At 40.0% G+C, this 72089-nt stretch overlaps 1 protein-coding gene across 2 annotated transcripts; it reads left to right on the top strand.

Moving 5' to 3' along the window:
* The first annotated feature begins 25368 nt into the window (after positions 1–25368).
* On the top strand, positions 25369–61313 carry LOC124158875 (zinc finger protein 180-like). Of its 2 annotated transcripts, none has more exons than XM_046534271.1 (2): positions 25369–26138; positions 57862–61313. In XM_046534271.1, the coding sequence occupies exons 1-2, from the start codon at positions 26075–26077 to the stop codon at positions 59133–59135; spliced, it is 1338 nt and encodes a 445-aa protein (XP_046390227.1). In that variant the 5' UTR covers positions 25369–26074; the 3' UTR covers positions 59136–61313. The 2 variants fall into 2 exon arrangements, with proteins under 2 accessions (XP_046390227.1, XP_046390228.1); XM_046534272.1 differs by lacking the exon at positions 25369–26138 and adding an exon at positions 35214–35331.
* Positions 61314–72089: the final 10776 nt, after the last annotated feature.

Raw genomic sequence — 72089 nt, 5'->3', positions numbered from 1 at the left:
AATCAGCACTGACCATGAGCGGATATATTTAATAACATATTATATTTAATAATATGACGATTCTGTCTCTGGTCCATTGCACACCCTGGAATCCTATGGAAGGCTTAGCTTAGCGTAGCGTGCACAAGTTAACGACGAAATTCATCCCATTTCAAGTACACGCAGGGTGATCTGCAGAGTTTAAATGAGATAATGGAAGGGATAGGATGTCACAGTTTTCTGAAAAATATTATCCCAAATCTGCGGCAGACACAGGGTACCCTACAACCGTTGGTCAGTTATAAGGTAAATCCTGACGACGGAAATATTGCAGCGTTTGGTGTAGGATGTAGTAATATATATTTCCAACCAGGGCCGGATTTAAGGCCCTCAGGATAAGCGAACGAAATATGACTCTGGTCTACGGAGAAATGGTCGTATAAATGCTTTAGCTTTTATCCTTGAAGATAAATGGAGAACCAAACAACTGAAGAATATTACCTACTTTCATATTTATTCTCAATGTATTTTTATATCCTCCAAAAGTATTAAGTCAAATATATGGCAAATAAAATGTATAGGAATTCACAGGGAATAATAGGGTAGTTTCCTTCAAAGGCATTGATTGCGATTCGTTGCCCACCATTAGTGTATTCATAATATACAAATTATTTGGTTTTAGAAATTCCGGTTTAGACGAATGGCATTGGTCAATTTTTATCCTCATTTGAAAAGGGCCAAATTGGCGCCCATGCGATTCCACTCCACGTGACGTCACAGGGACCTAGTTTCTATACTAATAGATAGGAGTTTTACATTGTCTGAGATTACCAATGCATACATGAACCACTGAGGTCAGGGAAACATGTCTTAATAATCACTTATTAAAACTTGCTAAGGTCGGAAAGTTTTCTTCGTTTGATAAGGTATTAATAATCCTTATTTAAGCCAATCGCTACCACCTAGCAGGGTACTCTGCTACGTGCTAGCATCCTGCGTCGTATCGCGTTCAAAGCCTCGCCCCAAGGTCACCTCACTTGGCGGAAGCGGGAACCAGAACGACGTCACACGGAGTTTTCCCGGCATTCATACTTAGCCGTCGCGTTTTCGCGCGCTTGAAAATTTTCACTTTTCATTTAATCGCGAAAAATAGATATCGTCATTTAAAAATCTGAATGCGTGAAATACGTACTCCAGGAGTAATATCCTTTCGATTAAGGCAATAAAAAAATAATAGGAAACCACCCTATTGTATGAAAACACGGTTCATAAGTTTCGCGCTGATTTTACCATAACCCTTTCCCGTGATGTTTGTTGAGAATATTTTTATTAATTTTTGCTGGAAGAATTTTTGTGGGGCGGGCCCATTCGGACGCATTCCAGTGACTGTTTCCATCCTTAGAGTACAAACCACTTTCGCTATTTATACGAGTCCTTTTAAAGATACGTTTAAACTAAGATTCATTCCTTGGTGAGTCAGGTTGTGTTGCTCACACTTCCTTCCGTCGAGGGGTCTCCAAATTGCTCTCTCCGCTCCATGTAACCAAATAAGTCATGACGCACGCTATGCCGAAGACAATATCACTCCCTCGTATTTTATTTCTGACTACGAAAAAATAATATCCTTAGCCCGTGAAAGGGCTCGCGGGTTGTATATCACCCCATGGTTCTTCTTTATTTAATAAGAATAATTGTAAGTAGCAATTTAATTCGGTGGTCCTATTCAAAAATGAACACATCATAACTATATCATTCCAAGGAAAGAGAAAAAAAATACTTCCTTTGGGGTGTCGATGACACCCCACGTGCCTTCTAATGTTACATTTCGCCGCGCTACCTCTCCTGGGATATCCCTAGGCTGTTTTAGAGTGGATCTTTTTTATGATTAACGGAACAGAAGATAAATGTCAGTTAATATTCCCTTTTCTATGTAAATTTAATTTTTATTTCGAACTTACTTTTGCATTACGTCTACGATCAGAAACTACCGAACATTTTCATAGTCGTCATTTTTCCAGTGGCGCCGACTCCATGGGGCCTGAGGGGGCTCGAGCACCCTCAAAAATTCGTTTTGGGTGTGAGGAAAAATTTTGTCAGGCAAGTCGATTTTCTCCGGAGTGTCCAGATATCGAGATTCGATTTATCAGGGTTCAAATGTTGATCATATTACCCTTGGAAAATGGTTTAAATAACTTAAAACTCACTACTTATAAAATTTCCGGGGGCAAGATCCCCGGTTTTCGGCCCCCCAAATATTTTTTGTAAGTCGGCATCCCTGTATGTTTCGATAGCCGTCGATTTCCACTATTCTCAAAACAGTAATGAGCTGATAAAATGAGCTGATCGAAAGGCTTCGAATCCCGGGTTATACTTGCGGGCACCCCTCTCTAAAATCCTCGAAGTGCGAGGTTCCCCAGTGAAGAGCCTTTTTATTTTATTCGGTAGAGAAATCCTCATCCCACGAGAAATTAGATACCCTGGTATCTGCCATACACACTCGTTCGTAAATGCGGGAGTGGTGGCCCCGCTACATTCCTAATTCCTAAAGTTCGATTTTATATTCAGCAGACTGGGGTTTGGCATTACTACCGCGTAGATTCATCTCTACAGACGACAGTTTCGCCGGCATTGCAGCAGGCTTCTCAGGTCAATGAAGCCTGCTGCAATACCGGCGAAGCTGCCGTCTGCAGAGATGAATCTACGCGATAGTAACTTAGAAAACCAGTCTGCTGAATCCTCAACTCACCGCGAAAGCCCATACAAGGAATTCGATTCTATATGTTAAGCAATTTTTACTATCATTAATTCTCATCATGCGTCACTAAAAGCTGTGACCACGGTACATAAATTTTAGTCATACCAAATTTTTTGGTAAACCTTAAGAAATTCCGAGGGTACTTCGGACTTAAACCCCGAGCCCCCTCTACGAGCCTGGCAGGGACGTGAATGAGACGTGCGGACGAAAATGAGTTCCACAGGGTACTAGACCGTGACCACTCCGCTGCTGCTCAAAGGGAATACTCAAGGGATCCGTAGGGGTTCCCCCGTGGCCTTCCCGGATGCACCTTTGCCCCTCCCCCTTCGCCTTGTGGCCCTGAATGGAAAGCCGGCCCCAGTCGCGGTTCCATGCCTTTCACGGCGAGTCTGGCTCTTTAACAACTCAGGGGTGTGAGGGAGATGGTTTTCCAACTGGAAACCGACTTATGACTGATGACGACGAAATATTTTGTTATTTTACCCTCGAACGAGTTCTGCGTGGACAAACCGGGGTGGTCTTTTGAAATGGTGATCCTTTCTAATGCCGTTTTAAAAACCACATTCATCCTCTCTAAGGCCAGTTTATGATTGAATGGGTATTTAAGCTGACGACACTTCCAGCGGTCGACGACGTATTCAATCAATGACCCCTGTTTAGAATAAGGAGCAGCAATTCCCTTCAAATTTTTAAATAAACACATGCAGTTTTCCACAATCATAAACTTTTATTTCGACCTGGGTTTCGATTGTTCTAGCTCATCTTCAAAGTTGGATATGGAATTGAGAAGAGATAATTTCCATAAAACTGGAGTAAAATTGAATGAGGCGATCATAGTTTTCGCGATGGAACCCATTACTCACTTGAATAATACTCAAATGTCTGTATCATGCATTGATTAATATTAAAAAATTGTGGTGCAGTCCTCTAAAAATAATACAAGCAGAGCCCTTGTGTGGTCCTAGAGTCACTAATGAGGAACCGTTGCTCAAGCCTCTAACTTTTAGGGGAATCCATTTCAACAATGCAGATGCCAAGAATATCTCAATAAAAGTACCCATTATCGGCAGAACACTTGTATGAAACATTGCAATAATGATTTTTTCAATAATGATGCGTCGTCTGCATTGAAATAAATATAATTATAGCGGGTCGTAGAGAGTTCAATTATAGGCAGGTTTATAATAACAATTTTGTTTCATTTAGAAGAGAAGAGATGTTTCTTCATTCATGAGGGATTATATACAGCTGCCATTGTTTTCGCCTCTCCTTTTTCTTCGCCGCAATGCCATGGGACGAAGAACAAGCCTCGAAGACATACGCCTATTATATCCCTTCCCCCACGCGACCAATCTCTTTGCATGATCTCCAATGCCTTGTGCCATACAGCCACGGACATCGCGGACATCGCGGCTGTATGGCACGTTGAAACGGTGTCATCAGGTGTTAAGCGAATTTGGCTGGTAGCCGCTAGAGACTCGCTAAGGCTGCGCGCTAGGCTTAGATTGCTTGCACAATTGAGAATTCATGTCTTTAAGAGCGACACGGAGAACATAATATTAGCGCCCCACTATATTTCCAGGTCCGACAGAAGTGATAAATTAAGAGAGATGTTTTGCCGAACGGATGGATAAGGGGATTCGTTTTTCCCCCGAATCATTAAAGGCTTTAATAAATGCTAGTCCTAATTTCCTTAGAGCACTTCCTTTATATGTAAGAACGGCTGGTGTCCTAACACCCACTGCCACACGCCTTTTAGGCGGCTTGCGGGGTATTATGAAGATATAGATCGGGTGAAGATGCTCCCAAATTATTCTCGCTCGAGATAAAAATGTTTCAGATGTTTCGGGTATGGCATGGTATTTACAGGAAGCCACCGATAACCACCATTTGCACCACGAGGGAAGGGTGGGGAGGAAAGGGTGGAGAGAAATGCGGCGTCGGTATTAGCCTGCTCTTAATGAAAGGTGCCATGGGGACTACGTTTTAACGTCCCATCCGACGGACGGTCTGTACTTGAAACGCCCTTCACCTAACATTCAAGCTGGGATCGGGGAGTCTCTGAAAATTCTCTGCCACCGCCGGGATTTGAACTGGAGCCCACGGGGTGGGAAGCCAACACTCTAGCCACCACACCAACCCGATCCCACTCCACGATAAGTTTTACGAGCGAATTAGCGAGAATAACTCCTTAACTTGCATATTTACTGATAATTACAGCTCATTTCCTTGTGAAATTCTGGTCGCTCATCCGTAAGCGTCGCGAGTGGAGACTTAGGTAAACACATTTCATCGCCTCCATGAAGCACTTAAGCAGGAATCGAGCAGAGCCTGAATAATCTACGTCACCGCTGGGATTTGAGCCCGGATCCACAGGGTGGGGGGCACATAAGCCACCACACCAACCCCAGATCCTCCAGATGTTTCGGCCACTACGTTACCACCCGTTGCATCCGCCCTATAACTCAGGCCCAGTCCGACTAACCCTCACCCCAGAAATGCTCAGAAAACTACTGAATTCGGCGGAAGGACTAAGTTTAAAGATCATTATTGGGTCCGGGTGCACCCTTTCCTAAGTCCCCTTTTGCCACCAAAATACCTTATTTGCCCCCCCCCCTGATGGCCTCCCCAACCCCCCTACCAGGGTGGGGACAGATGGACCGTCACCTATGGCAGAGGGTCCTCACCCTTATTTGCCCTCCCAGACGACCTGTGTGGGGGAGAAAATTTGGGGATTCCCCAGTTTTGGTGGTGTCGCAGACGACTTGGGCAGACAGACTCCCATATATTTCCTCAGGGTCGACCCTCAGTTTACGCCATTAAATAAAAATAGATATTTGAACGTATTCCCACAAGATTCATGAAAGACGAGTCCTTGGCACTAATTTAAATACACTTAAAATTAACACAGTTAATTATAATGCTCTAAAGTACTCGCTGAGGAAAACTGAGCGAGCAGTGTTAACAGAAATATGGAATATTCTTCAGAAAATGAATACTTCGTAATTTTCCATTTGTGAAGGTGTCATTGGAAGTTCTTGTTTTCGACCATAAATTTCCGATACGAGTGTAAATTAAGTTTTTTTTTATGCTCTTGATTTCCTTTCTTGTCGTGACTTATATTTATAAGATTCCATAAGAAAAATATAGCGTCAAGAAATTATTCATGGAAAATCAGCTCCTGTACGGAAGTTTATAAATTCACTGGAAAAATATTTGGGAAATATTTAAGTACGCAAATTTCTTTTTTTGCTGAACAATAAGGGACTTTAATGAATGCTGTGCGGATCTCAAAATCGGCCGTCAAACACCTTCAAAGCAAGTTCTTGTTCATGCTATTTGCTGGAGTCTGGAGACTTTTGCAGCACGCTCATTGAAGCGGCTCGCGGGTAGTACGTAGATTTAAATGCATTTGTTCCAAGATAAATATATAATCTTAAGACATATTCTTTATATTATGATGATTTCAAAACCTTTACGATTGCGATCAATTTAAGATATCTACTAAATACAAATCGTCTTCAAATGGTGTTAGCGAATAGGTCCGGACGTCACGCAAAAATATTCCTTCCAAAAATGTGCGTTCAATTTTATTTCGGGGAAACAAGACACCACGTAGGGCTCCCGTAAAATCAGACTGCCGAGGTAAGAATCGTTTCGACCAACTCGATAGACTTAGCATGGCTTATTTGGAGTATTCTGCATTTGCAGCTTTTCCTATGCATCTAAGCTATTTTTCTCCAAGGGAAGTGTGTTTCCCTGCTCCCCTCCAAATCCACGCCAAATAATCTCGGCAGACGGCTTCAAAAGCGGGCAGACGGCGTGAAATCGGTTACCCCCCCTGACTAGACGGGGGAAATCCCGAGACGCAAAGGCTGGTCACTTCCGATACTCCACCATCATTGTACCACCCCTAGCTAAGATTTAGAGAAGAGACCAAAGTCAACCTGGGAGACTATTCTGTAATTGCAAAATTGGGCTCAAAATCGCATGACGTCACATGTTTAGCCAAATGTGGGTATTGCTTCGAAGTGCAATAAGTGACCGCCCATGGCACGCGAGTAACGGCTTGCTTTAGGGGCTCACTACCAGGGAAAGGTTTCATTTACATCGTGCCATCGTATTTCCACGTGCAATGAGATTCAATAGATCTGCGAATATGGTCATTATCATTTCGAAATACAGATTTACCTTGGGCGCCAAATGTGGGTATTGCTTCGAAGTGCAATAAGTGACCGCCCATAGCACGCGAGTAACGGCTTGCTTTAGGGGCTCACTACCAGGGAAAGGTTTCATTTACATCGTGCCATCGTATTTCCACGTGCAATGAGATTCAATAGATCTCCGAATATGGTCATTATCATTTCGAAATACAGAATTACATTGGGCGCCGCGGCGCGCCGTAAGGAATCGTGAATTTTTCTTGCTAATGGCATGGTTTGGGATGAAATTCTTTATCAAAATCCCTGGGCGCAGTCGACACCGCAAACGAGCCCACGAGTCCATTTATGAATTATAACCTGAGTATGGGTATCCACTTTACGATACATCCTTATTTCAACAATTTCGTGGAGTAACTCAAACCTCAACCTTTAATCTCCTTGCATGATTAGTACTGAACATTGGATATCGCTAAGGCTTTTGCTCAGCACCATACGTGGCCGCATATAATACTTACCGTTTAATATGGCCCTGTATACAGCAATATTGCCAATTTACAGTTGTGCAATAACAAGCAAATATAGAAAATATAACGAGGATAAAATACATGAAATATAGTGGCGAGACGTCGTTCTTGAGCCACTGTCTACTTCGATGCTTAAACCTGGCTTAAGTCGACTTCTAAAGGTGGCCGGCCAATGCGAGACGACCAGACGGCATTTAAACGATCCCTGGAGGAAGGGAGAGACGTTTGCGAACCTTGGGTCTCCCATCACTTTCCCTTGCTTTGGCCACGCCCATAAGCGTGCCAGGGTTTAGGGGGATGAGGGCAGGTTGGGGTTACTAGCTCTTCGCCCTCTTTCGGCAAATGAGGGACCCGACCTCCAGCCTGTGAAGACCTCTATAGCCTTACTACCCCCTCCCTGCTCTCAGTGCCAGACTCCAGCACCCTTGGACCCTTCTTGGGGTGTCTGGGGCCGGCATTTTCATCTACACTCATCCTTCCTCCACCTTGGACCTTGCAAAGGTCGCCAACGTTACCTCAGCCTCATTTACTGAATCAGATGATTGATAAGACCAGAGACCGCTTTGTTTTCGCCAAATTTCCAAAAATAACATTGTTATTTTGTCTCATTAAATATCAATAAATGGTTGGACTGAAATAAGACAGATATGGTGCATAATGATTATCTTTCTTCTTAGAAAATACTCTCGAATAAGAGCCAAAATACCGTTAATAAACAGCAAGCCATTATTAAAATGAGTATTGTATGGTATAGGATAGGTTTACATGGACCTAGTTTCCACGTCCTTCTCCCCTCCCAACTTGGACTTCCTCCCAACTTTTGTGTTTTATCTATCATCATGATCATAAAGAGAGTGTCCACTGTACGTAAATTTGAAGAGCTATAATTAAAAGTATTCTCCCGATTAAGGTAAGTTTCCATGAAGTACTTAAAAGCATTCTGTGAGCCTTCCTTTCCTTCAAGCACTTCCCTCTTCAATTCACAGTAAGGTCTATTCCCTTTCATCCCTTCAAAAAATCCTATTCTTTTCCTTCCTCTCTCTCGTTTACCCTGTGGAGCAAAAAAGTTAGCACTGTCATTAAAATTCGTCATTAAGGCCTGATGATGACCTTTAAGTCGAAATAGGTCGCATATTAATTTTACGTGGAGTAGCAAAATTTATGCTTTAATTTATTTAAAATGTTAAGCATATTCTACAGAGTTTTAGCCGGACAAAATCAATGCTGTGTGATTGTTAACCCTTATTAGCCCAAAGGTGCTAATGGGAGAAATTAAATTTCAAGACTTCTCATTTTAAAAATGTAAAAGTTTCTACTCCATCAAAATTATTGTGGCAGCTACATATTTCGCCATTGAATTTTACAGAACAAAAGGACACGTAGTTTAAATCTTTCCTGAATAGAGCTGAAAATATACTCGTTTCTAATGGTACTTAAAAGCAACACTGGGTTGAAATGGACGAAGAGCCACTGCCGGCTTCGGTGGTGGCGGGGTCACTATACCGACTTCGCCTAAATTATGGAAATATATTTAGTTTCCCGGCTTTTACATAGCCTTGCATATCTTTTGTTTATAAATAAATATATTTATTTAGGATTTACCACTTAGATTGTGAGTATTTAGTCAAGGTGTTTTTTAACAGTTCAGTGGGCAAGGGTTCGAAGCTGTGTTGTAACTGGTCAAGTTGACTACTGTAAATGCTATTTAAAAAATAATTTTTGACGTTTGCACTGTAACTAGGTACAAAATTTCACTCAAATTATATTCCTGATTATGTTTTCAGCAGTTTAAATTTTTATGGAGACTCATTTGCGTAAATAATAGGTAGCCCGAGTACGTCACTTGACTTGAGCCGATGCCGCTCTGCTGAAAGTTCGAAGGATAGGAAAGCGAGAAACTCTTCAGGCCGTTTAACACGGTACACGGAATTGCGCAGGTTAGAGCTGCATTAATTTCTAAAATGGCGTGGAATTGCGCGAATGCATGAACGAAATTAGAACAGGGGCTATTTTGCCGTCTCGCATCCACGCATTCTCGCATGTGTTCTAGCAATTCACCGCTTTACACGACGCAATTTTGATTGCTCCTTCACACGTACGTCAGACTGCGCAATTCCGTGTACCGTGTAAAACGGCCTTTCGAGCACGCACGAATTCCGCGGCGGAAGCAAAGCAAAAGGGCGCCGCGACTCCTTGCTCCCGAACGATTGTGCGTCTATTTTATCCTCCGCCGCCTTAAAGGTCATCACATAATCCCTCGCTCCAACCCTTCGGTGGTGGCGGTGGGTACTCAGTTCCGAGACGACCTCAGCGATCCCGGCCAAGGATTGTATTGCCCAAGAGGAGTGATGAGTCAAAAAGCACCGCGCTGGCAGGTGATCGTGCCATTGAGAGCCGTCCAAAATAACACTGCGTCGAACTATTTCCACCTGCGAGGAGCTCCACACGACGGAGACTTTATTTTGAACCAAGGCGTCCCGAGAAAGGTGGCGGACTCCCTCCCACCTTCGCTCTCTCAGGGCGAACAGGGGCGCCACACTCCCTCCGCGGGGTGAAGGGGCGGATTAAGGCAATTGCGTTTGAGGGGGGGGTTAATTACTTACCGCGGCGACTTAATAGTATGCTATACCTCTCATATATGCATCCGTGTAATAATTTTAAACGCTTTTTGTTAAGCTGCTGAAATAAGAACTTAACATTGGAGAGCCACCTCAAGAATTATTATTATTATTTTTATTATTATTACATGCTGGTGCAAATAGGCTACTACATGGTAGCTGCATTACATTTAAACGCATAAATAATAAATAAACCTATCTAATAACAAATTAAGAAAAGGCACCAACAGTAAAAAAATAATACATAAGTTCTATTATCATACTTAACTACACCATTTTTCTGAACTGACGGCGACTGACCTTGAGCGTGCTCGAAACCCACCCACTCTGCTAGCCAATCACAGAAGAGCAACAGGAGAAAGAGTGGAAGAGCCCGCAGTCTCTCTCCGAACTCCAAGCAGTGCACATGGCTCTCCAGCTAGCAGTGTTGCCAAGTCGAATCTTTGGAGATCGCACAGCGCTCGTTCTGCCGCCCCCGAAAGTACCGTTATTCCCAAGGCTGGCAACGCCGGTCGACCGGATAGAGGGGAAAAGGGAAGGGGATCGAGGGGAACGGAGAGGTGGAAGGGGCAGCGCTTCTCATTGGCTAGTTTCTATTTTCCACCCAGCCGCCGTCCGTTCGGAAAAATGGTTTAACAATTGAACATTGACCCAAATTACCCGATTTCAAACTCTCCCTAGTAATATAATTAACCAATAAATGATGAACACTTATTCCTAAAAATTTTCGCATTTGCAGGAAAGATCTTAAAAATAACTTCAGGTAGGTCGTTCCACTCCATTATTCCTCAATGTAGGAAGGACTTCTTCAAAATGTTTGTTTTCCGTTTTTTAAACTTAATTTTGAATTTATGTTTTGTTATTCCGATGTAGCAGGGTGAATCCCGCTTTAGACCTATTTCCTTCTAACCCCGCTCTTTTGTAAAGGCTTTGTACACACCACATTACATGTTTATGGTTCTTCCGCCTTTAAAAGTTTTCAAGTGTAACATCAGACGCTTTTTCCTCACACAAAGTTTTTTTTATTTCTTTTCAAATAAAATTAATTTCCTCGACTCCTTCGTTACAGATCTTTTTTAATGGCAATCCCCATCTCATCCCCCAATAAACCCTTATCAATCTTCCATCCCCCTTCTGTCCACATAAAAATAAATTTTAACATAAACATAAAAATAATAGGAGTATTAATTAAAAATTTGAGTAAATAATCTGTGGTCTCCGGCTCAACTTCTTGGAAGTTCATCTAACAAATGATAAGAAAACTATGTACTTATCCACCAATTTATTCTCGCGGTACAACTAGTTTCGATGCGCCAGCGTCATCATCAGGATCGAAACTAATTGTACCGCGAGAATAAATTGGAGTATAAGTATATAGTTTTCTTTTCATTTGTTATTAAAATAAATATCAAACGTTACACTAGTAATTTAAGGCTTCTTAGGAATAGAAGGATCAACAACTTTGCTATTTCCACACAGTAATTTATTGAGACCGACCATGGTTTCGTTACAGAGTAACATTATCATTACCACCTTGATTATGTTACTCTGTAACGAAACCATGGTCGGTCTCAAAAAATTACTTTGTGGAAATAGCAAAGTTGTTGATCGTTCTATTCCTTCGATTATGGATTTCCACCAAGTTACGCCCGCTACTATTAACTATATCAACTTAAGGCTTCTTGCACACATACCGATTTTGGACGGCCAGTAGAAAACCGGCCTACCTGTACAAACCCCGATCCGGTCATACGATGACTTGCTCGGTCAGCCGACTTTTTATCGTGACCGCGTCGTGGTCGGTCAGTGTACACGCCATCACGCCCTGCACTGATTCACTATTGGAATGTGGACGGCCGTCCAAATCGGTGTTGTGTGTAAGGAGCATACGGGAGGAGGGGGGGCGGCCGACCTCTCCTCCCCTCGTCTCCTTCCTTGAACCACCATAGGCGGGTGTCCGCTCCTATAGTTCCCCGCGAATTTGACTCTCTTCACTGGCAAGAACGCAAAAACCGGCATATTCCCCCAAAGAACGATTCCACGAGGACTACTATAACTTCACACTTATCTTGCTTACAACTGAATCATTCCGTGGTAATTGCATGATTCAAAACTTTCCGCGAATGTTTCAACGGCAGCCACCGTTGACCGTTCCAAAATAACTGTCTTATTTACAGTAGCAAGTCTGTTTTCCGTCCTATTTCGCCGTAGCAGTAGAGGTACTGCCAGTAAATTGCGGAACAAGCCCTAAAAAAAGCTCCCCCTTCTGAATGCTTCCATCCCGGTGGCGCCCTTAAAGGATTTCAAAACGGAAGACGGGAGAGGCAGGCGGAGGGTTGTGCCCGAAAAAATGAATGAAGACCACGTGCTCTCCCCTCCCCTCCACCATCCACTTCCTCCTCCCCTCTACTAGCGGAGAGAGAAGGGGGGGAAATGTAAGTGGAAAGGGTGATATGATGCGGGTGGTTCCATGTGGCCCAGTCCCAGACACTCATCCGATATAGTGATATAAATAATACAAAATAAGAATAATTTTGAGAAAAAAAAATCGTTTTCGTGGCGAACTAAAAGGAATTTTTAAAAATTCCTATGAGTATCTAAATTATTTGCTTCGTATAAGGTGCTCCGGGGTAACTGGGGCATAGTTTTTCAATGTGATAGTAAAATATCATTTTCAAATATTTTTTTGAACAGATAACTCGTGTGAATGGCTGAGGAAAAACACAATGAGAACATTAGATATTCAGCTAAAACGGAGAAATAATAGCAAAGAAAGTTCATTCATCTCATTGCAAGTATAAATTAACTTCACTATTACGTAGTGGTAGTGAATTACTCATTTTTTTTAAAATTTGGTTCGTAACTGAGTCCTCTGAATTTTAAACGACAAAAATCTATACCAGAAAAACATGTGTGTTAAATTGGTACGCATACTAACATAATTTCGTGATGACTGCATTTTTGACGCGAAAATTCCCACTCAGTCGATTGTTATAAATTATTTAAATTCGAGAGAAAGGAAGTAAATAAAGATCAGAGAACCCCAACGGTATTACATTTATTAGCCTTCGAAATGAAGTTTGTTCCTTGATAATGAGAGAACATTTAAAATGCTATTTACGTGTAATGCACTTAGGTCAAATAAATTTAAGTAAAAGCCCAAAATTCTGTTCTCTCAATCATTTGCTCAATGTTTCGGGTAAAATACAGTCACGGACCCGAAATATTCCGAGATTGAAATCTCAGGGTCTAGGTGGCTCGAACCTCTGCTTTCACTCAGCTGTGCCGAACTTAGAGGAATTTGTCCTTGAAAGGGGATAGGAAGAAGAGGCTATGATATACCGCATCCAAAAAAAAGGGCAATGGAAAATGGGGCTTTGCCAACGCCACCTTAATGGCCTAGCCGGTAATATCAACGCGTGAATCGTAACTACAAGGAGGGGCGGAGAACCCTGCGCTAACATGGTTTGCAACCAATCGCTGTTCCCCAAATGCACCTCACACCCTTGCCGAGTCATACAACGTTGTCACGTGCATGTGAACCACCAAAACAAGCCCTTTCTGCGAATCGCCAAAACAAAGGATTCTTCCTTTAGATCCTTCACGCTCGTTGTCCCTTCTGACTGCTTTCTTCACGGAACCGTTTTGTTTACATGTGATGTGGGCGTTTCCCTTTCTTACCTGGCAACTTTGCCCCCTTTCAGCTGTCAACGGACAACTTTCGGTGGCCGGACTGTAGGTATGGTAACGGAGTGCTAAATAGGTCTAACACCTCAATAGTTTCCTCAAGAGGAAAGGGGAAATGAAGTCCAAACAAAGTGAATACACTCAGAAATTATCCAGCGAAGTGCAATAATAAAGGGCTTTAAATGTGTAAAAATAATGTTTTCAATTCCTTCAATTGTATAATATATAAATAGTACTATAATTGCAATTACCCATTTTGGGTGATGTTATTTAATACCGGTGTCCAAAGGTATCCCAATATTTTCCCCTAGCCGCTACTACCCGCGATAAATCTGATTAAGAGACCAATCGCCCAGAGGCTTTTAACACTCCATTTTTTGAAAGGTCAGATATCCCGGCGACAATGAAATACATTTTGGGCGAAAGTATACCACGAAAAATTTGACGAAAAAAAAGCCGAGTCTTTTACATGTTTCCGTACTGTGACGCATGTGCTTGTATGTGTTTGGTACGAGGGGAACCTGATTCGAAAATTCACGGTTTGATAAGAAAATCCGGCGGACAAAATTTTGAAGGCGAACGTCTTCAATTAGTTCCAAGTTATTATGCTTGCATATCCTTTTATGTCAAGTCGGGATAGTACCGATAGATGTCCTCACTCTAACACCCGATTATATAAATAAGAGATTGATACATGTTAGATGCATCTGACGAGGTAACTGTTATGCAGCCCAGGTTGTGCTTTTTCAAGCATAAGTATTAATAAATCTATAGGCCTATTTACACGATAGAATAACACGTACGAGTTAGTATCTGCCTGTATGTACGATTTTTGTGGAACCGAACGGAGCATGTACGAACATATGAACCAAATCAGGGGCCGTATTCTGTAACTCCAAACCGATCGGTGCGGCACCGATTCGTCGGGTGCGACGTCACACCGACTCCCGGTAAGAAGTCGTGCGATTCTGTGCGAACCCGATCGGTGCGGCACCGACGTGAGGGCGAGAGATCGTCGGTAGCCTTGCCGACAGCAAAAAGGTGTCGGTACGGCCACCGACAAGTGGGTTTCATCAACTCCCCGGTGCGCATTGTACGTTTTATTTTGTTTTTATCTCATCACCGAGTAAATAATGAGGGTTGCTGCAATTTTATCTTTTTCTGCCCCTTCGAATAGGCCACTGTAATTCACTGTATCATCATATATATTGATTACCTTGACATAAATATAAGATATTGGTTAATAAACATGAGGTTTGCTACTATATAATGACTTTCTCTCATTTATGTTACCACTTTCACTCGCTTGTAATAGGATTTCTTTCACTCTATCATCATTTATCTGCTCCTTTGACATAAAAAAGATATTTTTGATTAAATATGAGTTTTGCCGCAAGGTTATCACTTTATCTCACTTAGAATAGGCAACTATTATTTCATTCGATCATCATTTGGCGTTTCTCTCGACATAGAAATAAGATCTTTTTATTTAAACATGAAGTTTGCCGTAACGGCATTAGTTTCTTTCATTTGTAATATGCAACTATATTTCATTTTATCGTCAGCCATTGATTCCCTTGACGATAAAAGAAGATATTTGTTAATAAGTATGAGGTTTGCCGCTATATTATCATTTTCTCTCACTTGGAATGCGCTCTACTTATACATATGTATTTCACCCAATCACAATTTCTTTACTTCCTCGTAATTACACTTCTTTTAATTACACCCAGCTCCATATTTTTATAACAATTTCCTAACTTGTTCCTCTAATATAACATTTACATTTGCTTTTGAATCCTACGTTCACGTTCCATGGTATGTGATTTTCGTCTGCTACGGTGCCAATGGCATAACCTTCCGTTGATAACATTTAGACGGAACTTACTTAATGACAACTATATTACCAAATCATGAATAAAAAGCAATATACGGAACCAATTTTTAAAAGAAACTACGATCTCAAGGATAGTTTCAATAATTCATTCCAGCAACAACAATCTCCTTCACATACAAACTATATTTTGATGTTGTAATATTGTTTCCTTCGATTCTGTAGGTACAGCATTACTACCACACATTATATAAGCATTGTTAACAACTTATCCAATATCGTTTATCTTAATCTAGCAATAAGTCGTAATTTCCGCAAATAAAAAGATTGAGAATGACGACAACAAACTGTGCCAATGAGTCTTCACTTGTTTTTACCCTTCTTTCATTGGTGGATACACGTTAGATGACTTCTAACTTCGGATATATTCGGATTTTCCCTGTTTGGGAAGGAGAGGGAACCGTACCGACTGGTTTGATACCGACGACCATACTGAATCGATGAATTTGCCATCGTCGGTACGGAATGATGTGCTGTCGGTGGGCTGGGAAGGGAAATCGACCGGTGCGGTACCGACGAAATACAGAATACGGCCCCAGAACAGGTTCTATTTTTTGCACATGAATTCGCACAAGTTGGGTGGTTACACGGTGCATTTTCGTGTTCATTCGCGCGTTCATGCATTCAGAAATTAATTCGTGTTTACAGGTAAATGTGCCATTTAAACAGGCCTTAACAGTTTATTCTTTCGTGTTCCATGACAAAACATTAGCTGGCGTCAACACAGAACAGGGCAAAAGAATGTATAGACAAATTAATAATCGATTACGGCGTGAAACTAAGAGAACAAGGGAGGCTTGGTGGAAAAGACAGTGTGAGGAAATGGAAAAGTTCCAAAAGGATGGAGAAGTAGGCGCGTTGTACGCCAAAGTTAAGTCGCTATCGGGCAGCAAAAGAGGGCAAACAATGCCTAAAATTGAGGCTAAAGATAGAAGGATGCTAAGCGAGCGAAAGAGTAGATGGAAGGAATACGTGGAGAATCTCTATGAAGGAAGGAACAGGCCGCAGAGATTGACTTTAGAGGATGAAAGTGAAGTGGAGGAAGATAATCTTGGGCCGGGGATATTAGAATCGGAAATAGAGAGAGCACTTCGTGATATGAAGGCCAGGAAAGCAGTAGGCGTGGACAATATCCCGTGTGAGCTTCTGAAGAATCTAGGGATGGAAGGTAAGAAAAGGTTTTTTGAACTATTGCGCAGGATCTACGAGGAAGGATGTTGGCCGGAGGATTTCGTGAAGACGGTTTTAATTCCGCTAACGAAAAAGAAGAAAGCTGTGGAATGCGGAGATTACAGGACCATTAGCCTAATATCGCACGCGTCGAAAGTGGTACTAAGGATATTGAACAGACGAATGGAGGCGAGGAAAATGGCCAGGAGTGACATCGTGATGCGTAATCGTATGGACCCTCGTACTCGTTCTAGATCCCCTTAGCTGGCGTCAGAAATGCTCGTAGAGGTTACGACGGGAACGTGAGGAACTAAAACTTCCGTCTCCTACTCGGCTTTACAGGAAGCGCCGTGGCGGTAACCTTTTAATGATTGATTTATGGAAAAGAGAGACCGAGGATATTTATTCGCACCCTCGTCACTGCTCCCTATTTTCCTCTCCTCTTCTCTTGAGCGATACGAAAAAAGTTATGTTCTTCCCCGGTCCGAGATCATTTAGCGCTCGTGCTTAATGGCTTTTCTATTTTTTACCGCGTATCCGGTGCTGAGAGAGGCAGGGGCTGCGTGACTCCGGCTGATCTGGTCCATTCGACGCAAATAAATCTGGAGTCAACTCGTTCTCCTTGGTTTGCAAATTCTTCGAAAACGCTTGGGGTGGCGGCGTTTGGAGCAGTGGAAGTTATAAGGTGTCGGAAGACTTATTTAGGCACACTTTACTTAAACGAAGTTCAATCAAGACAAATTTCTATCACACGAAACGTTTGCAGAGAAAAATTCCTTCGATTATGAGCGCACAAATCAAACACTGGAGCTACTCTTCTACTTAGTGTTTTATTGACTTATCATTGAGAGGGCGCTTCAACCCTATAGGCGTCATCATCTAGTAACTTTCATTGATAGCACAGTTTTCTCTAGTAATCTTCACGATGAATTTCGCATTTGGTTGAAACGGGTTTCACAACGATTAGTCAGTCCAAAATAAGGAAAACACATTATGAGGATTCTTTATCATTACCATTGTTAGCTCATCTCATAAAAAATAATTGATCGTACGTACATACATAAAAGATACGTACCGTGATTCAAAAAAGTTTCCCAATAAATAGAATGGCGCAACAATTCCTAGACATCGTTCCGATGACGAAAATTCAGCTTAGTATATCGCGTGATTGTTTAACTGAAGGCTTACGTAATACAGTAGATCATTTACCAAAACACTCATCAAATAAGGCATTTTTTTCCAGACAGCGGTTTATTTTCCCCCGAAATACCTCTCCAGCTTTTATGATTATTCCACGATGGGTTTCCGATGAGTTTCTTCACAAAGTAGTGCACTTTTCACTCAAAGTATATTTTACTTATTGAAAGTGAATTCTATTCAGATTTTTTAATTACTTTTTTCCCTTAGCAATGGACGTCATTCATCTCTGCCAAGAGCTAGAATTTTATTCTTCATTGACATGGCCTAGGAATAACATTCAGCAATGTAGGATATAAAAAATCACCCGCAAGCAAACAGTTTGCCTCTCCGTTTTTAAGCTAACTCTTTTGACCCAAAATGTAGCACTCATGCGTGACGAGTGCTTAGGAGTGGAATAAGAAGTACAAGTCTAATTTTGTGAGGAATGGCCTTCGTTTTTTATCTTCTTAAATAACAGTGGTCACAAAAATTAACAGCAGTTTATACGGCGTTGTAAGCTAGCTATTTAGGGCAAGAAATTTTAGACAATTTTCAATTTCACAGGAAAACATAATTTTCCATATTTTCTGAACTATCAATTCCCAGGGGGATATACCCTACCTTACTGCTCGGTACCCTCATCCATTTGACAAGTTCCTAAAACTGCCACTATCTGTAGTCGCAAATGAAAAAAACAATATTGCTGAGCAATTAAATAGGGTACACTTTTGAAAATCTCAGCACAAAATAAAAAAATAGACAGTTTTGGTTGCTAAGCTCAAGACTATTAAATTCTTTTACATTAACATCATGCAAGAAGCAGCCATATCAGTATCCACTACTTCCAAAGTAATTGTTAATTTCTTTAAACCATGTTTCCTTGACCTTACCTTCGTAACTATTTCTAAAAAATAATCAAAGAGAGTAACAATATACATATCTCCCTAAAGCATGTTAAACTCAGGCTATTTACCAACAGAAATAAATATTTTAAAGGATATCCCATAGAAGTATTTCCAAGCCAAATTCCTTTTTTAATTTTGTGACTTTAATTTCAATTCCTTTGTTTTTCTTTTATATGACTATAATTACTGTATACTAATTATGTAGTGTCAAAAATTTATCTAGAAGATATTTTGCCATTCAATAAGATTCATAGTACTACGGTTATTTTCCGGAGGTGATCCTAGGAACAGACAAAAGTCTTTGGAGTGACCTAAAGCTCCAGTCTGCTTTTTTACAATCACTCACGTATAAAAACGTCATTTTCAAATGTTTTAGGAGCATTAAATTTTTTTATTAATGTCATTTTTATTGTTGTTATAATTATATTCTTTTTCATTCTTACTATCTTGCAAAGTTTCTTCACAGTGAACGCACCACATTAAGTTCACCTATGCTATCTTCAGTTATTCTATGGAAAAGAATCGCTGGAAAAAAACACAGGTGTCCAGGATAACTGATTGTTGGTATTATTCTTTCAAAACTTAATTCCAAAAGTTGATGCAGCACTTCTCACGGTTTAATTCCTGTTGCTCTTCATTATTACTTTCATGGAACCTACTGGCCCCACTTAGTCCAAGCGACTTAGTGGGGCCAAATTTGATGTATTTATCTTTAACACTTCAATGTACATTTCATTCTGTTATTTGAATGAATTGATTATATTATTGTTATTTTAATTTTCACAACATTTTTGCTGGTTTTAGGCGAGGTATGGGTATCACCAAGAACTCTCGTCTTTTTACTCCGTGTTGAAAATTTTTCTGATATTCCGACATGTATTTGAAATTTCTGCTTTTTGTATTGTAATGAATAAGTTTTTCGGCAGTTTTTATTATTATTAAATGTCATATTATTCGTTAGTCCGTGCAACCTCCGTGCACAGGCGACTTAGTGGTGGATGGTGGTATGGGAGCGGATCAGTCGGGCCGTGAGTGCGATTTCCGAGAGCGCGTGCCTCGGGGGCGTGAGGGGGCACGTGCGTGCGTGGGACGTGGCAGGAGGGGTGGGGGAGCAACTGTCGCGGCTTCCTCTAGAGGGGGCGACTGCCTCATCCACCACTCAGGAGAGCACTGCTTGAGAGGGGGAGAATCCTCCAAACATGCGAAGCGATCTCAGAATAAATATAAAAGGGGGGTCGGGTTGGTGTAATGGCTATAGTGTAGGCATCCCACAGTGAGGGCTCGAGTTCAAATCACGGTAGTGAAGGAGAATATTCAGAGATCACCCGATGCCACAGATGGATTGCTGAATAGTTTACTTTTCCGCAATTCGCGATGTTCACAGCCATGGTTAATTTTCACACTTATTCAGTGACTCTTACACCGCTTCAACGCTTACACGACATTTTCAAGAGACAGGTCTTTAAAATGACATGTAAGTGTTGAAACTGATTGAGTTAACATATAAGCGTGGAAAATGAATACGGTCATTAAAATTTCATTACCCGATGCCCGCTTGTGTCTAATTGTAGAGCGCACCTCAAGTACAATACGTTGTCCGTCGGATTGGACGCTATTCTGTGGTCCCTTGGTGCCATTCTCTCCTATCTTCCTTTCCTAACCCTCTCTATGCCGCTAATAACCTCAGCTATCGGTAACGTCCTCCAAAGAACGCACTACGTAAATATATATACAATATCTGTCAAGGTGACTGCGTGGCAAGCAAAAGCTGAGGCCAAAATTACAACCCAAAAATTAAGTATTGTTAGCGGAGGGGTAAAAATGTAGCAATTTAGGTACTCATAATTAGATTATCTTAAAATTCGCTTTATATATCCACGAAATACATTCATTAAAAGGAATGTTAGCCTTCAGTTCATTTTTATGGTGCTCAGCGACCGTATCTATTTCTCTCTTTGTATTTGAATGTGAATTTGATCCGGACTCAGGATACCTTGGTCAACCAATTTGGCCCTCTCACTCTCAAGTCACTAAACAAACGAGAAGATGGCAAGCAAGTTTCTTTATGCCCATCGTGACGATCAAGGGGACTCCATAGAGGAGGTCTAACCTATTCCACCCCATAAGGGGCTGATTTTCTTCTGCCACTTCGGTTGCATTTTTATCTGCTTTCAAAAATGTTCACGGTGGGGGATGAGTGTAATGCAATCCATTTTTTCCAATATTTTGCAGTATAATGCTTGTACTTGCAAGGAATAGCATTGAAGTGTAATGAATTTAATGAATCACATCATCATGAATGTAAATTTCGGTGAGCACCCCTAATTATAACTTAATTCCCCGGATCATTTTTTCCGTCAGCGAAGCGAGTGGCGAATTTTGTAAACCCATTTAAATTCGCGGTGGGTGACATTTAGATGACGACATGAAGATCTCTTATGTAATATTCGTGAAGGCCCTAAGGTTGAGAAAAGGGATGCCATTACAATAGAAGATTTTCCTCTCGGCCGCTAAATGTTTTTGAAGCCACCGGGCGTTTAAATGGAGTTAAAAAAGTGACAATAGCGTCATTGACTGGCAGAGAGATCCGGATTTCAAGGAAAAATAAACTATAACTGAGACTGTTGAGTTGGATGCGGGTTCAATTACACTGAAAAGTCGCTTGGAAATCGGATCAATCTGTTCGTCAGCGACACGAGTGGCGACTTTTGTAAACCTATTCAAATGCGCGGTCGGTGACAACACATTTAGAGGACGTATTGAGGATCCTCCTTCGTAATATTCATATTTTTACCGCTGGGCTAAGTGAAATATCGTTATTACAACTAGTTCTGTGCTTCCAGACAGATGACATAATAATACAGAAGCATGGTTCACAGAAATCGCTAATGTTGTTTGTGATATTTTCTGATTAATTAAATATTAACATTCAGATGGTTGATACGCCCCTTGATGAGGAGGATAAAGGAGGCCCATTTCCATACCATAAAAGGTTTATTTATTTTGCCACTTCGGTCGCATTTTAATCAGCTCTCACAATTCTTCGCAGCGCGGCGATGATTTTAATGCGATCCACTTTTTTTAGTGTAGTGCTTGTAATTGCGAGGAATATCATTGAAAAGTTATGAATGTGATAGTTATGTGAAAGTTATGAATGCGTGAATCATCATAATTACAAATTTCGGTTAATGCCTCGAATTAAACATTATTTTCCCGTGAAACTCGGATCGCTTTTTCCATCAGCGACGCGAGTGGCGACTTTTGCAAACACATTTAAATGCGCGGTAGTTGACAACACTTTTAGAGACAGACTTGAGGATCCTCTTTTGTAATATTCGTGGTGACAATAAGTATCTCCTTTCTGATATGAACAATAAATGATTTCCTACTGAGTACTGAGAGACTGGAAACACAAATCCGACGTTCACTTCCCATTTAAGAAGATCGCACGTGCGGGAAACGGCGTAAGACGGGAAAAATTTCCCTACTACATTCGTCACCGGAAATGCCGGCACGCACACGTCTGGTACGGTGGCTAACTCCCTTTTTTCCCCCTCTGTCCGTAAATAAATACTCTCCGGAACTCCTTATCTCGTCGAGCGAATGTCAAATCTTGTCCTTAAATAACACACGCACGACCGTAATCAGGGTGATCTCATCATACATGGACGAAGATAGACAAGGTGACGTCACAAACCGGTGATACATTCCTTTATTACAGGCACGCGGTCCTTAAATTATGTCCTCGACACCTCCAACTTGCTCATGTTCCAATGTGAAAGCACACAGTGCAGAAAGAATTTTCACGTAAAGGCATTGCCTTAGATCCATGATAAAAGAACACAAACGATCATTTCCGACGTCATATATTATGTCATTTTCAAAGCAATATGTTGAAACCATTATGTCATTTTCAAGGCAATATATTGAAATCTTTATGTCAATTTCAAGGTAATATGTTGAAACCATGTTCGGTAGTTGAGTTTTGTATTGAAGTGTGGAAGTTGCCATTTGCAGTTTTTATCATGGATATATCGAACTTTCACCCTGTCAACCCGAAAAGGATTGTATGCATTGTCTAAGACTGTACTTCATGATATTGCCTATTGATAAATACTTTTTATACCCACTGTTTAGCGTTTGTGGAATTACTTTGTGGAACCAAGAAATAGAAAATGAATGTCTTTTTTAAATTCCATGCTAATGTTTATTCCCCGCCATGGTTACAACACTACAATGCCATTATTAGAACAAAATTTCTGGACTTTTGATGAGGTATTCCTTATCAGCCGGCTGTGAAGGAGGGTGATGAGTGCTCTATCCCTAATTTAGATGCAACTTTGATGTAAAGATATAGATATAAAAACTCCGGTTTAAGGGCATAGTATTGTTGAAAATATAGCCGGGAGTAAAGCGTTAGCGAGAAATGTACGAAGTGGCTTCTCATATCCTATCATTTATGAAATTTTTCCAGTAATTTAAATTTCCTTAGCATAGAACACAGAAATACGTGGCCTTGTGTGTGCCAAAATTATGGTTCCGCAGTCTTTATGCGGTAAAAACTTAGTGACGCTATTTTAATGCAAAATTAATGCAATTTCGAACGCCATATTCTTGAAATATTCCATGCGTACAAGTATAGGGGTCAATTTGGTAGAAAATAAGGTTAATATTCATTACAACAGCACCTCCTAACAGTGTCAACACTTACAAACTGTGTCCGCTTATCAGCTTAACTACCTGCACCTCTCGCCGGGAACCAAACCATTTTCGAGTAAAATTTATCATCGATATTAGTTGCAATTACTCCCACCATTACGACCCGGACTAAAATTAGGCTTTGCTCCTGAAACTTCAACTATGCTTGAGCGGCACTGGCTGTGTTTTGACGTTTTGCCATCCATCATCAACTTACGACGGATGACTGGACTGAGTGCAATTTATTAAAAGCTGGCCATCTGCCTAAAGATTTTCATGCTTGCGCAAATCGTGGTCCTTAGAGACGAAAACAGAAACAAATTAATAAACCTCTGTGTCAAAGCTAGAGAAGTTAAAATTCTTACAGGTTTATCTTACGTAACTTAGTGTCAATGACAGCGACAAAGTCTATGCTGAAACGGGTATTTTAGACGGTTGCTATTACTAGGTCGGGAATATACTGAACGGCCATTATATTTCGAAACCTAGTCTCCTCAACCGAAAGCCGCATCGGTGTTTCAAATCTCTTTTTGATGTTCTGACGAAATATTCCAAGAATGATGACAACTCGACCTCTGAAGCTGACGTATATGCAACAGTGACGTAAAGTGCTTAGATATGATTACTCAAGATAAATTACAAGTGCCCTAGGGTTTACTTGCGTAAATTTCCAAAATTCAACTTTCAAAATGTGTTTATTGACTTACACGAAAATTATAATTCTTAATTGATCGACCTCTAAAAATCATAACCAAGAGGTAATGGGCGGGAATTTCCAAAGGGGCATATACAACCAAGAGATTCCCTCAGCCATTTAAGAACTACTTAACTGATTTCAGAGAAACATCACGAATATTTCTAAGCTTTTTGATACATTTATAGGTCACATGTGTGCTAATGAGTGATGTTATGCCCAAAATAGTCGAATTTCTCTATCTGATCAAGCTTTTCCCACCTATTTTTACACCATATTAGCTTTACTCAGTCCTTTCTGTTGATGAACGCCTCCTTATGTAAATCTTTTTTACACGAAAATTTCACACATACTTGTTTATATTTTTTGACATTTCATTTATAGTGTATATTGTATATCTTTTGTATTGTAAAGGTTTATATACCATTTTTTAATATGTTTGCATTGACGCTGTCGAGGGGTTAGGTGGAAGAGGGGACTTCTTAGTCTCAACCTCGCCCGAATAAAGGCATTTTATTATTATATTATTATTATGCAGCCATTAACATTAAAAAGAAAAACTTTGAGCTTTCACATTAATGTTTATTTACAAAATTATGACGAAGGTTTCAACGTTAAACGTCATCGTCAGGTGAACTCTACAGAGGTCCATCTCATCCTTTTATACCAGGCTAGGAAGGAATTAATGTTAATTATGAATCGCTTTCACCAAGTTACGCCTCAAACAATTAATATTATGCGGTCGTTATGACCGCTCCTAACCCACCATGTCCCGCACTTCGTCGTTCATTTGGAGAATGGATGGGGAGAATGGAAAGGGGGGATCCTTGTGGAAGCTGCGTCGGTGTAGGTGGAGGGAAAGGGGAAGGAGGGTGGCTGCGAGAGTGGTTGGGGGAGGGGGAGGGCTGAAGCACGCGCGCAGAGGCGGACACCAGCGCCACCTTGAGTGGCGGCGGAGTGTGAGGACCGATGAGGGGGGTGGGGGATGTAAACGAGGGGAGGGGTACAGAAGAGGGAGGGGGGAAGTGGGGGAGGAGGGGCAGCATCCCTAAACTCACATGCCGGCCTGAGAAACCCTCGCCAGTGTTTCCGAACCAGTCGTCCAACAAGGGACCCCTCTTCCTTCCTTCCCCGAGGAAGACTCGTGCTCAAAGGGAGTAAGGGATAGGAGCCCCCTCCTCGACGTGGATTTACCCTTCCGCCGACCAAGATAGGAAGAGTCCCCACGACTACTCCCGACTGCGGTTTTTACGAAGACATTTGAAATTTTCCTTCCCCTCTGCATTCAAAATATACTGAGGAAAAAAACACGTGTGGATCGCGTTCAACTGTGCTAAAAAGTTGGTGGTTGCGCGAATAAAAAAAACTTTCTTTCCGTACTAAGTTTGGGCCGAAGAGGTATTTTCGGCTTCTTCTTAAGACTGAGCCTTTTTCACCACCATATTCGGGAACAATCTAGCCGAACACGGCTCTCTCTTCTGATTTTTCGGATTATTTTACGTCAACGTTCGGTGAAGGACTTCACGTGCGGGAGAGCGGAAACCTTTGGTAACGTAGTTTTGTGAAGCTGCATACTGCCCCAAACATCTCGTTGCATCAGTCGCGCCTAATTCGTCAGTCCGCAGTGAAGTCTTAAGTTTAGAAGAGACAGATTGAGGAGGAAACACTGTAAAAGGTGGAATAATTTTACCAAGGGGACAGTTGAGTTACGGTAAAGGTAGCCAGGTGGTGACAGCCTTGGCCACCTCCGTGACCTCGGTGTGCGGAATTCCTGAAGATCTGAAGACCGGAAGGTGGTCATCCTGAAGATGCCGAGGGCATTCCTGATCACGCACCGTCGCTACAACACCGTCGTGGAGTATGACAACAGAGGTGAGTGTACCAATTGCGATTTACGTGGGAAATTTCAGTAAGCGAATCCCTCCATCGAAGGATTTTCAAATCCTTGAACTTAGGTTTATGTCTGGAGACTTTTTCAGCGATGGATTGCAATTCTCTCCATATTTTTCGGGTTAGCTGCGTCATCGTTGTTTTCAAGATGACGTTCGTGGCCTATGCTTGCCACATTTTAAGGTCAGGTTTATCTAACAACAGGTTTATCTGGGTTTATCTAACAACTTCGACGCTGCTAGCCGGAAATCCATAGAAAGAACCTCGAATTTAGCGGTAAACCAAGGTTATGATCAATAGTTAAAAGATGACTGATTAGAAATGCATTGGACAGGAAAATTGCAATGTTTAAGCACAATGTATTTAGCGTTAATTTAGGGCAGTAACCTGAATTTTCGACCTTTTCGAAAGGACGTCATAGTATGTAGGAATTACTCCTCAAGGAGCCGTCTTACCTAAGAAAGAAGGGTTATCTAACAACCTTATTATTTTGCCACTCCGTATCATCATCACAGGAAGTCAAAATTAAAAGAAATTCAATTTTCTTTGAAGGTTAAAATTCCATAAATTGACCTTCCATACATGTTGTACCATCATTTCCTGGTAATAAACGCCAGCCGGAACTTCATTATTGCATTTCCTTTTTATTTACGAAAGGATGGCGTCCTGCAATTCCCGTCATAAGCATATTGAGGCGGTTTGCGGGAAGCAGAATTTGTGCAATGTCGAAGCAGATTTTTACTCCAATTTAGATTTATACGCTTCGATTACTAAACTGGGAAACATACCATCTTTATCTTAACTCAAATAATTAATCCTTTTGATTACTCTCAAATCGATGAGATCATGGGAAATAAATTTTAATCTAGTCGCATAATTCATAAAAACATGATTTGGGGTTTAAGATATTAAAGTGTTAGTAACTTACGTACTATTATTAAAATGCTACGACAAATCTCGATTGTGGTGAGGTGGAATCCCTGCCAGGCAGTCAGAGATTTGCGGGCTCGGATTTTCCCGAGTTAACTCTCATTCCTCCCAGAGTTTGAGTATTTTAGATAGTGAAATACTAAAAGAGAACTTAAAAATACTATAATTCGTTGTCCCAGGCGTGACTTCATGGAAAAAAATATCAAAACCCAACTCAACCCGCACATCGGATCGTAGAGCTTTTGGGAATTTTACTTTTGTCTTTTGATATCAATGAGTGAGTGTAATATTCTCCGCCTTCCATTCAAATTTACCAGATGGTGACGTGTTACGTTGAAACCTAGGTCGCGCATTAATTAACTCATGTGGAGTGTTACTTTCACCCATTAGATTTACACCTTGCTACCGAAGAAGAACCGTGCTCGCGATTTATAAGTGACCGGAGATCAGAGGACATATCTCGGTGACTTTCACGTTGCGAAGTCTGAACACGATCGCATTCGAAACCACTTTTGCAGTTTTATATTGTCTAGCCTCGTATTAAATTATTAATTTATATAAATCGACAAACTCCTCGAATGTTAGTTAGCTAAAAAAGCTCTTTCTGGAATCACTATAACGTTTGCATCTACATTATCTACTTGTAATTCATCTTGATACTTGTTGAAATTTAGGGGCAACTTCTAGCGAGATACAATTGCGCGGAGAAGCCGCCATCCGAACACATAGGTTTTTAAATCCCGAAGACTATGCCGTCGACCATGCCTTCTGGTTAGGAGCTGCACACCGCATAGTATTCATGCCTAAACCTCGGGTTGTGGAACATACAGTATCAGATAATCCGCTTCCGTGGTGTAGGCAACTATTTCAACCATTGTAGCACCACAACATCGCCTATTTTTTCAACTTCTATTTTCCTACTTCAACTTCCTATATCATATTAGAACCCCTTTATGGATAGGACAGAAATAATGAACTAAGACAGATATTTTTCTGAACGGATAGGTATGGGAATTCGTTTTTCCTCCGAGGAATGTAAGTATGAATAAATTCTAGGCAGAATTTCCTTAGAACGTTTCCTTTTTATTTGCTGAAAACTGGTGTCCTGACACTTATTTACGCAAATTGAGGCATATTGTGAGGAAGTATGTAGATTTATAAAGATTTTGATGTAGTTTTTTATGCCAAGTTATAAGCCACGGTTATTTTACGAATTACGGAAAGGAATTCAAGTACTTCACTAGCTTGGTTACTGCAACACTTAAATACTTTCAGTACCTTAAAAAAAGAGGTATTTAGCATGACCTTTGAAATCTTTTATGAATCTATACATCGATGATCCACATAGTTGATTAACATAAATTAAAACTAGGATGAATTTAGCAGTCCGTGATCCATTTTTATCAAATAACTATGTGTCTATTTAATGGAGCTCATCGCTGAAAACATAAACTTGCACGTGGCTTAACGCTTGAGCGTTAATGGTGCTCTTAAATTAAATGCATGAGAACATTTTTCGGGAAAAGACGATGTGAAGATATGCCTAATTTCGCTCGCCAGAGAATGATGCGAAAAAGATATTCATTCTCTGAGAGCAGGTGAGAGTCGTTATGGCTTTAACCTTAATATTTGCGAAGGCTTAAAATAGCGAGAAGTCAGTTGGCAGAGAAGTTAGGGGTGTCCTCATTGGAGAGTTTGGCAAAGAGACTAAATGTGAGAAGATTCGGAGTCAACTGAAGCACAGCCTGTACACAGATCCCCATTTATGACTATCTACTCAATCGAGGCACTCATTATATAAGTAATACACATCCGATACTTTTTATATTGAAGAATACGAGATTACTTACCTTATTATGTATCAAATATGTGTTCGTTTCAATAAATATGGAAAGGTGATTACTATGTCTTCATCATATATTCCTGTATTTTCCCGCAGCATGGACTATACTTTCCAGAGTTTATATTTTACTGTCACAATTGATTTTAAAAACGAACTCATCCATTTTTATAACCAACTCTGCGACTCAAAAACGCTTCAGTGGGGTCTTCACCACGGCATGGATAAGGTTGTTAATGCCAAACGCATGCAACCACCGACCGGATAGTGGAGGCATCAGTGATTTTTTCGTCCTTCGCTTTGTGTTCATCGTTGTATTTTCACCGCGCTGTGCAATGGGAATAGTTTCTTTTTCATGATATAAAATAATAAAAATATATAATGTAACTTTATTCTACTCATACACAATCATAGTATATCCTTTACAAGAGCAGTGAAAGCACCCTTTATGTTCGTGTATTGGGACAACCACCATGCATTGCTCCAAGAGAATTAGTGCTCTCAATATTGATATAAATATAATTATGTCATACAAATAGTTGATTTGATACATATTCCGTTTAATTTCAGTGGTTATTCATATTTAGCTAGTCTTTCAGTATTTTTTCGTTCACTTCCGAGAAAGTTTTAAATGCCAGCTAGATATTCCATGAAAACGAAAAGATTTCAGCTCCGTAGCGCGGTGAAAATCACTGAACTCAAAAAAAATGAATGCTGGTCGCTATGCACTGTGTACGGGAGCAGTTGAAGCCAAGCTGAAGCCTGTCTGGGCCCTCAAAACATGGCCGACCACCACGTAAACGTCTACATCTACGTATTACCCTGCAAGCCACTTATAAAGGTATTTGGCAGGGGGTGAACTATAACCAACATGCACAAGAGGGTTAAAATTTACTTCCACTAACATGCACTGCACGTCATATACGCTACATATCCAATCTAATATATCCCACTCATGAGGACAATCTGCCTATGAAGCTATAAGAATAAAGCATTTTTACGTGAAGAAACTGTCGCACGGAATCCAAGTAATTAATTATCTCCCAAGCCGCAATCTCATCCGAATACTTGAGCAGAGAATCAAATTAAAAGTAGCACGATTTCCCATGCATTTAAATGGAGCGAAATTCTAGATGTCCTTCTCAAGATGGCCAGATGCGCAATTTTTTCGCTTCACTTGAGAACAGGGGTATTGGCATCCTTACTCCGAGGGTATTGGCATTCCATTGTTTAAAGTTCGGTGCGTTAAAATTCGACTATGTCCACGATGCGAGAAACATACTACACACAGACACCTGGTGTCCTGACACTGCCTTTAAACCTCCGCTATTCGGTCGGTGGTCGCACGCGTCGCGTCGGGCTCCAACAATGTGAGGGGAAATAAAAAAGGAATGCCCCACTACACACGCCCCCAACCAGTCCTTTAGCATAAAAAAGTACCCTAAGAACCTCTCTCTCTCGTTGCAGGGGATTTTCCCCTTGCCCCCCCACACTTTATTAACCCTATCCTCCCCCTCGGCAAGTGTTCGTCGAGGTCTCCGGTACCATCCCCCGGTCTGTCCCCCCAGTTTGGCCCCTGTCTTCAAGGAGGTCTCTCCTCCACGCCATTGTCTCCGGTCACGGATACCACTCGACGTGTCATCTTAGGAAGGACGGGAAAAAAGGAAAGTATTCCGTACGCGCTCAATCGCATCCCGTCTCAGTTTTCACGGTCAACTTCTTTTTTTTTCTCATCGCCGAGATCATTTTGCACGCCTAGACCTTGAGAAAATTTCAACCGCAATATGCGATAAATATAAAAATACAGTGGAACCTGGATAATTCGAATTATTCTTTAATTCGAATATTACTCTTGGTACCTAGCACTTTGTATTCAAACAATGCTAAAAAAAAAGTCGTGGATAATTCGAATTTTACCTTGGATTATTCGAATTTTTGGTGTGTCAAATCAAGGTAAATATTATAACCTGCGACTCAAAAAATTGTGATTCCATCGGAAAATATGCTTTTCTAACGCTTGTCAAAAGGTTTGTGTCAGACAAAATGTAAATCAGCAGGAAGCCTACCAGTGTAAGCAAGATCTAGAGGAGGTGATCCAGGACAGAGACCCCAAAAACATTTTCAATGTTGACGAAACTGTCCTTTTTTAAAATACACACCGGAGAAAACTCTGGCATTTAAAGACGAAAAATGCCACGGAGGAAAACTGATCAAATACAGAGTTACGCTTTTGATTGGAGCAAATATGGACGGTTCCGAAAAGCTGCCTTTGTTGAAAACATGGAAATCGGCTAATCCCCGTTGTTTTAAAGACGTAAAGTCAAAACCGGTGGAGTAAACAGTTCAAACACTTTGATGACAAGGACTTTTTTAATTCGAATTTTTGGATAATTCTAAGTCTTTAACTGGTCCCTTGATGCACGAATTATCCAAGTTCCGCTGTAAATGATTTATCGAACTAAATAAAACTTTCCGCACAATGCACTTTTTTTAATGAAGAAAATTAGCAAGTTACAACGCACTTCGACCCACAACTACACCTACAAAACCACTTCAATAAGCTTTCTCAATTTTTGTTAAATATTAATTGATGTTTCAGGTGGTATTACAGAGAAATCAAGTCTTTGGCTCTGTGTATCACTGTATCATATAAATCACTCATTGCTCACCATACTTGGACTAACTTATCTCCCGTATTATATGTCATCATAAGCTCCGATTTAAACTTGAAATAAAACGAATCCTTGAATAAGAGCTATTTCCATTTCATTTTACACAAAATAACCGCATAGAAGAATTAAATTATGATTCAAGGATTCAATTATGAATTAAGTCGTCCTTAATAATCTGTATACCGGTTTGATTAAAATCTAATTTAATTCACTGTAAGAAAGTAATATTTTTGAGAAAGGCTTGAAGAAATGCGTGTTTAATTTAAAATTTCAATGTCGAACTTTTTCTTGCTGTTTCCATGAGCCTATCATCACCGTCTTGCTCACCAATGAAAGCATCGACAAATGCCATCGGGGTTCACTCTTTGCTTCCCCTGGGCACAGAGACTTGCCGGCCGAGCGTGGGAGCTGTTGGTGCTGCATATACAGTAGGGGAAGGCTAGCCAAACAGTATATGTGAGGTGGGCGTTTCCCTTTCTAACCTGGCAACCTTTGCCCCCCACCCCTAACTAGACTCTTCTGCCTGTCATCGGACAACTCCCGGCGGCCGGACTATAATGCCAACATTTGGCTTTGTGAACCTAAAAAATATGGAGAAGCTACCAGTGGGAAGGCAATTGACTAGTCTATAATGTTTTAACATGCAATCCAGCCTCGATAGGGATTCGCCGAAAACCAATCTTGGAAAAACTAAAAATATCTTTTTATATGTCTAAGATTTCTATTTCTAGTCTATTTCGATCGCGATAGTGAACTGTCTCTTGAAATGAAATAGCTAATGTACTACTATGTTTTTATGCTATTAGAGCTTGGTGGAGCGTTTTCATTTAAAAAGAAACGGAACTGTATAGACTGAAAAACTATGGACAACGATTACAATCGTGAAGAAATGATTGTGACTTTGGTGCGTGACTGAAATTCTCAACACACTGAGATGAGGGAGATAATAGCTAAAAAGAATTAGGAGCAGGCTATGTAGATAGTTATATGTAGATATTTATAGATTGCTGAGAAAGAGCGTGGGCAGAACTTGGGAAGAAAGTTGCGACCCCAAACTCACAAATAGTAGGATAAAAATTTTACCAATTCAAGGTAGAGCCTCCGTCACAAGGGACCAATATAAATTTTTTTTCGATTTAAATAGGGCAATACTTGCCTGGAGCGATTGACCAGCTAATATTTTCTAGTCTTTCCAAAAACATTGAATATTTTCCAGAAAATGTTAAGGATGTAGACGGGATTGAAGTGTCTTTAACAGAAATGTTTTCAGGACTTATTTACCGTGCAATCTATCCCACTGAAACTATTTTATTAATGATGATGATTGCATCAAGTAAGTACCAGCGATCTAATTGTATAGCCTGTGCCTTTAACTTAAATAGAGCTTAAATAGCTATACGCCTTCTTGAATGGTTCAATTCACTTAAGGAAAAACTGCCGAATAAAAATGCAGCAGAAGAAGGATTTGATGTTTCGGAAAAAGTTAGAAATGCACTAAAATAGAGAGAAGAACTATTAAATAAATGCGGGAAAGGTACATGGACGCATGAAATACTAAAATTAAATATGTACTTCAATACCATTTCACATTATTTGCACAATCTGTAAAATATTTGCGCTCTGCCACCTTTCATCCTAACTACGAGATCCTTGACACTCTCTGATATTTTGCAATATCCTACCGAGAAACTCAAGTGACGACCTTAGCAAGTTTTAATTCTGTCTACATAAGGGTAACATTGGATTACGTTAAAGAAGTTTTACATGTCAAAATCGAAATTATAACAAAGGGTATCGCCCAGGAATATTTAACTCAGATTAATCTCAATTGATTGGTAAAATAATATGGTATTCATCCTATTGGAGTGAAGTATTAACAAAAACTACCTAATTTTAAAGCATTTAGAAATGTTATATAACGAGGGGGGAAATTAAATCACTAAAAGTACACCTAAGCATAAATCCATGCTCTTTTTTGGAGAGAGAAAACTTAATTTTAAAGATTCAGGCGCCTTTGATGCATTAAAATAATTTTCGCTACCTTGGAGATGTCTTTCCATGAGGATAACAGGTTCATATTTTTTCCTTGGTACCCCCTTCGTATATTATACACGGTTCTTTTATTTCGACCTGTTTACCACTTTTCCGGAAGCTATTAATCATCCTTTGGCAAAGAAAGCCATTTCTTGACTTTTCTCTCCATCCACCAACTGTGCCGGCTCATTCTTTTGCCAAAAGTATTCTCATTCATGTTTTGAATCATGGTCTATGGAGGATGGATTATACGGCGTATGGCTATTTCAAGCAGATTTTCAGAGGCGAATATTTCAAAAAGTACTGAAGCTAAAATAAAAATGTGTTTTCTTTCATTGTTGGCTGAAAAAATATTTGGTTTTAAAAATTGACGGTAAATTAACAAAATTTTAAAATGAAAATTGGAAAAATTCATAAAACGCTGAATAAATTTTATATGAAAATAAGAGAGCAAGGGAATAAATTCTTAGGTGCAATTCAAAATTTATCTAGGGTATCATAATTGCGGTATATGCTTTAATTTGGCTGGCATATAGCTTTTTCAACGAATTGGTTTGTCAAAGCTAGAACTCCACATGACGAGAGCTTAAGGAAACGGATGGAAAATATGTCTTGTTATGGCAATGAACAAAAAGTTTTTTCTTGGGAGGGACTGGCCTCAAGTTTCTTTATTCCGTTGGAAGTTAATAGTCGGTTGGCTTCCACGAGTGCCACGTTGAGTGGGCATAAGGCAACGGCATTTATTTTTATGGCCATTCTCACTAAATGTGAGATAACAGTTTCAAAACCACTTTAAGCCTATAATCTCATGAGAGCATTTATGTAGCAGTGAAGATTGATCATTAATGTATACGCACTATTAACTTAGCGCACAGATATAAAATGTTGAGTGTTAAAAAGGCAAAAATCCAGGGATATCGAAAGGCAAGCGAAAGAATATAATACATATTTTGGAGCTAAAATTCTGGCCTGAGCCTGGGTATATAATAGGTGAAAGAGGAAAATCCCAAAAATATATATTTTTCCTCGAGCAGGGATACTAATATTGAAGCAAAAAAACGATATCAAAATACAGCAAAAATACGAAAAACTGGAGCTACTTATTACACTCGAAGCTGTAAGTACTCGAAACGATGAAATAAAACACATCTATTAGGAATGGAGTGATTTCCACTTAACAGTTCCTTAATTGTTCATGACATCAATTATTTACCTCTATTTTGCCATTTACTAGGGTGTCCATAAGTGTGATTTGTAATCTACCATCCCATAAAACTCACGTCTGGCGATGTATTTGGCCCTGAAGGGGTATCCGACAGTTAAAGCCATCATAAAACCACCTTTTTCCCTTTGAGATACATTTAGCCTGGCATATGATTTAGCATGCTTGCACTTATTTTTAAATGATGCAACAAGTGAAACCTTTCCAATTACGTTCAATTAAAATCGTTCAATTAAACAATTGATTCGTTCTGATTACTCACGGCGAACTGGGAACTTGCATACAACAAGTGGCCTCCACGTCAACAATCACCAAATTAGTTGCCACAACAAATAAAGTTTTAAAATCAGTATTGAGCGGTGGTTATTCAGCACATGTTCAGTGTCACAAGTGGTTAGACGAAAGGAGGGATTTCCAGTTCAGTGATTATCTCGCGAGTGAAGAAGCAGCCGGAAGTCCTGATGATGATCGCAAAAGGTAAAGCAATTCGCTCTTCATTCAAAATTATTCTGGTTTACATTTTAATGTTCAGATATGCTCGCTGTTTTCTACGAGAGAAAGGGTTTGTGATTTTTAGTTTTCACTCTCGATTGAGCAAAAATTTCAAAAGCTCTTATGTATTAGATTTATTGCCACACTATTTTAAGCCTTTTTCTTGCTATGTTGCAAGATTAAGGAGATGACATCTTACAGCGCTAATATGTCATCGTGCGAATACGTATTTCCAAAATTTGATGGGCTTGGGCTTCAAAAAAGTTATTAAGGTTTTAAAATATATCGTGTGATCGGGCTCAAAAATAGGACGTGTCGCCGTTTACCATAAATATAATAGTTTTATGCTTTATAATGAGAAAATGTTGTGCAACTATTGTACAACATCAAATTTTCACTATTTGCTATTAAGTCATTGACGTCTGGAATTGTTAAAAAGACACCTGATACGTATTTTGCCCAGAGAAACACATATCTAAACAGGTGGTATTCCTTAAGTTAAATGTTTCCAAAAGGAATAGACGTAAACAAACTAAATTTCAATCTAAATAATATTATTTTCCACCAAGACTTAAAATCACCTTCTAATTTTCACATAAATTTAAGTAATCATCAAATTAGGTCGACTATTTGGACTAAAATTGGCAATCGATTACAATATCAACTCGCGTAGGTTTAGAGCTCCTCTGTAAATCCAATGGCCACCACAGAACCGATGTGAATTTATTATTGAATGAAATAAAATGAAATTGATCCCGCAGAAACGCATTCGAAATAATATCCCTCTTGCTATGATGACATCATATTTTGTGCTCTTATTACGTCCTTCTTTTTTTCATCACATTCGTAAACCAAGGGGACTGCATAGAGGAGGTCTAATTCCATCCCATGGAAGGCTGATATCTGCTGACAATTCGGTTGCATCATAATCGGTTTTCAAAAATGTCCGCGGCGCGGTGATGAGTGCAATGCGATCCACTTTTCTCAAATATTTTGCGTTTTAATATCTGTAATTGCGAGGAATAGCATTGAACATTTATGAATTTGACTGATCACATTTATCATGTATTTAAATTTCAGCTAATAGCCCTAATCAAGACTTATTTCCCCGTGAAACTTGTATCAATTTGTGCTTATTTGACGTACCTCATCGGTTACCTCGATTTCGTACAAAGCAATCACATTATTTCTCTAAAATCCTCACAAGATGGCAATACTTCCACATTAGTTGTAATCTGTCATATCGATGGAATTAATACCGAGGCATCGAGGTTCTGCCTAATTAATTTTGCTAAATAAATACACATAAAAAGATTTCATTGGAGTTTTGATCACAAAAGGATTTTTAGAGACTGCAATTTAAATAAATGCACGAGTAATTAAATTAGGACCATAAAATACGGTTTTAACAGCTCAACGGCAGGTTTATTATGACGGGCGGTCTCATTAATGACCTTAACTTAATTATTCATCAAGAATAGACGGTGTGACCAGTTGAGACTACCATCCTATCTACGACTTTTTAAGGTTAGACAGTGTTAATTAACATATTAAAATAATTGGACGAAGTAGTTCATTGGATTACTGAGTGGTTTGTTATCCCTGCAGCATGGAAAGAATCTAGTATTCCTTCTCTTCATTCATGTCGGCATCAATTCCGAGCTAAATTTACGAAGTGAATATTTTATCTCGTTTTTAAGGCAATATCGAGCACAACCGTGAATGCTATTTATCTGACTGCACTATTTACAGGTAGGTATATGAGTGTTTATTTTTAGCTCCATGATATCAAGCCGGCTTGTGTAGAGAAACATGTTTAATTACCAAAGCGAGGCCCCTTCATACCAATTTTCCGAAACATGAAATTTTAATGTCGTTTTATGTCACTCTTTGAGCTAGAGTTTCCACATTTCTTCATTTTTGCGGACATGATCTTACGATCAATGGTTTTGAATTTGCTGTTCGACAACTATTTTTAAATGGAAGAGTAAAAAAATATAAATCATGAATAGCATACTTAATTACGCGTACGCAGTCGAAGTTAAGAAGCGTATCACTAACGCTCGACCGGTCGTATTTTATACATTATTTTCGACGCATCACACGTTTGAAACTTACATTATTCCGATCTTTCCATAGCGTAGAGTAAGGATTAGTATAGAGGGCAGGCGACGTCACAACTATGGAACCAACATACCTCGAGCGTCTCAATGGTACGTTAGGCCGGCGCTTATTTAAAAAATGATCCGATTTAAAAAGTCGTGGTCTCAAAATATGCGAATTGGCGAGAAAGAATATAAAAAAGTTCAAGGTTCGTGCGACTTCGGATAGCCGTGCCTGAGGTGCCTAAAGGAGCCTAAATGAAGTTATTTTAAATGTTGAATTTTGCGATCCGGGTAAAATGTTTTCTAAATAAAAATTATACATTAGAGCCCAGAGAGCGAAAATTTTAACCGTTTTGTCATATCTTGATTCCTTCATGCGAAATGCCAATCATTGGTACGTACTATTATGTCATGGGTCTTACATGCGATTAGGGAATGCTACACCATCCCTGTGCATTTTGGTACTAAGAAAAATCATTCAAGGGAAGCTAAGTGGCCTTACATAGGGGATAAAAGTTAAAAATATTTTAATATATTGTATTTCATTTTGGTAGGAGTCGAATGTTTCCTCCTGGGCTCATTTATGTGTAAATTACCCACGTCACATGATACCAATGATGGTCATACGTGTTTACTGAAGAGGTTGCTAGCTACCCGCCTCCAACTAATCTTACTCAAATTGACAGGGCAAACAGAGTAACCCCTTGTCAAAATTTTCTTTATTTCAAACATATCGTATTCCTTCTGAGAAAATACTGAGGAAAAATTTTCGTATTTATAGCAGGGGTAAACGTTGAAAAGGGTTCATATTATTAATAATATCTCAAGGTATTCGCATAGTTTTCAATAAAGTAATACGATTCAAAATAGGAATAAAGCTTAACGTCCACTTTTCTCTGAAAAAATATTTTTGCATCAAATTCTAGTTAGGTACTGTGTGTAAATTAAATGGCCCGATCGAGCCAATCAAGATTTGATATCTGCAGTGATCGTTTAAATCAGATTAGAGATTACAATAAACAAACAATAAATATAAGGATCACATTCGAGTTTCAACATTTGAAAATGTTACGGGACATGAACCCGAAACAAACGGGTGGGAGGCCAACGCTCTCTCTACACCAAACCAACCTAATCCCCTCGATGATCTGTGGACGACCACTGCGGAGCACGACAGCTGCGAGAGCGCGGAACGGGGGAAGAGTCGGAATGGGGCGGGGGAGCAGGAAAAGAAGTAGGTGAGACTAGAGATATTGAAGACGCCCCCGCATGGGTCCCCCCTCCGAAGGATTGAGTTTTTTCGTCTATTTTAACTTTGGCGTGGGGCCTAAAAGAGGATGTCTGCTCGTGAGGGAGTTTTTCGGAGGGTAAGTGGAAGAGGGGGATGGGTGGATCAAGGGGGCACCCCAAGCCACTTCCGGCTCGACGTTTCCTCCCGTAAGAGGGCGCGAGCGGAGATTTGTGGAGCGGTAGTGGTCCCCGTAAGTGCATAGTAAGGGTGTCCAATACGTACTCGAGAACTAATACTAGAACCACGTCTTATGTTCAAGTAAGAAGATAGACACTCGAGAACCTACGTGTTCGCTTTATAGAAAAAATCATGAATAAAATGCGTAACGTGAGAGTGACGTTTATAATATATTACTTACATCACATTCGAGCCGTAGCAGCTTAATGGTTAAATCATTGGATAAAAACGTATTCATAAGTTTTTTTTATTCGCGTAAAAATATGAGCGACATAGAAGTTTCTCGGGTTTTCCACCGGTTGATATTTTGAAGATCCCCTGATGATCTCAGGTCGGCCTCAAAATGTATTGTCACTCACCGCGCATTTAAATGGGCTTACAAATGCCGCCACTCGCGTCGCTGACGGACAGATTGATCTGAGTTTCTCAGGGAAATAAGTTAAAATTAGGGATATTATCCAAAATGTACCATTATGATGTAATCTATAAAATTCATTACTTTTCAATACTATTCCTCGGAATGACAAACAGAAATGAGGCTTCTATGTGATGTAATTAGGCATTCTCTATGATATTCCCTAGGGTTAAGTTATGAATAAATCTTCACCTCCGCGAGTACACCGCTCGAGTTCCCACACAAATACATAAATTCCCAAAGGAATAGACAAATGCCTCCCGACCTGAAGTGGATACTTTAATTCCCCCATAAGTATTCGATTTCCTCAACGAATACAATGCGGTTGTCTCAGTAAATATCATATAAGTAGCTCGAGCAATCTAAGTCAAACACGCAGCCTTCGAGTGTCTAGAGGCTCCCAGCCTAAATTCGTGTGAAACATGTGTAACGTTCTGTTCACCCTTAGAAGTTAATGACGAACCGCACCCCATTCTTTCGTATTTTATTTATAGCATGAATTAAATCTTTCTGCGCCGGATATGTAGACTTCGTACGAAGTGGTAAGAAAATAAATTTGTGATTTGCAGAGTAAGGGGCCCAGTTCGTTTCACCGGTCTCTCCGCGGGTTTATCTTTGCCAAGATTCAAAGTGCGGAAAAATGCACGAAAAGAAGTTGGGCTGCGAATTTCCTGATCCTTCCCATATACTCAAATTCCCTTATACTTCCGGATCCCACTTGCCGCTTACTACCCCCGCGAACAGAATTGAATGGCTTATCTTGAATCACGGATGTGGTGAGGGCGTGGTGCCGGCTCTCGAGGAGACGTGGGGCGACTAACTGCCGCCGCGCCGCCGTTCTTATTGGCGCCAGTTGGAGTCTCTCATAACAGGGGATTACCACTTTGCCACGTTGACAGCGTCAGGAACTCTTTCTAACCCTTTCAGTCCGAATTTTTTTCTCCGTGGTGTAAGTCCTTGCATGTCTACACCTGTTTAGCAGGTCCTCACCTGATAGACCGAAGGTCGCGTGTTCGATTTCCGCCTGTGTTGGCTGTGCATATCCAGGACATAGATGTCCGTGTTCGTTTATTACTAGTCTGTTACAAAATTCCGGTATAAGTCCAGTAAAAAGCTGTTTTCGGTGGTACAAATAATATATTTTTAAAATAAATAAATTATTTTTTCTACATAACATCAAATACAATCTAATTAATACACATTCTGAACATTTCAACCGTTATTCATTTAGTAAAGTTTTTGGTTTTAAGTCCATTACAATGAACTTGAGTGAAAACTTGAAACGCATGAGAAGACTTCAATCCGAAACATTTCATCGAATCAAGGCTTGCAACAATTCTGTCAGATAAATTGGATTAAATTTAACGCATAAGAAGTATTTCTTTCAAAGAAACCCAGTTAAGAAATACTTGGCGCACCCGTCCTTAGGCACGGAATTAGAACTATAATTGCGACGATGCCATCCTCCTCATCTAATAAACTAAGTTGAAAGTTTATTAGGATGATGTTGGCCAAGATATTAGGCCACTGGCTCAATGAATTTGACACTTATGTGATAGAGTGATAAAGAATGGAGTGTCATTTTAACGCACAACAGTGACTCTAACCGTGACCAAGAATTGTTCAACTTCATCACTTCTATCATCCCAATGGTATGACATCCTTATGAGGATGACATCGTCGCAATTATAGTTCTAATGCCGTGCCTAAAGATGGGTGCGCCAAGTATTTCTTAACTGGGTTTCTTTGAAAGAAATACTTCTTATGCGTTAAATTTAATCCAATTTATCTGACAGAATTGTTGCAAGCCTTGATTCGATGAAATGTTTCGGATTGAAGTCTTCTCATGCGTTAAAAAGCTACCTTTTGACAATTCTATTCAAAACAGAAGTCAGAAATGTGTGGAGGTGGAAGAATGTGCTCAGTCAGCAATTGAGAGTATATTTTTGAATTTAGAGTTTTATATTAAAAGATAACGTAATATATTGGAAGGGGGGAAAGCGCTGGGTTCAATATTGCGGTTGCAAACGGAATGCTAATCTGCCCCAATGGTCAGGAGCTGCCTTGAGCCGCTGAACTATGTTTGGGGGGCATAAGAGGTACTGGGATGGTGGGAACACCAATAATTCCATGGGCGAGAAGAAAGCCAGAAAGAGCAAAAACACCAAAAATTATATTATCCCAATGGTAGATTTCTTTTTTTTTTCACTCACCTTTTTCATAACTCTGCACGACGTTTTTGTGGCACATGAGTTATTTCTTCCCTTAGAAACCCGTGTCACGCTGACTCGGAATTAAAGAGTCGGAATGAGAACATCGTCGTTTCCCTTTTGGGGAATGGTAATTCCATCAGAATGCCTAGGCGGCGTTTATGCGTAAAACACTCTTTGCCTACGATTTGCAGCTATGCTTCTCATAAAACTTTGGAAATTTATTATAAATAATTTTGAATCATTATTTTGTAGATTACCAAAACACCAACTAGTCTGGCTACTAGAATTGGCTTCTTGCAAGCAGTGACGTCATGGCAAAATTATCAGTGCCGGAACGAACTTTTCTAAACTTTTTTACAAGTGAAATACTACTCTGTGTTTCAATTACTTCAGCAAATACAGAATAAACAAATTGAAAAATATTTTTATTATGGTTAAGAATAATGTTAGAAATTTTGAGGCACCAAAATTGATGCAAAAGTTATTTGACCATTATGTCTTTTGTTAACCAGTGCCGGAACGGCGTTCCGACGCGTTCCGCCACCATGACACCCCTGCTTGCAAGCGTAAACAGTACTATCAGAACGCAGATGTTCGAGGAACAAGTCATCGTGGCTACCTGAACTTATATGAAATTTCAGATTTATATTTTGCCGATATTTTTCTTATGTTGCGCGCATTTGGCTTCGGTGGAGCGTTAATTAACTGGAAAGAATAATCTTTTCACCGTTACCCAAAGTTAGAGGGCATAATCCTCGTTCAGGATTTAAACAATTCCTGTTTATTCCACGTTTTTCCAATACTCTAACCTGACAGCTTTGTTAGGTGGGAAGGGAAATAAAAACTCATCAGCGATGAAATAGGTATGTAATTTTCCCGGTCTAGTCCAAAATTTCCCATTTAAAACTCACACTGTTGCAGCATGGCAATTTCAACGCAACCAATAAGGCACTATTAACTACCATCCCTTCAGGAAGAAAGAATACCTATGACCGTAGTTTTTAGTACCACATTGGTTGCGAAGAAATTGCCATGCCGCAACATTGTAGGAAATTTAAATGGGAAAATTTGGAATTATCTATGTGAAAGCATACGAAATACTAGGTTCTAAACCCTCGATATTTACCAAAGCCGCACATACTCTGGTATTCCATCCCCACTTACCCTTGCTTCGCCATCCTTGTGCCGTTAAGAAAAATGAATGTTCCGAGTCTTGCACCGGAACCCGTGACCCGTGGTGATGGCATGCCGGAAGGGGTAGGGGATCACGCGAAAGATACACGAGGGTTGGGCCCACGGATGCATGCGTGAAGGAGTTGAGACAGCTGCGCCCGCCGCGGGTGCGGCACCCCAAGGTACGAGGGGGAATGGTCGCAGGGTGGCGGCAGAAAAAAATCTGACTCACGCACTTTCCGGAAGGCTGGGTCACAGGTTGGGTTTATACCACAGGCGACGAATAATCGTGAATCGAGATAAGACACACATCAGGATGGTTATTCTGTATTTCCGAGTGAAAATGACCGCATTCGGAGAGCTGTCGGATCTTCAAATTCGTTGCTCGAGTCAACAACAAAAACCAACCGAAGGGAATAAAAATTCTATGAATGTCTCGATTCATAGCAGAGATTATCTTCTCTTTCTTATTCTTCTTTCCAGGATTAGGTTACTAAGCCTGCTCCGGCTCCACATTACCATCTTTTTATTGGTCTTCCAACACTTCTCTTGCTAATTGGTTGATATTCCATTGCTTGTTTTTGGAATTCTTTCATATGTCAGACGAAGTATATGTTCCTTCCATCTGTGTTTGTATTCTTGTAATTTATCAGTGACTGCCTGGACACCCAATTCATCTCTTATTTGAGTATTTCTTAATTTATCCAATTTTGTGCAGCCTTTCCGACGATTCAATCTGCATTAATTCATTCTTTTATAGTACCCATTATTCTGATCCGTAGAGTACAGTAGGGACTGCCATCACTTGATAAAATTTTATTTGTGTTTCTTTTCTCGTTTTAGTTTTTAGAGTTCTTCTAATTGTGCTACATATTCTCTGGAAAGTTTATTTTTAATATCTTTGTCCTCGTCATATGTTATATCGCAACCTAAGTATTGGAAATGCAACTCTCGCTCCAGGACTTGATCCTCAGTAACAAGTTTTGTTCGTACCGGGTTGCTTCCTAAAATTGCTATAGTCTTTGTTTTGGTTTTTGAAATCCTCAGGTAGTATTGTTTAATCAAATGGTACAGTCTGTGTACTGCCATCTGTAGTTTATCTAACGATTTGATCGTTGGATTATTCTTCCTCATAGAATAATCCTCCAAGGTCGTTAGTATATTAATTGCGTTTGCTTGGTTTCGCTTATAGTAGGGCCCGCCCGCCTTGTGACGGTGCGGGAATCCTCGTCCCTTCCCTTCCTTCCCCGTCCTTTCCCTGGAGGCGTCGTCGGGCTCCCATCGCGGCGGCGCCTCCTTTCCTTGTTCCTTCCGTCCTTCCCCTTCTGGTGGCAGAGGAGAAAAGCTAATCGCTTATAGTCCCTGCCCCAGGAGTGTATCCCGCGAACCCGACCCAAGGGTTTCGTTCCTATTGCTATCTGTAGTTTGTCCTCTATATCTTGTACTACAACCTGGTCGTCAGCAAACAGCATTGTATTTAAGTACTGTGATGGTCCCAATTCTATACCTGGTGCTACACTATTCTCCTTCCATATTCTCAGAACGTCATTATATAGATTAAACAATGTTGGGGATAAGCTGCAACCCTGTCTGACTCCTTGGTTAATGACAACCTTCTCTTTAAAAGGGTTAAATAATTTATATACGGGCTTTAGCATTGAATTCAGTTCACCTTCTCTTAGTCATGACGCCACGATTACGAAACTGGCACCAATAAGTGCCGTTAAATAAGTTTACACTTTTAACTAACACCAATAAATGCAGTAAATTTGACATCTTGTAGTGACAGAGCTTATATGCATAGTAGCTTTTAGATTTTCCGCTCAGAACTAAGTCAATTTTAATTTTTCTGCTGACCGGCACAGTTGTTGAAACCAATCTGTATTTGATAGCTCCGTAACTTTCCATAAAAATATCGAAATTCAGTAGCATGCAATGTTGATAATTAATTCATGGTTAAATAAAAACACAGTACTATTCCACAACCTTATATTTTTGCAGTCTAAACGCCTAAATCTATTGATTTTATTCGTTGATAATTAATATGAATAATGGGGGATTGTTTTCAAAAAGGGGATGGAGGGTGTAACTTCGTTTTTTTCACGTATCTCTAACCTTCAAATAATTCCGATTCGGAGAGTTGGCTCAGCCATTAATGTCAGGCGAGTTAAGAGAGGCGGAGAGCGACGAGCCAGAGAAAATAACACTTTTGTGCCCTCACTCGTGGTAAGAAGCGTAGCAAAGTGGATACCAACGAAACTGGTGAAATAGCTAAGGATTTCATGAAGGGATACAGAGAAAAAATTACGCGTCGCATTTTGCACTATCCACAAGATAAAAATTGATAATAATGAAGCGTTAGGGATTTATTCAGATACACACGTTTGAATGAAATACCCTACTTTATCTCAGCAGTTCGCATAAACGCAATTGCAGGAATATGAACGTGCTAAAAACTCGCTGAAAGGCAAATACTGTATTTGCAAGTATTTTCGACAAATGTGTCGCAAATACTTGTATGCAATCGTCATCAGGAGAATTAAAAAAAAATTTACAATGTACCAAAACAAAAATGAAAATAGTAATAATAAAATATTATTCTCGGATTCCAGAAAGGCGACTTTTATATGCACTAGCAGGTCGTTATTAGATGGTATCATTGATTTTAATTTACGTAACTATGGTAATTATTTTTAATAGTATTAATTTAGTTTTGATGCTGCGAAGAATTTCTTGATGCATTGATTTCATATAGTATCATTACTATTTAATAAATGATTGTGTTTCTAATCCAGCTTGGAATTATGATTAAAAGTTGAAAGCCAGAAGTAAATTATTTTGTTCCAATTAACAAATTTTCATTTTACGAGGTAGTATAACACATTTTGAGATAACGACGCTATTATAAAGGACAAGTTTTCATAAAATACCTGTTTTTCAAGGCAAAAAGAGTATTCAATTATGAATACTATATTTCCCACTCTATATGTGACATGAAACTTCCCCTCATTGGCCTAAAATTCAGGGTTAGTATTGAAGCGAATTCTCACTCACTGTCAGCATAAAATAGAACATATTACGGTTAGCCAATGTATCACAACGATTTCGTCGACCACCTTCCCTTATCAATGGGGTCCTTCACTCAGACCTGAAATAGCCAATCATCGAAAGACTTGGGAGGAAGGAGGGTTGAAATGGGTTACGACGAAAAGAATATCTATTATTCAGCCATTCTCTCATAAGTTAAAAATTAAACAACGTGAAAGTTGGCGTATTCTTCGCATGAGTTTTGACGTCATTAGAGTTCCGGTTCATTGACCTGTTTAGGGATAACTACACATAGTGGGGAGGATTCGGTAACAGAATTTAAAATACAAACGAACCGCGCGAGACCGAGGAGTAGCTCTAAGGAGGTGACTCGCTCGGAAGGAATGTGTGACGTCATCAACTTATATGCGAAAGGGCTAAGGGAGACATCGCTAAGAGAATTGAAAATACCAACGAACCACGCGAGGCCGATGAGTAGCTCTGAGGCGGTGACTCGCTCGGAACGAATGCGTGACGTCATCAACTTACATGCGAAAGGGCTAAGACCGACGATCTTTTCCGCTAATATCTCGAAAAGTAAACTATCTACGGAAAAAGAAACGAAAAAAAACATGAGGATCGGGTTGGTGTGGTGGCCAGAGTGCTAGGTTCCCAACCTGAGGATTCGGATTCAAATTACGGCTGTCGCGGATATTTTTCATTCACTGCCTGATCCCTGCTTGAGGGCTTCGTGGAAGGCACAAGTACATCACTCGGTCCGTCGGATGGGACGCTAAGGAAGGTTAGATGCCAGGTTTCCATCCACATTTCTTTCATTTCACTTCCTTCGTGGCCTAAATGGCCTTAGTTTTCGGCCACCTCAAATCATACCAAACGGAAAAATATTGGCATATATTTTTTTAAACTATTATTCTACCAAAAATTTACGATATTGGTGGATGATCCCTTTCCCACCACGTCTCTTGTAAGCTGTCCTTCTTCCCTATCGCTTCAGTGCCTCCCATAAACCTCCTCTTCCCCCTCATCCCCCATCCAACATTAAACACTCCCTCCTTCCAACCACCCCATAGAACCGACAGCCTGACTCTGTACTATTTCTGTAACCTTCCTTAGCACCGACACGGGGGGGCGGGGAGGAGGGGGTTGAGGAAGGGAGGAGATTTTTTGGGGGGGAAAGAGAGGGTAGGGGTAGCAGTCTTCCTAAAGAATGGCAGCTGAGAGCCGTCGTCGGGTTGGATAGAATGTGGGGGCGAGGATTTGCGATGCTGCATCACTGGATTTCAATTCCAAGGCATGATCATGGACGTCCGCCTCGAATGGGATACGATGACTGATTGGTCAGAAGTTTCCCATGATAAATATGTTTATATGAAAAATGAGTGAAATTTGAATAAGAGGTTGATGAAAAAAATCATGTAGATGAGCGATTTGGCAAAATTGGCTAATGATTTTTCTTCTTTGGAATTTTCGCACGTTATCTGCACTTGCGGGCGACTCCTGGAAGGTACGGAAAAGGCCACAGTTGAGGGCCCAAGAAGCCTGGTGCTGCAAGTACAATTTTTATAAATTTCGAAATAATTGCAGATACGTTTTGGTGGAGTACACAATATTGTTGTGGTTTACTTTTCACAGCAACAATGCGTACCCCACCAACCATTATCTACACTAATCTCCAAAATTATTAAAGCTGCAATTGTACCTTTTGGCTTCTGCGATCCTAAGCTATTCCTTGAATATTTATCTTCTTGTTGCAAGAATGGCAATGAGTTTTTTTTTGGGCACGTCGACTCCTAAGGTCGTTTGCAGCGCAAAAGTTCTATTGACTGATCAATTTTAAATAATTAAATACAATAAATATACCAATTATAAACGCTACAGTTAAAGAAGTCTTTTCCCCATGAGGAGGGGTTTAAAATTTTGAAACACTTTTGTCGACTTTTATTCTTTAAACGTCTATATGCTCCTGCCTGTTGAGTCAGTAGTCCAGGATCTGCCACCTAGATATACGGAAAGCAACCTAGATGTAACGTCTCTCTAATGGTGGAAACGTTTCTTTTTTTTTTGGACCAAGAACTTGAATTATTTTTTGCGTGACCATTGATGTATTTAAACCTATTTCGATTCTGTATTCACTATCTTTCGATTCACTATGTAGCTAGTATGATCGGAAAAAATCATAACTTTACTCAGAACAGTAGACTCACGTACTGTCTGGTAAATTCCCAAAGTACTGCGTTTTTTAAAAGAGGTTTTCTCTTCGGTGAACTCACGTTCGTTGTGCACTACTCTCCAAAGGAAGCAGTTACACTCTTACCACCGTGCGGGGTTCCTCGCTGCAATCCCATTCAAAGGGCATGTATCCATAAGCCTTGAAAACAATTTTATGATAACAAAATTGAATGATTTCCCAAGCATTAACATGGATGTCTTTTATGCTCGAGATTATTCGCGAGGTGGTCAGATAAGTATTTACTCAGCTTCACTTAAGATGGGGGAGTACCATCCTTCCATTGTTTACAGCCTGGTTTAAAGTCCAACACGCCATTACATGTGATTATACGCGCGGCTCCGGGGTCATCCTTTATTACCGTATGTGATCCATGGTGTAGTGAAATACCTGATTATTTACAACTGTAAAGGTTGATTTAAAAAGAAATACACTTATTACCAAGAACATTCAAACAAAATCATTGGATTCAACGATTAATGTTGGGGAAATTTTAAACACCCAAAATTCATTGACTCTTTCAGAACCGAATCATTTCTAGTCAAAAAATTATCATTTTTTCAGATATTTACTCGTTTATGTACACGGAATAGTGATAATACTGGAGTATTCGTGACGGCAAATAACATAACTCGTTCACTCAAACATAGAAGGGTTTACAAAAAAGAAAAAAAAATTGTTTAAAAGAAAAAAAAAGAAAAAATATATAGTTATTGCTTATCATAAATTCTTCCCGCCCGTACTTTTGAATGAAAAAGTTTTCCTTGCCCACTCTGGTACAATAATAGCATTGTGGGCTTAGTCAGACTATTGGAGAAAAAATTGTTGCGACACTATTCTTATGAAATAATGTTTACATTTCACTAAGAAGCAGATTGTGAAAATAATACATATACGATATTTTTTTATAACTTTTATTCTTCATCACCGATGAATTTCCCGGTGGTTTTGGACATAAGATGATAGACCCAAATGACAAAAAATTAGGTTATGAAAAAGGAATTGAATAATTTAGAAGCATTGCATCTACTGTTAATTAAATATGCTATGAATCAAAAATATTCCCATCCTTGATCTATATAAGTCTACCCTTCGCAAAGACCTGCGAAAGAATAGCCAGAGAAAGCAAAAAATGAGCGGAACTTATGAGAGGGAGAATTTCGAAAATCACAGCGATTGGGGCGACGCATGGGGGTAAATAGAGGAGACCTAAACGCGAGGGTGAAAGAAATCAGACCGGAAGACGAAATTGTTTTTTCTTTCTTTTACGAAAACCATGGGCCAAGTTTATTTTTCTGTTATTAACGGTTGTTTACTTCGTCCACGGCCGATACCCCGAAGCCAAAACATCTCTTGTTTCCGACTCGCAGGAAGGTTCCTCTTTGTTTTCTGTGCCAGCAGTCTCTCAGATACGGCAGAGATACGTCGAGATGAGATATACCCCAGTGTTCGTAAAGAAAAATTACTCGTGGCCAGGTAAAAGTGGAATCCTCTGTAGTAATTGCTTATAAATAATTCTTCCAGTGCGTAGTTTTGATTTAAATATTTTTTCTTACCAACTCCGGTCTTAAGCCTGAATCACACGATCATTTTTTTCGTCGCGAAAAGTGATCACTAGAGCGATCGCTTTTCGCGACGGGAAAAGTGATCGCTTCAGTGATCATTTTTCTGAATCACACGGTCCCTCCCGTCGTCGCCTTTCGCATCGCCATTCGATATCACAGCTCGCTGTCATAGGACCCACATAACGAAAATATATAGCGTATTTGTTTATCTATATAGTTCCCACTGGGAGTGCGTTCTGATTGGCTGATACTTATGGGGTTTTAGTGACGGTTTTAGCGACGGAAAAAGCGACCGGACGAATGATGAAAAATAGTGATGGGAATCCTCATCGCGATCATGATCGCGAAAAACAATTGCCGGCGACGATCATTTGCGAGTGATCACTCTAGTGATCGCAATAGTAATCACTGGGAAATGACGGATAAAATTATCGTGTGATTCAGGCTTTACCGAAATCACATTGCGCAATTTCGGCAGGAACGGCGTTCCTGTACCTCTTTGGGAAAATTGGGTGGTGTCAAACATTTCATCGATTTTTTGTACTTGGTAAAACAAGATTCCTCTTTTAAACTTTAATTGCAAGTTTAAAAATATCGAAAGTTTTACGGGGAATTTGCAAATCTTGTGGACTAAATGTGCTGGTATGCGTTGCGGTAAAAAATTGGAAATCAAGCGGTGCTACATCGTCTGGTCTCGGGTGAACTATTCTGGTTTTACGTCAGAGCTTCTTTTAAGTCCCACTGGACTTGCCACAAATCAGATAACGCGATACAGGAATAGGCTAAGAGGAATGTAAAAGACCGCCCGGGATGATTTCATCGCGGGCGAGCCTCGAGCTGTAAAACCCGATGCGTAGCTCATCCACCCACGCGACGCGAACTAACAGAGTACGACTGATTGAACATCCCGCATTTAATAATCTTACACATCCAGCACGCTAAAATGTTAGCGCACATAAAGTGAAATGAAATTTTTATACGAGATAGTAAATTTAGTATTAACCTCAAAAGAAAGTACTCCTTAATATATGTTAGAACATGGTAAATAACTGATACAAGGCACTCAAGGTACGAGCTTTTCAATATGAATATCTATTTATCTATCTAGGAGTAAACAAAGGGATATTTCATATACTTTGGAGTAAGCAATGGCGCAGAAGAATACAATTTTTAGTGTTTCATTGCCAGCATAAGGTGTAAGATATATATCACCAAAATCGTTTACGCCGTGTGCTACCATGGTAAAACCTCTTTTCTCTCAACAATCAATCCCATCTCGAGAATTAGCTGACCAATTTTGTGCAAAAGGGTTCAAATACTTCGAGTGTTACACCGATTAAGGGTGAGTAAATACTGTATAAGGCAAATTCAAACCATGAATTTATACCATAAGAAATAAATAGGTATTAACAGTCATTCAGCAATTAAAGGAGAATTGGAGACATGAAAGTGGATGGACTTTACCACTGATATAAGTCGAAATGATCCCAAAAAGATCTAATATGTCGATCATAATCACACATTTTGCCAATATTGAGGTCAAACTATTGCGCTTTATTCGTTGCTCATGCCGCAAAAATGCCGCAATTTGGCCCATATAACTAAGTTGCATAGCGACAAGTGTGACATTTAAATGCTCGTCTGGCTGCCTTTTATTTGATCGCCTGGGGCAAGGTAACGCAAGACAGTGTGATTCTTCGATAAATTTAGTTCGATCGCCCTTTAAAGGTTAAAGAGAATCAAAATTTCGCGAATAATTCGTGTTTTGCTTCAAGTAATACCCTTAATCTAAGTTTCAATTTTCTTACGACTTGTACTTTTGACTAATGGATTGCTTTTTAAAAATAAGAATTTAAATATCTCCCTAAATTTTGGTCTTGGTCCCAGCTTGGATAAAATTTAACGGTCAGTATAGTTGCGATCACCTAATGTTCCGTTTGTCTGATGCCAATCATTACGCAAATAAAATCAGAGCAGAGCAATGAAAATACTTCTGCCGATAACCTTTGAATACATCGTACTAAAACGCGTAAATTGTTGAAACCACTATTGGAATCCCTTTACAACTACGAGATAGTAATAAAGATCAAAATCTTGATGGACATCCACAGCAGAACTCCCTCCAATCATACTCTCCAATTAAAAGGCGAGTTAAGCTCAAATAAGTCATCCTATTTTCCATACAAGAGGCTTCGGCTATATCTCATTCCCAGTTCTTCAAAATTTGAAGTGCTTTGCATGTTCTGATTCATTCTCGTTCCCGAGTATTTTTTATAACATTTAAACGGGAGATCGTAAAATTATAAATGCTTAAAAGCACACAAAAATCATCCATGATCGTTTTTTTTAGCGAATGCATCCTTTTATGTTACATGTTATGAATCGAAGGCCATTCCTTAGACATATTGGATTTATGGTTCCACTGGATTTGCAGAACGGCATGCGAAGCAGGTCTAAACGGGACACAACAATGAAAGCAAACTTCAGTTCGAAACATGGCTGGCTCGAGATTATTTCTCCGAAAGTCGAGTGCAGTCAGAGACCAAGACAGACGACACTCTAGGAAACTTGGCTCTGGTCCCACGAAACGAAAACAACCACGTTCCTCACACGTGGTGGCACCTTCACTTGTTCCTCGAACACCAGAGGATTGAGCACGATAGATCTAGCCGGAGCCCTCCTTGATCCCCATAGTTCGGGACATTTTTAATCCAGCACAGAGAGGTCTGAGTTGGCAGCACTCAAAGCTGTCGAGCCAAAGTCTGGTGAAGCAATAGAACGTAATTTGAAGGTGGATGAGCTTGAGCGCTGAGTCCCAGAAGCCAATCTTCTAGAAATACGGAGGAGGCAGCTTTATAGGCAATACGTCGAAGCCGGCGCTAAACAACACAATTATATGGAAAAAGATGATTCTTGTTGATAATAAACTGTGCAACTATGCAAGTAAAATAAAGTACCAAGAGAATACACCAGTTACAAAGGGACAGCCTGAATAAGAAATTAAATGACCAAATATGAAGAAGCACGTAATTATTAGTGAGGGCATTCATCTATGGCTTGAGATAAAGGTCGGCGGGAATTGGGAACAGAAGATGTCATAGACGCTGTAAACTGGAGATGAAAAAAAGAAATCGGAATGAAGTGAGCAGGGGACAAGGGGAACAAAAAAAGATCGCACTCAGGAAAATAAAACCAGGATGAGTAAGTCACATGTCCAAACAGTGGCGGATACATATGGGGGCCCGCGCCACCCCCTTGCGGGTAGCTTTGCCGAACATTGAAGAACCACAATTGTAATTTCATATCATATGATCATCAATCAGATTAACATACGAATGTATCATTTTATTCTATATGCGTATAATCATTTTAAACAAAACTATCTTAACCTTTGCATGCAACTTGATTATTATTTTTTACGATAAAAGTAAAGGTAGCTCAAAATATCATTTTCGCCCCTTGAGTGTTTTCTGTATTCGTTACTGAGTCCAAATTATAAATGTGACAGAGAAAAACGAAAGGACTCTCCGCGAAAAAGACTAGAGGGATTAATACCCTGGTGAAAAGAGGAGTGTAAAAAAATAGCAGTGAAGGAATACCAAATGAAATCGAGATAATATGTAAGTTTGTCAATAAATTATTAGGTCTCGACACTAAATAATGATATCCTTTCAAGTTATTTTGCTATTGCTTTTCATTGACAACCATAGTATTCTTCTGAAACACTTCTTCACCCTCATAAATGTAAAATTTCATTCACAAAATATAATTTCTTTGCAAAAATATTTCCTCAGTGATAGAGCGAGTTTATTTAATGAATTAAATGAAGTAAGACAAGAAAACTCTCGACGTGAGAAAAACAGGCGAATTCAAAAAGTCACCAACGCAACGTCACCTTAAGTGAAAAGTCCCTCTAGTAATTTGGCGTAATGATTAAGGCGACCCCGTTGTGGTTCCTAATTTTTAAACTTATTTTCTACGCGACCCCGAAGTCAACGCATGACTAACTCTAATTGCTCTTCCTTTTGTCAACACTAAACCCAAGGCTGAAAGCCGAATATCCCCCAGGACCTTGACTACAAACTGAGCTATTATCGCCGGTGGAAATAATGGAAAGCGTTAAAAGAGGTCTTAATTTCGTTTTTGTTTCTGGTAAAAAAATCACCAGACGATTCTCGCCGAGTTGATAGGGTGCACACAGGGGTAGCTTACATCGCGGCGGTACACAGTGCGAGGAAGTGGCCCCGAGCCAAGAATCCCCTACTCACCCCATCACCTTCTCCTTCCACCGAAAAGACGGCGCCGAAGGCGTCTGCTGGCGTCCAACATATCGGTGGAGCGACGCCAGGGAGGGGGGAGGCTGGCCCGGGCGGGAGAGGCAGCCACCGGCGGCAACTTGCTGGATCGCGAGACGGCAACGTGCCAGCGGCCACCTTACGGCCCACTAGAGACAAGATGGCGGAGCCAGAGCACGTGAAATGGCGGACGACATGAGATATTATTGGGTGGCTGGAAGAAAGCGAAATGGAAAGATCAACAGAAAGCTGAATTAATTTTTTTCGGAACTTCTACGTAGTAAGTTGCTCTACGATCGCTAGATTACCGAACAAAGAATCTTTGCTTGTCATCACCGTTAATACGACATTGTGCCATTAAGTAACCATTTGAGATAGCGAGAAAAACATTGAATATACTTGAGAGCGCCAGATTCGACAAATGAATATTTATATACTGGAAATTCATTCATAGTTGGCACAACTGAGGTGAAGAGTACCTACTGGGTCATATTTCGTGGCGGGGACGAAAGTTAAAGAGGGGTACCAATAATGATGAATGAATGATTGGCAGTCATAAAGCAGGCATGTGAAGGGAATGTGGTCGTGAAGACTGTAGCACTTTAGACACAACTAGTGATGCTTCGAGTGCAAATTTTAGCCCGCTTTTTTTAATTTAAATTTTAATTTAGAGGAGGAAACAGGGTAGGTACGTGATCAAGTAGAGGATGTCTTAGGTATATTCCACGTAGGAGAACTCTAGTAGAGATACGGGTAAATTTTATCAGAAGCGCCACGTAGGTAACTGGTTCAATTCGATTAAAATTTGTGGTAGTTAAAGAATTATTCATTCTGCGATCATCTCCATATTGCAGTATTTTCCCAATCCGCAAATATCCCGATACACTTTTCAGGGTACTTCTAAGAAGTAAATAAAAGAGTAAGGGTAATATCTGAAGAAGGCCATTCCTTGACGGGTATTTGCATAAAGAAGAAAAGATGACTGTTCATTACTTTTTTCTCGTAAATAGTGGGTGGAAAGGTTGCCATCGATTATCGATGGACTTTCAAGTATATCCTGTCAATGAATCGCCAGGTTGCTTACATCTGATTCATGTCTGATCTCATAATATTTCGCGAATGGTTTTTGTCAATGCGATGCATCAATTATCTGCATTTTTAATGGATTAAACGCCTTTTTTTCCTTCCCTTGAAACAGCTTTTTATTACCCTATTATAGAGGAGATTTACGACATAATCATTGAGTCTAATACCCCTGTTTAAGGTTTACCCCACAGGATAGTGAACAACTCCAGAAATTCCTCTGCCCTTTAGGATTCTGAAAAAAGATGGCTCGAATACTCTGATTCGAAAAACGAATGTTTGGAGTCACGGACCGCGATTCCATGAGGGCAAGTGGTCATATAAGGCGCTGGCATCCACCTCGATGGAATGCAGTGGAGTAGACTGCTCAAGGGCAGAGAAGGGCGTGGAGCGAAGGAGGGAGATGGAAATAGAACTTAATGCTCATGGTGCTTGTGAAACAGGACGAAAGACAAAGACGCACGATGCTAATCGGTAAAGCCTCCTCTTACAGGGCCTTCAACTCTTCAAGTAAATTAAAAAGATTGCGTCGGTATCTTCTGAGAAAATTTATCACCGATACAGGTCTTCTTCCTAATTTCTCTTGGGGTGAGTAATGACAGCGACGTTATAATACATTTTCTTCCTAAAATCATCATTAATAATCGTCGATTAATTAATAATCGTCGATAGTTTCTATTTTTCGTCCAAAAATCGTAATTTGGCATATTGCATTCGCTCCTGACTCTTGGAGAAGTAAATATTCTTAAGTTATCATCTGGAACTTTACCCCTCAAGATTTATCCCTATTTGAGCATCACTAAGAATTCGCTTCTAGTGCATCTACTGTAAACAGGGCCGGTGTGGCTACGTCGGCTGGTCCGCAATCGCCAAGGGCCCCGAGCTCAAGGGGCCCCCACAACGCTCGCGTCTATCGCGTAGGTATATGAAAGGCGCTATAAAAAAAGACTCAGGTCACTTGAACCAAGGTTTATTTGCAATTAAATATTCTGCGAACTCATTAGTTGCTTTATTTATAATATACTATGAGTAGAAAGATTACATTAAATATAAATAAAATAAAGGTGTCAGAAGATAAAAGAGAAACTGATTCTTTTTTGAGAGGGTTTTTGGAATAAGTCAGTTTAGAAGGTTTCTAGATTTAGATCGAGCCTAGAAGCATTATAATTATTTGTAAAACTTAATGGTAATTTTCATAGCATTTTAGACCAACAAGAAGCAGACGGAAATCCCTGGAAATATTTAGCACTGGCTTCCTTTGTGATTAGGGATTGAGGTAACTCACATCCAATACCCTTTAACACTTCCCCATAAACCATCCGGCCCTACAGAGAAAGAGGGTTCATAAGGCTGAGGAAACATTTGGAGGCGTTACAAAGCCGTTCCCTTCAAATAAAGTTGGCAGTCAGTCGATAGTGTCTCCACCTGTTGTGGGAAGCACTCATTAAGAAATCCCGAAAATAAAAATCACGACTCCCCAACCCCCTCCACACGTCACCGCATCCGGACAACCAGAGATTCAGCTGCCCTACCGCAATGGCGGCGAGCCAATGAGGGATCAGCCAACCGCACACGTGCTTTGGCGTCAGGAACACCAATTATAGACACGCTGACGTCATACCCCATGTCCCTTAAGAAGGATTCACACTGAAGATGGCTCAGTGGAAGTCGTCTCCTTAAGATGGGATGGCGAAGCCTGGAATCTTAGATGTTAACGCAGGGGTTTCTGGGGTATCAATCCAAGAATAATTTTGTGGGCTTCCGCCCCTCCCCAGCCCCCCAGCCACAAAGGTTATTGAGAAATGTGCGTCACCTGCCTTCCCCATGCCTTCGACTGGTGTTCAAATTACACAGTTCCTTCGGGACACGCGAGTGCTATTTTAAAGGTGGTATCGGTGAACAATGCGTGCTTCCAACTTCAAGTGATGGCGTGTGGCACAGTCCGTGGTCATGTGAGTTATGCTCAAGTCAGTTAATGGACTCTGCAGGTTGCGTTAAAAATTTAACGGCGCAAGTATCACTGAACTACCAAAAATTATCGTCACCCCTTCATTAAGAAATATCCCATTCATTCCTCGGAGACTGAAAAAATTAATAATTTTTCCGGTTAATGGGACATTTGAACCAATAAGGGACGGTAATAACGGTTTATTGAATTCCATTCATGCACAGTGATCATTTTACTGTGTTTCATTCACTCCAAGTAATTACATGACATGAGTCCAGAATATTAAATTGCGAATTATATTTTGATATTATAAGTGGAATTATGGATTCCATCAACTTAATCCAAAAAAATAAACATTACCGATTAATTTTTATTGCAAACATTATTATTATAAATATTTAAATAGTCTGAATGGCAAAAAAATAGTTTCTTAAATACTAGTATTAATTGATCCTTCAAGCACCAATACTTTATTCATTCCTTATTTAACCGTTATTTTAATGCTTTTGAAATGCATTGAGATTGTTTACCAAAGTACTTTCCATAATCCATGGATCCAAACTCCATAATTAAGCGTTACTATTCGGTCAGACTGGTAATCAACACGAATCTAGGATTTAAAGTATATCAGTTACGATTTAGGAATGGACATCAACGAATACTGCCGGCAAACATAAATGAAAAAGGAACAGAATATCGAAACCCTTGGCCTTGTTTTACCCTGATTTCATTGTTCAAATCACGTTATGCGATCAAATTTAGGCTTAAAATTACTAAAAGTGTTGCTACCATAAAACAATGACCAATGAGAAATAATTTCCTAAATATTTTCCGCCAAATCACTTTGTTCCTCAAGTTGTAGCTGATATTAATTCTCAAAAAGAGAGCCAGAGTAAATCCACCAAAACCCGGATATTTCTACATAAATTTATGCTGCTATAGCTTATAATACAACGACTTCCATTACATTTTCAGAGAGCAGCCCGGAGCGAGGCGTGAGCGAAGCTGAAGGAGGAACCGGCGAAGCAGACACCAGTCATGGTACACCACCGAGGACTCACCGACACCAGTCACCCATACTCCACACCCTCACCTGTCACTCCAGTGGAGCTCTCAGATTGGAGTCAGCATGGACCACGCTTGCCAGCCGGAGGGCTTTCCAGCGAAGGGACGTCGAAGACTGCGCTAGCGATTGCCCAGAGGAACTTTACAACCTGACGAAACTGGCAGACGTGAGCTTAGCAGCGGCTGCTGGCCACGTGTTCGGCCCGAACACAACACCCAGCGTTGGTTCCAGTGACGGAGATCGACTGGACGATGATGATGAAGACGATGATGAAGGTAGCCGAGGTGGCGGAGAGATCAGGGATGACGATGAAGACTACGCAAGCTCACAAAGGTCGTCCTCTCCGAGGCAGAGGAGTAGCGGTGGGGAGTGCCATGGTTGTCCGGAGTGTGGCAAGAGGTATAGCACGTCCAGCAACCTCGCAAGGCACCGCCAGACCCACAGGTCTCTGGCTGACAAGAAGGCCAGGAGGTGTCCTCACTGCGACAAGGTGTACGTGTCCATGCCTGCCTTCTCCATGCACGTCCGAACCCACAACCAGGGATGCAAGTGTCCCTTCTGCGGAAAGTGCTTCTCCAGACCCTGGCTCCTTCAAGGTCACATCCGTACCCATACTGGGGAGAAACCATTCCGTTGTTCCGTGTGCGATAAGGCCTTCGCGGACAAGTCAAACCTGAGGGCGCACGTTCAGACGCACTCGAACGAGAAGCCTTACATTTGTGGCCGATGCGGGAAAGCTTTTGCGCTCAAATCGTACCTCTACAAGCACGAGGAGTCGTCTTGCATGAGGGTGCACCACGGAGGAACTGGAGGATCGGCATCAAAGTCGAACGATGAGAAGGAGGTGAGGTCCATTTCTGCTGGGAAAAAGAGTGCCCGTTCCAGCCAAGCTCAGGATCAATTCAGAAAACTGGAGCAGGCTGCCTCGAGTAACATTACGGTGACGCCTAATTCGGAGTTTCCCAGATCGCTGAGGGATGACAGTGGTACCAGCATGGCGAAACGAGGGTTGGACACGGGAGTGAACGAGTCTAGAGAAAGTGGCCTGGTGTCATCCATCCTCTTCCAGGATACAGTTCATCAACAACGGGACGACCAGCAACACTCCCATCACCCGTCACAGCACCACCATAACCTTTACGTGAACCGGTTACACATGATGTCGCCAGGAATTGCGGTCTGAGTTATCACTTCTATCTACACAAACACGCATAAAATATCTTACCAGTGGGGAGTGATGTGCAAAGTAGTGGTAGAGTTGCCTTGGAATTTCAAGGAATTTTTAAGTTTTAAGACCAATTTCGTCTCCAGGTTCAAGATATGGGAGCTTTTCAAAGCTAACATTCCGCACTATCATAACGTTTGGTCCATTGTCACAGATAATCGTAAGTAATACAGTATATGACGTTGTTTATAGACATATTCATCACCACATTTGGGGATAGTTGAAATATTACCCTATTTTCATATTTAAATTTTAAGAATCCGGCTTCATAGAGAACCACAATGCCCAAAGCGATAGCTTTGCAAAGAAATAAGATAACCAAAATATTTCTAGAAGACACTCATAAAGGGGAATGCTGGAATTCTAAATAAAGCCATATTTTTACTGACTACATTTTTTATTGATGGGCATTCGCTAGCTCCTTACATACGTTCTGTAGCTAATCGCTAGATGAAGAGTAATTAAGAGCTTTTTATTAGGATGAGAAAGGGAAATTAACAACAACTCCTCTGAATCTCAAGTTCAACAGCCTTTCGTGGACCATAATGTGTGCTTTCCTCACTGCCATACTTTTTTAACATATTTTAGTGGGACCACTACGATAAAATAACAATTAAAACAGAATTAATATATCCTTTTGCTCATTTCATTAAGATATATGCAGTTATAGCTATTTAAGAAACATTATTCTCCAGTCAAAATAACTGAACTCAGCCATGGATGGTCTGAGAAACTGAGAACTAAAAGCTATTTTATTGGAACAAAGAAGGATATGTTTATTGCACCGTTTCAATAAGTGTAAGAAAATGCAAATGACAATAATAGCAAATATTGTCATCGAGGCTTTAGATGAATGAAGCCGTCCAAAATTTTATCAAAACTAGCCAAAACTGAATTTTCTATTCACGTATGACGAAAATGAGCTAGAGACCACAACGGAAAGATGTAATGAAATAATTCAAAGAATGGTCGGCGAGAACGCACGTCAGACCTAATTAAGATATACTGGTAACATTACTAAAAAATTGTCAATAGGGTATGTCTTTGCTCTCACCCGAGTCCTGTTGTTGATGTTGAATTGGAGTTATTTATGATTTATATTTAAGAAAATAATTTTTAATTGAAGACACGAGGAATTAAGACTTCCTTTGCACCACGAATACCGTGCCATGATTTGGACAAAAACCAGGGATAATATCCAAAAAAACACACTAGAAAATGTGTAGCAATTGTTAAGCCTTTAGGGGCTTAGGTGAACATTGTGCCTTATCAAAACAGTGATTTTCTAGTCTTGAAACGTAGAATTACTTCTAATCTATGATTTAATTTAATAAATATGGACGTGGGATCAAAATGTAAAAATTATCTGTTCAAACCCCGGCTACCTAATTGGTAAGAATCTGTGCAATAACATGTAAGAAAATTCGTTCGATTTATAGTTATAAAAGCAGTCCAAATATTTTGACTCCTCTTCTCAAAATACAATAAAATAATTTTGATGTTCATAAAAGTAAAAATCAGATATCACTTTAGAGATCAGAGATCGAAGGAGACGCGTTTAACTGGTAGTTTTTGGGTTATTCAATTTGTAGAGGAACCAAAATATTTCGATTGTTTTTCAGACAAAACCGAACTAATGTATCAGTACTATACGCATGCCTCAGTTCTTTTTAATTTCATTCTTTGGGGTATTTAGTTGTCATTGAAATTATTGAATGCAAACGGACCTAATAGTATTATATGCATGATATATTTTGTGTGTTGTTTTTGTATCTTTAGAATACGTTCATTGATGCAAACATTATGTGGCTTAGTTGTGCCACAGAGTAAAAACAATGATACTTAATGGAGGCAAAGTGTGGGAAATGTGTACACAGCGTATGCTAATAATTTGGGAGCATAAGAGTAATGTACATTTTTAAGTTATCACAAAATTTATCCCAAACCATTGGCTGTACGGGATTGATTGAGGTATAGTACTCGGTAGAAATGTGTAATTGTGCTAAATGTGCTGGCAGAAGAGGAAAGATAAGAGCTTTGATTTTCTCCAAGTATTCAAGTATTTACAGTTTCGTATGCCTGTATTTAATTCAGTAACGCAAAAAAAACTGGTTCCTTTTGAGCCCATCCCATTCACGTTCACCACAGTTGTGTTTTCATTTATATTCTTATAAGTTTGTGTTTTCACCATTTAATTTAAGTTTTCCTTATTTATTCAATTTATTTTATTTAACAAAATATGCTTTTGTAATTACGCATCACGCTTGGTATCGTCGGAAAGATCTCAACTGCAAACGCTCCAGCTACGATCGCATAGCAGTATTTTGACGCATTGCTCGGATTTTAATTTCATCAAATAAACGCTAATCATTTCTCGAAATTCGACAAAAAATGGTTCTCGAATTAAAAATTTGTCACAAAAATGTGGCTGTCACCATTGTATTAACTCGCCGATTAGGTCTACTTGTTTATAGGAAAGTACCTTTATCATTAAAGAAATGCTGCTTTTGGCAAACAAATGTAATTAATTACGTCGTTGAACTTTTATATAGTTTTCACGTTATTATACGCGTATTTTATGCTAGTATGACCTATGACCATTGACCCATTATAACTCAATGCTGCTTCTAAGTACCATTAATAATGCTCAAATTTTCAGCTCTATTCAAGAAAGATGTAGATTACGTGTTCTTTTGTGCTGCAACGTTTAATGGCGAAAAATGTAGCTGCCGTAATAATTACGAATGGCTACAACATTTTCACATTTTTAAAATGATCAGACTTGAAATTTTCATTTCTCCCTGAAGCAGCTCTGGATTACGAAGGGTTTATGGGCACCTACATTAAGTCACTAAATAAACTCAACAAAATTTTCTCCAAGCATGCCTTGATTTTAGTAGCAGTTGCTGATATAAAATCAAAGTTATTTTGAATGGGCAATGGAGCAGTAGTATTTACATTGTAAAATCGTAATTACGTTGAATCAGCAAGAGTATACAAGGCATTAGCGAGCGAGGGGGGTGGGTGCACTGGTTAAAACCATTCCGAAATGATTGAGAGATATACAGCCTAATGTATCTGTTCCAAATGAACCTCTTTTCCCCTCAATATATCTACTCTCCAAATGAACCCCCTCTCAATTTTTCTTGGACTACGGCCTTGTGCATATACATCTTCATTATGAATATTAACGTAACTAAATAACTCTAAAATATCTCAATGATTAAGAACTGGGAGAGAGTGTATGAGCAGGAATGAGAAAGAAGGACCCATATCGCTACGCTAACGCATTCTTCTCAGAACTTATTGTGATGGATTCCACATAATTTATAATTCCCCGTATTCACATAAGTGTTAAAAGCAGTTTCATTTTTTGACAGAACAAAGCACTCACAGTGAAAATATTACGGTTAATTATTTTCCCACTGTATTCTATCCAAGGACTCTTGTGTAGGCCAATTAACGATAGAAAACCCCGTCAACTCGATTCAAGCGTAAATCGGCCTTGACCCATAGAGAATTTCATGTAAATTGAAGTTATGTTCTAATTTACGATCTATTTAAGTCTCACTTTCGAGGATGGTATAAAAACTTTTTTCTAAGTCACATTCATTTGAGTTAAGCGAAAACGAGACCGAATTCATTTAGCGGGTAGCAGACGCCAATATACTCGCCAGGTAATGTACTTGAAGGGCAAGCAATCGATTTCAGAACAATTTGCATTCTCAAGGGCACTGTGTTCTTGATAAGAGGTTAAAGTCCTGAGGAGAGGACGACATTGACAGGGCACAAGTTAAGGGCGTGGTGAAAAGCGGGGTCTCAGCGTGTCGAAGACGTACCTCAAGGTATTGAGTTCAGAATGAAAGCTTATCCACTCTAGCATAAGGCTCTGTTAATTAATAAACAATCGATAGACACAACCACGTAGAAAGGGCATAAAACCGTGACTATGCTTTATAAACAAAATTCTCTTATACGTATTTATCGAAAATATAATTTTAAAAATATGCTTTACTATCACCGATGACATCCTCATGCCTAGGAGAAAACAAAGAGAATGTATTTAATGCAAACGAACGAAATTTTATATGACTCATTCCATCCATTTTGAAGCCCATTTCAGCTCAATTCTACCCGGTAATAAATAATTTTTTTCACGCGACATCCATTTGGTCCTCATTATTCTCCCGTAGCACCAAATCTCGAAGGCCTTTACCATTGCTTTCTCCGCTGCTGATATTGTTCATACCTCTTTTCCGTAGAGGAGCAAACTCAAAATGTAAGTTCCGATGAATTGTTTACTTATATCCATGTTTAAATATTCCACCGTAAGCCTTCTGCAGATATTCTAAAAATTTGAGGGTTATAGCATAAGTTTGACTCACGGAATATTACAAAAGAGGATCCTCAAAGTCTGTCTCTAAATGTGTTGGGAACTACCGCGCATTTAAATGGGTTTGCAAAAGTCGCCACTCGCGTCGCTGATGGAAAAAGTGAACCGAGTTTCACGGGAAAATAATGTTTAATTCGAGGCATTAACCGAAATTTGTAATTATGATGATTCACGCATTCATAACTTTCACATAACTATCACATTCATAACTTTTCAATGCTATTCCTCGCAATTACAAGAACTACACTGAAAAAAGTGGATCGCATTAAAATCATCGCCGCGCTGCGAATAATTTTGAAAGCTGATTAAAATGCGACCGAAGTGGCAACAGAAATAAATCTTTTATGGGATGGAAATGGGCCTCCTTTATCCTCCTCATCCCGAGACATATCAACCATCTGAATTAAATGTTAACAAGCGACATTAGCGTGTGAATCATGCTTCTGAATGATTCTGTCATCTGACCGGAAGCACTGAACTAGTTGCAATGACGATATTTCACTTAGCCCAGCGGTAAAAACATGAATATTACGAAAGAGGATCCTCAATACGTCCTCTAAATGTGTTTATCAACCACCGCACATTTAAATGGGTTTGCAAAAGTCGCCACTCGCGTCGCTGATGGACAAAGCGATCGAGTTTCACGGGGAAATAATATTTAATTAGAGGTATTGACCGAAATTTGTATTCATGATGATTAACTCGTTCATAACTTTCTCATAACTATCACATGCATATCTTTTCAATGCTATTCCTCGCAATTACAAGAACTACACTGAAAAAAGTGGATCGCATTAAAATCATCGCCGCGCTGCGAATAATTTTGAAAGCTGATTAAAATGCGACCGAAGTGGCAACAGAAATAAATCTTTTATGGGATGGAAATGGGCCTCCTTTATCCTCCTCATCCCGAGACATATCAACCATCTGAATTAAATGTTAACAAGCGACATTAGCGTGTGAATCATGCTTCTGAATGATTCTGTCATCTGACCGGAAGCACTGAACTAGTTGCAATGACGATATTTCACTTAGCCCAGCGGTAAAAACATGAATATTACGAAAGAGGATCCTCAATACGTCCTCTAAATGTGTTTATCAACCACCGCACATTTAAATGGGTTTACAGAAGTCGCCACTCGCGTCGCTAACGGACACAGTTACCCGAGTTTCACGGAAAAATAAGGTATAATTAGCGGTGTAAAGAGAAGTTTATATTCCTGATGATGTGATCTATCACGTTCATAACTTTTCGATGAAACTCCACGCCAATACAAACATTATACTGCAAAATATTGAAAAAAAACTGATCGCATTGCACTGCGCACATCGCAATGGATGATTTACTTATTCATAACTTTCACATAAGTATCACATTCGTTACTTTTCAAGCTATTCCTCGCAATTACAAGCACTTCACTTAAAAAAAGTGGATCGCATTAAAATCACCGCGCTGCGGACATTTTTGAAAACCGATTAAAATGCGACCGAAGTGGCAACGGAAATCACCCTCCACGATAAGATGGAATTGGGACTCCTCTATGCATTCTCTTTGGGTAAAAAATTCAAACGTCGATGCATTTTATGCAACACGCCAGGGTCCAGGAGGTTATGCAGTCCGCTTGGTTTGAAACAAGTTCTGCGTCACTAAGAAAGACCGGTCGAGTGATGCGTCATCTTAAGAGGTGAAAAAGTAGTACACGACCTTCGGTGCGTTCCTTCCCACATATTTCTCGCGCTTCTCCCGGGATCTAGTTCCGACTCGAAGTAAGCCTTCGCATCCGAAGAACCCTCAAGGCGCCCGCTTCAACAACAGGCCCGTGTTTATCCAAATGTAATGGAATACAGATTTCCAGGGTACACATCTGGAGGCGAGGGAAGACACATACTGGCGCGGCTTAGCTGAGTTTGACCCCAATGAATCAATGGGTTGTGTTTTATCAGCCGAGCCCCTGCTGCCTATATACCGACGAGGATGATCATTAAAGCTAATTCTTGCCTTCCCCATGATGATTTCATAGCCCATAAATATAATTATTTTTTCCATGCTATAACTGGCACCGACGTGCAGGAAGACCATTGCAAATGGAAACACTCTTCTGAGATTTCCTGCGGTTATCACCTTGGCATATTGCATCGAAACTATGCACCCATTTGAAAAATTTCAGTGTGTTTCGACATAATGATGTAATATCGAAATAATAGGCAATATTTCCTTTAAATTTCAAATAAAATCTAGACCAACCTTCGGGTTGAACCGCCGAGTTAGTGCATTTTAAACGGATAATTAGCATAGCTATCTACGGAAAAATTTAGTCGTTTTTCAAAATTAATTGGTATCAATAATGATTATATCCTCCATTCTCTCCTTTGGATAATATTTGAATCACGATATTCAAACCACTGGCAGTTTTTGCATTATAAATGATAGCGAGGTAGCATAAGCCCCTAATTTAGCATACATAAAATATTTATGAAAACAAAATTAGTTTTGTCCGTGTTCGGCAACTGACATTCCTGTAAATCATTGGCATATAATTTCAAGCAGATATTTTATAGGTTAAATGTATTCGTTTGATGAGATTGATCGAAGCGGTAGCCATCAGTTGTGATTTCTTCACACTACCATAATGCTCTAAAATCATTTTTTTAAAGAACTTAATAACCTATACATGGAGTGATGAATGAAGCACAAAATTCTATAATGGTTTGAGGCGCTCATAGGAGTAATTTTTCGGGAAAAAAAAATTAAAATGGAGCGCTGACGGTTACAAGAACAGAGGCACAATAAACTTGCTGGGAAGAAAACTGTGGCGGTGAGCAAACTCAAAGAGCACCGAGAAACCATCCCCGAAATCCATACCGTGAAACTCGCTGGTGAGGTCGATGCATCGACAACAAACCTTCCTTCTCCTGTCTAAGCCATTCATTTTCCATGGTCGGTGAAAGACGGGAATGCTTGCAAAATCAGCGCGGCATTGCCGACCAAATCCACCCACGAAAAGTCCTATCCTGCATCTATCTGCTAAGACTTCATGAACCCCATTCTCGCTCGTATTTTTACCGAGGAAGACGTACACTCTTAAGCTCAGCTACCTTCTCGTTTCTGGCATGAATACGAGGTTCAACTTCGAAAGGCTAACTCAATCGTGATGCAAAAAAATCTCTCAGCCAAGGCCGCACAAAAGTTAAGGCATAGCTGAGTATCGGCAAAAAGTAGGTTTCCTTTCGTAACCATACGTTAGGAGCTCTTTTTGGGTTAGGTTTACTAATGGTTTTCATTATTAAATATTAATTTATCAGCACTGATGAGAAGTAAATTATGTACACTAGAGACTGAAAGATGGTTATGGACCAAGTAATCCGGTGGAAGACCCGATATCATATCATTCAAATCCCGATCAGTATCAAGCATATTCCCCTGTTAATCCAAATTGACACGCCGGGAAAGCAAAAAAATCATTCTTGATCGGGATTTATCCCTCATTTGCTTTCATTGAATTGACTCACTGGGAAAGCTAAGATCATTCTTGATGGGGTTTTATACTCCCTGTATCTTTGTCATATATACTGGATAGTAATGGATTAACTCACCCGGTGGAATACCCGAGAGCATATCATTTAAATCCCGATCAGTATCAGGCATAATTCCCGATTAGTCCACATTGACACGCCGGGAAAGCAAAAAATTATTCTTGATCGGGCTTTATCCCTCATTTACTTTCTGCCATTCTTGCTCCATTACTGAAAAGTAATGGAGCAAGTTACGCGGTGGATGACCCGAGATTATACCATTTAATTTCCGATCAGTGTGAATACGGACCAAAATAATCCAAATTGACACGCCGGAAAAGCACGAGATCACTATTGATCGGTATTTAACCCTCGTTTACTTTCTTACCGTCATTATTGGACAGAAAACTCGCACAATGGAAGATACCATATCATTAAAATCCCAATCAGTACCAAGCATATCCCTGCCCGGCTGACCCAGAGGATTGATATCAAAAGAGATGAGTATGCGCTGAATATTTGAGGCGTTAACCTTGTGGAATTCCTTTTTATGTCAGGAAAAGAACTAACTTTGCTTTCTACAACTTAAACTTTAATCTTCGACTAGTTTCGACACATGTTCAAGATACAGTGTAACTAAACTAGTCGACGTACGAATGTTACGTTGTTGAAAGCAAAGTTCGTTATTTTCGTGAATTGAGTATGTTCCACGTATGAGCGCAGCGGTACCACCCTTCAGCATGGGCCATCCCCCTTCCAGGCGCCCCAGGGGCTGACACATCTGCTCCAGATCCAACACGCCGTGCCATCACCACTCTCTTCCCCCCTCTCGTACGTGGCACACGGCCGTGACGCGTGCCACCACCGAGCGGGCGCGCTTCCACTCCCCCGACCAGACGCCCTTCCACTCCCCCGCGACGCGTGTTTTTCCTTCCTTCTTGCCGCTTCTCTCATCGCCGCGAGGCATCAATATGCTCCCCTTCCACCGCGCTTCCGCCGAGGACGACGACACCCGGCGCAGGTTGTGCACGCACCCGAGATACGGGGGTAAACTTAAAAAGTAGGGTCTCCAATTTTTTTAAATCATTGAATATTTTTTTTAATACTTCTTTGCATTAAATAAAAAAAACAGTACATACGACCTTTTACATCGGATTGAATGAAAATTAAACTATGTTTTTACACATAAAATATTTATTAGATCGCTTTTTATTTATTATATATATAAAAAGCGATCTAATATATAAATATATGTTATAATATATAATATCTAAAATATATATTATAAATATTTATTAGACCGCGTCATCCTCAGGCCTGAGGATGACGCGGATTAATACATAATTTCTGTGGAAAAACAGTTTAATTTTCCTTCAATATGAATAAATTCCATAAAGTAACGCCTCAAACCATCAAAAATTTCCATCGGATTTGTGAAGAAGTTATTAAGTAATAAAGTTTAACAAGAAACAACAACAACAAAAACACGAATTAAATACACTTAGATATCACGTAATACTTCACTTGTATGAATTTAGGGAGGGCGGAAGAAAGGAAGAGGGATTTAAAGAGGAAGTTTCCTGATGGCGGTTGTAAATGATTGATGATATTATATCAACAGAAGGAGCTTTGATGGAATTGTAGGTAAGAGGTAGCCAGTAGGTAAGGGATCTCTGAGTCACACATAAACGATCGAGAGGTAGATGGAAAAGAGATGGGTTCCGTGTTTTACGGGAGGGGTCATGGAGACATGAAATTTATTTACATTGCTGAATACATCGTTGGAAAGGCCATGGCTTTAGCTATATTCCGATCTAGTCAAACTAACGCTCGATGACTTTCCTCACCCGCACGATGAACTATTGCATACCGTCGTCATACCAGCTTCCGTCCGCGTTGCTATGATGGGCGTTGATCTCCTCTTACACCTTGTCGTCCGTCACGAACATCATTCCTCTTAGGTGTTTTTTCAGGGCGAGCAGCATTTATTATAGCAGAGGTTATTTATATTTTTGAGGGGAAGGGTTCTGTCCCTCTCATAACCCCTACAATTACACCTCTAGCCACCAAGGTAAAGTTGAAAATTCATGTTGTTATAACATTTCAGTCGTTACTTTTTGATGAGGCAGTCGTTCTGTTCATCCAAAATCTAAAAAAGGGTAATTAACACAAATTATCAGCCCTTTCATTTATCACTTTAAGGGACGTTCATGTCTAAAATAAGCACTCCTTAGGAAAGTTGGGGGAAGGAGAATGCTTACTTTCACTGACTAGTGGAAGGGGTGGGTGTAATAATATGCTTACTTTGTTGTATATGCCAGTGGCGTAGCCAGGAATTTCGTTCAGGGGGGTCCTAAACCAGGGGGATAAATTTTTTTAAAACAGGGTACAAAGCAGAGGGTTTTAAATTAATTTTAACACTTTTCAGTATCGATTAAAGCATCATTTTTCAAAGAAATCTTTTGTAAATCCATGATTTTTCAGTATTTTATTTTCTATTATGATGAAGCAAAGTATATAGAATTTTATATTTGGGGGGGGGGGGGAGGGGGCGGACCCCTTTTCTCCACCGTCGCTACGCCACTGGTATATGCCCTTTCCACCAGTTCGGCCTATTCCTTGACCAATAGCAGCGCCCATTATCCTACGACATCCGAGCTCCGAAAATCACGAAACGTTGAAGAAATGGGGCATTCCATCTCAGTTCCCCACATAACAATTTACGTCTTCTCCTTTTTTTTCAACCATGCCATGGGGCTCTCTGGTGGCTCTGGGATGCTTTCGGGTTTACAGGAATAGGGTGCATTACCCCCGCACGCCTCACTCCAAGCTCAGCCATCGCATTAAAAGCCTCCGGGCATTCCAACCACCCCCTGCCAACCACCAGCGAGGGGAGGCGCGTCCAAACATCTGCCTGACGACGTCTTGGGCGCCCAACTGCCTTCCGTCAGCTCCTCGTGGCCTCGTTCTATAATTAGCGGATTGGACGCGTCGAGAGGGTGGTTGAGGCGTAGGCCTTGTGATCGGAGATGCTTGGATGGGTCACCGACAGCCGCGGTTCAAGCACGACGACGCTATTTCCTGGGGGGTTGATTCTGTATATCCGAACGTGAATGACCACAGTCGGAGAGCTATTGGATCTTCAAATGAATCATTCAAAGAGTATCTTATTGCTCGAGGCAACAGCTATGACACATCAACGTGTGGGTACTACCCCGCAAGGTAATTTATAGGCATGTGACAGGGGGTCTAGGATACCAGCAGATAAAGAAAAATGAAATGCGTGCATTGAGATCCACCTATCAATCATATAAGTCATTTATAAGAATTTTTATACCTATATGTTCGGCAAGATATCTCTCTTAATTTATCTATTCTATAGAACAAATAAATACAGTGAGGTACTAAGATGATTCTCTCCGTGCAACTCTTAAATGTATTCATTCTTAATTGTTCAAACAGCATAAGCTTTGCACATAGCCTTCGAGTCTAATTGCTGACACACCAATTCGCTGAAAAGCTGAGTTACGCTTTCCGTTAGCTCGAGGAAGTTTTTGGTGGTATTAAGATTTTCTGCGTTGGATACAAAATATACTCGTCGCATTTTATACAGTTACAGGGCCTAGGTCCTAGCAGGATCGTGGGCTGCCCACCCTGGGCAGTCCGACCATGGTCAGGGGAGGCATTCCTTTTCAAGGGCCACCTCTTCGAGGATTTTCATTTAAGGGAACTACACCATACGGATTTTTCGCAAGTCAGAATCACTCAACTAGAAGCAATAGCCACCTCCTAGCCACTGCACACAAAATTAATACAATTCCAATATTAAATCAAGTATATTTTTTACTGCTGCAGAGGCAATGAGGTATCCGCCAATCCCTACGCAAGTGGTACTATATCGTCTTTTTATCGGCTCTGGCTTATTTCATTACACGGCAATATATTTATGTCTTATTTTAGATAAAAGCTATCACGAGAAAAGTTAAAACACTGCTATCATAAAAAATTTAGGAGCTTGCATACGGATTTGGAGTTAAGAGACCTAGTTGATCGTGGTCTTTCCATTCAAGGCCTTCTAAAGGCTATAAACTGCTCCAGATTTTATACAGGCTTCGTTCGATAAAAGTCAGCTCTACTCTTGGTCCTGAAAAAGATGGTGAATTCTTTTTTCACACCAGCGCGGTGAGTTTATTTTTCTCGTATAAATGTACAGTTTCAGGAGTATTATCAGAGAGTAACGAGCCATAAAACGCAGTTAATTGAGAACATATAATGACAATGATTTATATTGTACAACAAATTACGACATATTTACTAGAATAATTTTAACTAAATATTTAAAACATAAATTTAAGCTCTTTATTTGTTAAACACATTTTTCATAAATTTAAGAAAAATACATTAAATCCTTCCAATTAAATTATTAAGCTATTACTTCTGATCGGTTTATATCCGACTCGCGTGAATGTTGGCTCTTTACAAGCTCACAATATTTACACATTAAAAGAAAAATAATCATCGTTAAATAAATTTATGCTATCATGATATTCCTCAGATAATCATGCCTTAAGTGTATATGTAAAACAGAATTTGTGTACCTCGCGTGAATATGCAATTCTCCGTCTATCCAATCAATTAATTCAGCAATAGCAATCGTTACACCTAAAATAGTAAGAAATATTTTTGGACAATCCCTTGTTCTAAAAATCAGATATCAAAATTATGCTCCTCCTGTCGCTCTAAAATTTACCTAGAGGACCAACCATTGCATTCTGTAATACCCTAAACGTTAAGGTTACAAGGACAGGTGTTCTTATGGAGCAATTAGTAAATCTGCTGATGGCCAAAAGATGAATCACTCCGCTTATTAAAAGGTGCATCCTATTAGCTCTGAAGTCCTCTCGTGTTGCTGAGTGAAGGTGTCTTGGATGCAAAGGCATTGAATCACCACTTGCGATGCCAAGGTGATTGCTCAAACGTCCCTTCCTCACTGAAACTACAAGCTG

Source organism: Ischnura elegans, chromosome 5 (genome assembly GCF_921293095.1).
Source record: "Ischnura elegans chromosome 5, ioIscEleg1.1, whole genome shotgun sequence".
NCBI classification, from domain to species: domain Eukaryota; kingdom Metazoa; phylum Arthropoda; class Insecta; order Odonata; family Coenagrionidae; genus Ischnura; species Ischnura elegans.
This window is presented reverse-complemented; position numbering and strand designations above follow the sequence as displayed.

Coding starts and splice junctions, on each gene's coding strand:
- LOC124158875 (XM_046534271.1), top strand. CDS start 26,075: ATGCCGAGGGCATTCCTGATCACGCACCGTCGCTACAACACCGTCGTG. Junction 26,139..57,861: donor CGTGGAGTATGACAACAGAG/GTGAGTGTACCA, acceptor TTACATTTTCAG/AGAGCAGCCCGGAGCGAGGC.